Source organism: Phodopus roborovskii, unplaced genomic scaffold (assembly GCF_943737965.1).
Source record: "Phodopus roborovskii unplaced genomic scaffold, PHOROB, whole genome shotgun sequence".
NCBI classification, from domain to species: domain Eukaryota; kingdom Metazoa; phylum Chordata; class Mammalia; order Rodentia; family Cricetidae; genus Phodopus; species Phodopus roborovskii.
The window spans coordinates 22,587,063-22,648,010 of NW_026126447.1; the positions used below are offsets into that span (position 1 = coordinate 22,587,063).

Sequence of the window (60,948 nt, forward strand, 5' to 3'; positions counted from 1 at the left end):
CATGGTCTGAAGTAGTAAAGAGACAGCTCACCCCATATATGCCCCTCAACCTAATCAATTCCTGCATTTTGGGGAGGAGATCACATGTTCTCCATGATTAGCGCATGACATACCACAGGCCTAGCCCCTACTGCCTAAGAGAAGGCAACTCTTGTGCCAATATTCCTACTAATAGAATAATTCAATGAGATAACTTATAAGAAATGCTACATATCATGGTGTTCCATAGTCCATTCAATACTTTTCTCGGGACTATAACCAAAACTACCTGACATGAAGCAACCTTAGGTAAGATCTCCTTTGCATTGTTGTTTTAGGGGTACAACCCATGGTGGCTGGGAAGGCAAGCTGATGATAGCATTGTGTGCAGTCAAGAAGTGCAAGAATGATAAAAGCTGCTGCCTCTGGTTTCCTCCTTTTGTGCTTCCCATTCTGTCTAGTGCCCCAGCTGTGGACTGGGATGGGACTGTTGGCATTCAGAATGGGTCTTCCCTCCTCACTTGAGCCTCTCTGGAAAACCCTATAGACACACCCAAAGGCATGTGTCCCAGATGATTCAAAATCTAGTCATGTTGACAGGATATTATAAACCTCACTTACAGCAAGGGTTGGGGGTCAGGGAGCTGAATATTTCAATTAAATCAAATCCCTTATTTCTCTTTCAAATAATTGGTTTTCTTTCAATGCTTGCTTCCTGTCCTTCATGATCTTCAATGGCTTTATTACTCTTACCTGAAAATGCTTTGGGAATTTGTGGGGTTTGTCTTTCTGTTTTGCTTTGTTATAGGAAGAGACAAATTTTAATTCATTCACTTCATGAATGCCTGCAAGGGATTGCTGGTGTGCTCCAGGCAGTAACAAACCTGTATGCCAAGAAACTTTCCACACTATAGGCCTTCCTATACATCTAGCTCTCTCATCTTTCCCACATCTCCTCTGAGTAATTCATTTTGAAGTCTTCATTTCCTAGGTATACTAGCCTGGCATTTACAAACTTTGGCTTTCTTGAGTATGATTCCTCATGGCTGTGCTGGCACAGTTCCATGAAATTGGTTTGCTGACTTAATAGACCATGAACTGATCTATGTAATCTCTACCTACAGATATAAGCAGCTGAACTAACCATACTCACATAATGTGGTAACATCATCACTATTCTCCAGTAATAACCTGTTCTTCTCTAGTCTCATCATCTTGCTTTCTCTGAGAATGAGTAAAAAACTTGTTGGAATAAATTGGTTTGGTTGGTCCACTTTCCCAAGCTCCATATAGAAAGAGAGTTCCCAGTATTAGATCTCCTGCAGTTGCTGACTACTAAGATATCTGTTATAGTGATGCAGGTACTACTGAGTCTTCAATTTATGGTCAAGTCAAAACAATGATGGTGAGGGGGGCCACCTGCCACCTCATGACTCAGGTGAGCAAGTATATGGGAATGGAAAGGGGGGGTTGGAGAAGTGGATCAGCGCATGTGCTGTGGAGAAAGGCGGAACTGGCTAAGTGGTGGTGGTGAGTACCAGGTTAATGTGAGTGGCTGATGCTGTCATCTGAGCACATGGTGATATCCAGATCCATGCTGCTGCAGGGGACCATGTCTAGGACTGAGGCCCTCCTGCAGCTGGGGTCTGTGTTGATGTCAGTTGCCCACTGACATCTCCAGGCCATAGAGATATCCATGGTGTGGGCTGCTGCCTGAAGCCATAGAGATGTCCAGATCTATGCTGCCACTGAGAGCCATGTCTGGGGCCATGATCTTACACAGCTGAGTCTGTGAAGATGTTGGTGGCCCATGTTATCATCAAAGATTTTATGGATGTCTGTCACTAAAAAACATGTAGAAGCCCATGATCATGTCCCTGCTGACTGTGAAGAGCAGGGAAGCTACTTCTGCAGTGATGCTGATGACTGCAGATGCACAGTTGAGAGAGAGGGGCATGGAAGGCTTCTGTGAGAACCCCTCCCCCCAGCCGCCACTGAAAGGAAAATAATAGCCAAGACAGGAAACCATCAACAAGAACTCTTAAAGGTGTGATAAGAATGCTAAAGTGTAGGCCTCCACAGTTGATGGCTTCTGGTGGGGGTATGGGAGGGGAATGACTCAGTTCTGTTTGAGGGGCAGGCCACTGAGAGCTTGACCATGCTCTAGTGTGAATAGGAATAACAAAGATTGTTTTAAACTTTCACTTTTTTGTGGGGGGGACAAAGGTAGGGACAGATATGGAAGGACTAGGAAATGAGTGTGACCTGGATGCTTGATGTGGAATTCCCAAAGAATCAATACAAATATATAAAAATAATTAAGGGCTGGAGAGATGGCTCCGTTGTTAAGATCACTTGTTACAACTGACTTAGTAAAGCCCATTCTGTATGGAGAGATAACTTGCTTAGCCTAAACACAGGGATGTGGGGAGTGCAGAGGTGCCTTGGTCCTGCCTCAACAAGATGTTGGGATAGACTTAGTAGACTTCCTAGGGGAGGCCTTACCCTCTCTTTGCAGCAGATGGAAGGGGAAAGTGGGGAGGAGGAGGAGAGGAGGGAGGGGGAACTGGGATTGCAATGTAAAAAATAAATTAATAAAAAAAGTTTTTAAAGATCACTTGTTGCTCTTGCAGAGAGCTCAAGTTTGATTACCAGAATCCACGTGATGCCTCAAAATCATCCATAATCCTAGTTCCAGAGTTGCCAGTGCCCTCTTCTGGCCTCCAAGGAGATCAGGATCACATGTAGTGCACAAACATAAGAGAGAATAATATACTCATTCACATATAATAAAATGAATGTTTAGATGGCATGCCTCTGCCAATGCATTGGGTAGAGCAAGTAGAGGTATATGGGAAGATTTAGAGGGAAGAAAGGGAAGGGAGAAATGATACAATTATATTCTGATCTCAAAAAATAAGAGAAGTAATAAGGTCTTCTAATTCAGTCCAGTAACCAACACCTTACTGAATTAGGAGACCTTATTACTTTCCATTAAATCTTAAGACAGTTATTATGTCCATTTTTGAGGTAAATTTAATATGACTTTAGAATATGGTGGCTTTGGTAAAATAGATTCAACAAGGAGTGAGTGAGTACCATATGGTGAAAACATTCCACTTCACACCAAGCTGGACTGACCACTGATATGTCTGGCTGGATCTGCTCTCTTTCTCCAAGTAACTAACACTAACAATAGACCTTTTAAGGCTGAGAAATGACAAAGATCTTCCACAAGCAGTTTCTCTATATGTGTTTAGTGAGTGTTGCATATAACTATCCAGTTGACATTTGTTTCTCAGGGAGGGGCATAGCTCAGTAACAGTCTTCCTCTCTTCACCAACCTATATCACATAACAAGTCTACACCCAGATGTGAATAGCATGCATCATTTTGTTTAAGCTATGCTTCTCAGCTGTTCATCAACAGTCTATATGTTATTGTTATCTTGTTGTTAATGTGATTAATGTTTAATTCATCAGCCTTGGAAGGAAGCAGATTCATCTTCATGATGTGGGCAAGCTTCATGAAGCCAACTGAAGAATTTAAAAGACTGGAATCCACCAAAAAGAAAAAGGTTCTATATCCAGACTTTTAAAGACTTAAGACTTCAGTATCAGCTCTTTTGTTGGCCTCTGAAATGCTGACCTGGGACAGGTGAGATGACTCAGTGGGTTAAGGCACTTGCTGTGCAAGCATGGCAACCTAAATTCAATCCGCAGAAGCCATGTGAACATAGGAGAGAAACAATTCTACAAAGTTGTCCTCTGACCATCACATAAGTGCTATGGCATGCACACACACACACACACACACACACACACACACACACACACACACACACACACACACTAAAACAGTAATAATAATAATTTCAACATAAAATAATTAGATACAAATAAATAAAATTCTGGCCTGCTCTACAAATTTTAGACAACTCCCAAATGACCAAAACTAGATATGTGTACAAATATTTATATACACAAGTATCATGTATATGCATGTATACTATAGGTTCTATTGATTCTGATAGACAGTCTCTCTGTTCTCTCTCTCACTCAATGTATGTGCATCCAATTGATTTCTCTTTTTCTTGAAAACCCTAATATATCTAGCATAATTCTCCCATTAAAAGCCATCCAGTGTTGTTACAGAAAGCCATATCCCTGTGGAAACCAACCAGTGTTCCAACAGAAGGCCATAGACTAAATGCAAAATTACTTCATTCCCTTCTCATCATTTACTTCCTGCCTTCCACTCACTGGACTAAAGGGAATGGATGTGCAATGCTGTATCCTGGTCTGCATCTTTCCACAACCCAATCCAAACACAACCACTTCTGTTCTGTCTCCAGGAATTCCCAGAGGCCCTAACCACTCAAGATGGGAGCCCTTTGGTATGTCTATACAGCAGTCCAGTTTAAAATAATACCTCTCCTCTACAAAGTCATAAATTATCCTAAATGAGAAGTTACCTTTACGATTAAGAGCAAATTTTAGGTACAAATATCACTCTACATGACGCATTTTACTACCTTTTAATAAATGTTGTGTTGTACCAGCCCCTCCCTTATTAAATACATCAATTCCCTTTAATCCTTTTCCAGACATATCAATATCTGAATTTTAGTTCTTCATTATTAATTCCCATGGAGCCATCTGTTGATGTTTAAAGGATTTGCCAAACTAGAATGAGACTTCTTAAAGGGCTCACATCCATCAAAAGGAATAAAATACACTTGGCTGAAAAATGGATCAATCCTCCACAACAGTATCACAGACTACAATTTCCAAAGACTAGAATGTATTGTCTAAGAAAATTTAGCAGTAAAATGTAATGACCCTCAATTGCCCTTACATGTAAACAGCCATAACTTATCATGAAGCTTTTGTTAAAAGATTAAAACAATTTATTGTCTCTTCCTTCAATTTATCCACCAGACAAAACTATAAATCAGAAGACTGACTAAAGAGCATTCATTTCCTGCATGCCCTGTGCAATAAAAGCAGAGCTCCTTGAATGAACATAGAAAGATCATAGATGCCAGTGTGTGGGGGACTCAAAGTAACATAGATGGCTGAAACGGATGGGGACAGTCTGGAACCAGGTGGACATTGAGTGCCATCCATGGATACTGTGCTAGATTGCAGAATGAAATCCTAAAATTCAGGTTTTCCTACTTAAACCATGCCAAATTTCAGATGTTGACATTTCTTTTGTGAATGGGGAGAGGGTGCATGCCCATGCATGTGCATTTACATGTGTGTGAGCATATTTGTATGCCGGTGTGTATTCATCTTACCTTTGCACAGGCATACAGAAGCCTCAAGTTGATGCCTCATGTCTTTTTCTGTCGTTCTCCACCTCCTATACTGAAGCAGGGTCTCTCAGTTGAACTCAGAGTTCGAGATCATCTAGTCTAGCTGGCTAGTTTTGCCCCAGGGATCTGCTGTGTCTGGCTTAGAATGGCAGGTAGCTCCCACATCTGCTCAGCTTTTATATGGGCTCTGGAAATCCAAACTCCTTTCCTCAAACTCACCTGCCAAGGGCTTTATCCAACAAGTCATCTTCCCATCCCAACATTAATTTAAAACAAATAAACAAAAAAACACTGGATGAGCCAAAGAAAACTTGTCTATTTCAAAAATACTGCCCAGGCCCCTCCCACAGTGGGCCACTCTGACCTCTGGCCACTCACAGGACTTCATTTCTCACCACCCTCTAAAAACATAGCCCACGGTAAAATTGCACTTCAATAATGGTGGTTCTGCTTCACACTTCGCTGTCTTCAGTTTGTGTACAATTGCCTGGCTTCAGTCACAGGTCTAAAAGCCCCTCTTTGCCTCTTTCTTGTTTGTGAACATATAGACAGTCTCTCTCACCATCCTTTGTGCTCCTCAGCTGTAATCTCTAGAGCACCCAAGTTCACCTATATATAATATTTTGCTCTTAAAAGCCAATAAACTTCCCCCAAGTAGGCAAAGTTCTCTGTCTCTCTCCATATTCACAACTCTCTCCCTTAAACTTCTCTTTCTCTGTTCCTCCTTCTCCTTCAATACAGGGTTTTTCAATACAGGGATTCCTCTGTATAGACCTGGCTGTCCTCGAACTCACTCTATAGACCAGGCTGGCCTTGAACTCAGAGACCCACCTGCCTCTGCCTCCCAAGTGCTGGGATTAAAAATGTGTGCCACCACTGCTGGGTCATTTTCACAACTCTCTATGCAACTCCTGCTACGGCAGCACTGTCATGTACTTATCAGGATCCAAGTATCTCACACTAGCTCTGTACACTCACAGATGAAGAAACAAAAGCTCAATGTGATGAGCTTCAAGAGCAGACAGCATCACAGACCACGGTTCTAGGCCAGGCTTCTGTATGGTACTTCTTCCCACAAATCCAATCTAACTCCCTAGCGCCCAGCCATTCTTCTACATTGCCAATCCCTTTCTTGTATGTCTTTCAGTTGGTAATCAAATATAATATAAGCCTCAGCAATAGTCTTTCCAGGAGTGATCTTATGAAAACAGAGTTCAAAGAGTAACCCCAGCTAGCCTTCCTGAATCCACATTCACCTGATTCAGACTCGGTGACCCTCTGATAACCCCACTAGGCAGTTTCTTTGGGTGCAAACAAGCGTTTGACCAAATATGCCCTCTTGTTTTTTCTAGTGCTCTTTGTCATTGCTGTGAAATCCAAGTTGAGCTTCTCATGAGAAATCAAACAGCAAAGGCTGGGAGGGTTTTGGATCTTTTTTTTTTTTTTTAATACATAAAAACACAGCGGAATGCCTTTTATTCCCATATCAAGCCGGTATTACTTATCTACATGACTAAGGAATGGGGGGTCTAAAGGAAAACTCAGGACAGTCTGGTCTCTGTTTCTGCACTAGGATAGAAGTTTCACAGGCATGTTTGAAGTTTCGGGTCACTCTAAGAAACCAGTGTGTGTGCCTTTTCCTTTGCACTACAAGCGCTCATACTTCAGACATCACTCCTTGTTTTATCTGATTACAAATATCCAACTAAACTAGTTAAATGTTTAGAAAAGGCGAAGACCTGAGAGAACATGAGGTCCTCTGTTGACATTCAAATGATTTAGTCAGGAACAACAGGGAAGTCAGTCCACACTATTAATCACCAATCCAAGGTCTTTGTGTCTGTGCATTGTCTTTCTCTGGCTCACATCTGTGAACTACCTGGTCACAATCTGATAAAGGAATGTTCTAGACATTTATGATAAAACATAAATGACTTCCATCCATTACAGTCCACCTTTTCTAAGGATCAACCTTGACTTTTTAGTTGTCACTTGCTTCAAAATGAATTATGTTCTTGTGGTTAAAATACTACATCCCTTTGTTTTGCACTTCCAATATAAAAGGTTTAATCTTCTGTTTGATGTCACTTTTACTTCTCTAGTTTTTAAATAAAGCTTCATTCCCTAGACATGTTTTATTTCTCCCTCAATAATCTGATTTTTATTCCTGACTCGGGAGAAATGCTGCCACCTGCTGACCCATTGGTGTACAATGTCTTATGAACTTCGGTCAGGCTCAGTAAAAAACCATGGGACTGGAGCATTATTCTATAATTAACTAAAATACATTACAACAAAATACATTTACCCTTTAGAACCAGCCTTTAGGTTAAGCACTTCTCACACGATTCCTAACTAATTTCCATTCTCTTTTGCATGGGAAGCTAATATTACTGAAGTGCTAGACTATGTAGAAAGCCCATTTAGGCAAGGAGGAAAAAAGACACACACTTTACTGCCCCCTGCTGTTCAAGCTCCCTAACATTTCACACTTCATTTTTGACTGACATGAAGTGTCATGTCATGTTTGTAGTTAGTGTGATGTATCAATGAGCCAGTACAGGGGTTATGATCATCTCCTTAGGACTGGCATGTCTACCATCCCGACATTTGTCATTTCTGTTAAGGACATTTAAAATCCCCTCTTGAAGCTATTCTGAATTATTTAATTTGTTATCCTATTGTGTTATAGAACATCAGAAGCCATTTATCCTAACCAACTGCACACCTATACATATTTTCTTTAAGCCAAAACCAAATTAATCTGTATTTTTTCCTTTGCTCAATTATTCATTTGGTGAATGAATACAAATAATGCTGAGTCTATGAACCATTAGAGATGACTGAGTTTAAAAATTGTGATCAATGTAGGGGAGAAAGGATGAATTTCTTTTATATATATATAAATGTATTTATTGTTTATTTTTATTTTACATATCAATCCCAGTTCTCTCTCCCTCCCTCCCTCTTTCCCTCTCTCCCACCCTCTTACACCCATCCCCTTTCACCCCCCCTCCCACTCCACATGTAGGGTGATGCCCTCCAGGAAGAGTCATCTATATTTGTCAAGTCATTTGGAGTAGAGACTAGGACTTCTCTCCTGCCTCTAGGTTAAGGGAGTATCCCTCCATGGGGGATGTGCCCCCAAAGTCCTTTTGTGCACCAGGAATACATCCTGGTTCCGCTGTCCAAGGTCCCTTAGACTGCTCAGGCCTTCTAGCTAAGATCCATGTTCAAGGGGGTCTGAGTCAGTCCCATGTTGGATTCCCAGCTATCAGTCTGGGGGCCATCAGCTGTCTCTATGTATTTCTGCAGTCTGGTCTTGTCCTCCCTCTCTGCATCTGGATTCTAGTTCTGCTCAGTATTAAGTTGTGGGTGTTTGCTTCTGTTTCCATCAGGTACTAGATGAGGGCTTCACGATGGTGGATAAGTTAGTCGTCCATCTCATTATCAGGGAAGCCTTCCCATGGTTGCTCAAATTGTTAGTTGGGGTCAGTCTTGTAGGTCTCCGAACATTTCTCTAGGTTCAGTTTTCTCTTCAAACCTATAATGGCTCCCTCTGTTGTGAGATGCTAGCCCTATCAAAACAGCTCTCTCTCTCTCTCTCTCTCTCTCTCTCTCTCTCTCTCTCTCTCTCTCTCTCTCTCTCTCTCTCTCATTTCTATCCCTCCCCTGACTCAATCTTCCTAGTCGCACATGCTTTCCTCTCCTCCCATTCTCTTTTACCTAGTTCCCTCTCCACTCACTGCCCCCCCCACTCCCCATGTGCTCTGGAGATCTTGTCCCTTTCCCCTTCTGTGAGGGACTTTATATGAATCTCTTAGGATCCTCCTTGTATCCTAGTTTCTCTGGCAGTGTGAATTATAGGCTGGTGATCTGAGAAAGGATGAATTTCAAGACAAGAATACATGGAGATAAGCTCAAGTGTTCAAGTGTCCCTGGAGTGACCCACTCAGTGGCTGAAGCAACTTCTGGAGACAGAGAAAGAAATAAGATGGGGAAGAAATAAGATGGGGAGGAGATAGGAAGGACAGGACAGGAAATATAAGGGAAAAGGAGAGGGATGTAACACAAATAAATAAAAGACCCAGAGACTGATATTGTAGTTCAAGCTTCAAACTGAAGATCAGAAAAGCAAAGCACAGCTGGCCACTAGCTCTTAGTCTACCTCAGGCTGAATGGGCTGATCCATCCATGAGCTCTCACCAAGCCTCAGACTGCTGCCTCTCCTCAGCGTAGCTGGAGACTAATCCTGAGACTGAATACTGAAGACCCTGCTCCTATCTTTTATACTTCTCAGGTGCTGGAATTAAAAGCATGTGATCTGTTACTCTTTTAGATTGATTCAATCTCATGTAGCCCTGGGTGACCTTGAACTCAGAGAGATCCATCTGCCTTTGTCTCCTGAGTCCTCGGATTAAAGGTGTTTGCCTGGTTCCTATGGCTAACTAGTATGGCTGTGTTGCTATTTTGATCTCCACTGGCTTTAATAAATCATAAACAATATATCACCACAGAGGGAAGACTAGGATAGATGAAGTGAGAGAGGATGGGTGGGAGTGTAAGACATGATGTAGTCTGTCATGGAGAAGACTGCTTGATGCTTCCTTTTAAGTTAAGTGCATTAAATGCACTGCAGGAAACTCTTAAAATAAGGGCTAGACAGGGGTAATAAGACCAAGATCTGCCTAATATTTCAGCTGAACTATGATCATTACTGTAGGATGGTCTAGACTAAACTCTTGCATCTGCCCAAGACCTCCAGTAAGGCCTGTGAAACTCTCTGCAGCATCCCTTCTCTTTGTTTTTAATGTGTTGCCAGGAGACTCAGTTTTTACTCAGCTAGTGGTTTGGTGGGAAGCAGATACTTCATTAACTTTTCAGTTGAAGACAAATGATTTTTTTTCATAATCACTGGTCCCATGTTAGGAAAATTGTACCCACTACAAGCATATAAAAAGTCATTTAAACTTTAAAATTAAATATGTAACAAAACCTAGAAAACATCCATCATGATTTCCAAATACTTCAATGACATTTGGGCTATATATTTTACAAAAAAAAAAAAAGGAAAGGAAAAACAAAATTACTAGACTAAATTCAACCAAGAACAGGTAATTTATACTGACACATATTATATGATATATATAACATATATCATAAAATATACTTAGAACCATCAGATTTTGGTGAAAGAAATTGAAAATGACATATATAAACAAAATGTCTTTTGTATATTCTTGTTTTTTGTGTTAATTCTTGAAAGAATTAACACCACAGATAGGCCCATGCTACTAAAGGTACTCTACTAATTCAGTGCATCCATATCAAAATCCTAATGACATTCTCCATAGGAAAAGAAAAACTGAAACTGTGACGGAAAACAAAAGACCCAAAGTAGCCAAAACCAAAAACTTAAATGAAAAGGAATAAAGCTGGGACATCATAGTACAAAGTGCAATCTATATGAATGTTATCACAACACACAACACACACACAATTGAATTCCATAGCAACATCAACAAAAAGATTATTCTCTTCCATTTCTCCTGCTATTTTATAAGGACTATGTTGGTGTGTGTGTGTGTGTGTGTGTGTGTGTGTGTGTGTGTGTGTCTGTGTCTGTGTCTGTGTGTGTGTGATATGCATGTGTGTATGAGTGTTCACATGTGTGGGTATATGTTGGGAGTCTATGTGGGTGCTCATGCCAGTATGCACATATAGAAGTCAGAGGTTGGGTTTTCTTGATCTCTCTTCAACTGACATTTGGAGGCAGGGTATCTCACTTGAGTCCAGAGTGCACTGACTCAGCTAGTGGGACTTATCTTGGGGAGCCCATCTCTTTTTCTGAGTGTAGGCAATCACTACACCTGCTCAGGCTGTATGTGGGATCTAGAAATCTGAAATATGGTCCTCAGGCTTGCATGGCAGGAATTCGAAGACTGCATGTTCTACGTCATTGCTTCTCTGTTTCTGTATCAGCACCATTGCTGCCTTTGTCTATGGCTTTGTAGTCTACTTCAAACTCAGGCATGATAATACCTTCAGCATTTTTCTTTCTGCTTAGGATTACTTTGGCTATTCTTGTTTTTCAATTTCTCCAAAGAAAAGTCAGTGGAATTTTGATAGAACTTTATTGAATTTGTAATATTTTACAATAAAATCTATCTATCCATGACCATAGAAGGTCTATCCTCCTCAGTTTCATGGGGTTTTGTGTGTGTGTGTGTGTGCGTGCGTGCGTGCGTGCGTGTGTGTGTGTGTGTGTGTGTGTGTGTGTGTTTTAAAGTTTTCACCATAGAAATTTTTTTGCCTTCTTGTTTAGGTTTATTCCTAGGTGTTTTGTTTCTGAGCTATTATGAACAGAAAGCTTTTACTGAATTTTTTTTCCTCCGAAAGTTTATTACTGATGTATAAACAAGTTATTGACTTCTGTGTGTCAATTTGTACCTCACACCTTGGCCTGAAAGTATTTATCAAATTTGAGAGCTTTCTAGTACAGTCTTTAATGTCTATGAAGTATCGGATCATCTTGTATGCAAATAGGCACACATTGCTTTTTTCCTTTCCTTCTCTTTCTCATCTTATTGCTACAGGTAAGACTTTGAGCATTACATTGGGTAAGAGTGGGGAATGAACTCCCTTTCCTTGTTCCTGATTTAGAGGAAATGCTCTCACCTGCCCACCATTTAGTATAATATAACTTGTATGAAGACTCTTCTCTGTGGAGATACTTTGCTTCTACTTCTAGTTTCTTTGGGGCTTTGTTGGAAAAGCATTTTGAACTTTGTCAAAGGCCTTTAGTGATTCTATTGAAATAATCAGTTGACTTCTGTCCTATAAGTCTTTATAGCATGCATTACATGATCTGAATAAATCTGCTCTGGCAGCAGAGAGCTATTTTTCCACGTGCACTTCACTGGTGGAGCCTAAGCCTCCTGCCAGGTACATTTCAGCTTATCAGTTACTCTCCTGTTCTCCAAGGCTGGCTTGGAGACTCTCTCTTGACTAGAGGATACTACTGCAGATTAAATTCAGGTTCCTTATCTCACAGAAGTTCTTCAAACCCATGCATCCAGGGAAGCTTAGATTTATACAATAGATTCTTTCCCAAGGTGGTACCCAACTCCCTACCATCTGAATCCTGAAGACTAAAAATGGGATTTGGGTTCACTGCTGACCATCTACTAAAGGACTCAGTGTCATACCCAGCTCACAATTGCCTTTGAAGCTGGTGAGGGTTATGTTCTTGGCCTTAGGGTAGGCTCTGAAGTCTCTTTTTGCTAATGCTGCCTGGCTAACTTTTTGGAAAATGCTTCTTATCCCCCCTCCCAGAAGTTGGGGAACAATGTGGCTGGAATTGCGTTCCATTTGACTTCTTTCCATGAATCCATGGTCTTTTTCTTTGTACTTTCAATACCAGGCAAATTTCTAAAGTTCTTTCTCTCACTAGAACCTGTTGTTTGTTTTATTGTTGTCGCTGTTGTTGTTGTTTAATTCTGGTTTTCTTTTTTATGAGGGTGTATAAAATGAAGACATGACTGACCCCTCTGTTCTATGGCTAAGGGAAGGTTTTATTGGAAGAGAGAGAGAGAGAACACAGCCGAGAGGCTTCTGGAAGAGTCCAGAGAGAAAGAAGACTGAACATGACCACATGGCACATAGATTGTACCTGGCCAGGAGTATCTATGAGAGATGGGAGAATATCAGGGCATGGAGAATAGAGAAAACTTAGTGCAAGAGCAGGAGCAAAGTGGAGGTGGGGAATAGCAGGGCTATTAGGAGAATGAGAAGCTACTTTGAGGGAACTCCATGAGCTGGAGGGAACTTAGAAGAGCAAAGGAGGCAAGAAGGGCTAGAATGCTAGCATGGACTTGGAAATGTGAAACTGGTACTTTTGATACTGAGGGAGCCTGGAGGCCAGCATGAGCTTTGCTATGTAAATAGGAACAACAGGTAGGCCATATGTCCCCTCGGCCAGAGGTAAGGGAAAAGGCTCCTTTTGGCATATGAGAAATGGTTCTTGAAGAATGATGGTTTTTAGCTAAGGTTGAGCTCAATTCTGGATATTTGGTCTGCCTTGTAGAGTTTGAGGAACTGGGATCTCCTTAGGACCTGACAAAGAGAGGTACCTTCTAGCCCTCCATCTTACCCAGAATTCTAGTGTGTGTGTGTGGGGAGGGGGGTTGTTTGGTAGTGGTTTTTTTTTTTTTTTTTTTTTTTTTTTTTTTGGTTGGTTGGTTGCATTCTGCAGCCTGGGATGGCCTGGAACTTACTATGTAGCTTAGGCTGACTTTGCTCTTCCAACAGTCCTCCTACCTCAGCCTCCTAAAGGCTGTGATTTCATGTGGACATTTTCTACTACACTCTGCAATACTTAAGCATTTACAAATTCTACTACAGACCTCCTTGCCTTTCCACCTCCTTGCCTTTATTGAAGCTGCATCTAGCTTCTCTTCAAACAGCTCTCTTGAAGTGGATATTCTTCCTCTCCTGACTTACAATGGGACAATGGTAAGGACAACATTCACCTGGCTCCCTCTACTCATTCTAGGCCAACCTTTATAACTAATAATATTAAGGAAAGCTCAGCCAGAACCATGGTATACCTCTTGTCCCAAATTGGACCAATCACAGTAACCTAGAGATGCTATGGCTGTGGACAGCACACACACACACAATCTTCCCTATCTGATTATCTAATTCAGAGGCCCACTTCCTGTATTCTGCTGTAACATTTCAGTACAGAACTGATTATGCATCTGAAACTTTGATCTCACTGGCTTCCCTCTGGGACCTCTTCTCTTTCGACCTTTCACATCAAACCCTAACCATGTTGTTCTTAGATTTCTGAGTCCTCCAGCTCCTAAACCCTCCATCAACTTTACCTATCACCCAACTTCCTCCTGGCCTCATCATTCTCCTGCAAGTATAAAGTCGTGTGACTGTTAACATGAATTTGTACGTCCCCCAAAGCCTCAATTCCTTGAGGCCCTATCTGTTTCTGTTATAGGAAGCTAACCAAGAAGAGTATATACCTTTGCAACCTAGTGTCACTTTAGACTCATGGCCCCAAATCTGACATGTCACACAACCATGCCATGCATCTATCATTTTTCCCCTTATGTATCCCCTACTTCCTATTTTGTTTAGAAAAATGGGGTCACAAGAACTGGTCTCTATGAGGCTCTCCATAACTTACTAGTTATATATTCTCTATCTCCTACTTTGTTTAGAAAATGGGGTCACCAGAATTGGAATCCATGAGGGTCTCTTGAGTATTCTAGAGCTTCCATTCTTACCTCATTTCTTGTAGACTCAAGTCTCTTTCTTGGTATAAGACAATGACCTCTGAAAGTGCTTCTGATCCCATTTTTCTGTGGTTCTCTGGAATCTCATTAACCATACTTCCATGTTGGTGTCTTCCAATTTTTCCTCCATGGGTTTATTTCTTCCTACATACAAATATGTTTGAAACTCTCAGGGGAAAATTTCACCCCACTGACTCCCTGTCTTCTAGTCATATCCCAGTATCTTCACCCTTTTCATTAAAACTATTTAGGAGGGCGTCTGGCTGTATAAAGAGGTATTTAAAAAATATTTGAGCTAACTGGCAATGGGACCAGGATTTATCCCCAGTGTATGAACTAATTGTTTTGGAGCCCATTCCCTATGGAGATATACCTTGCTCAGCCTAGATACAGGGGGGAGAGGCTTGGTGCTGCCTCAACTTGATGCGCCAAAATTTGTTGACTCCCCATGGGAGGCCTGACCCTTACTAAGGAGTGGATGGGGATGTTGGGTAGGAGGAGATGGGGGAGGGAATCGGAGGAGGGGAGGGAGGTGGAATTGTAGTTGGTATATAAAATGAGAAAAAAAAAACCTTTCAAATAAATAAAAAAAAAAGTTGGGCTATAGTGGCGATATGGCTCAGTGGTTAAGGGTACTTACTGTTTTTCTAAAGGACCCAGGTTCAGTTCCCTGCACTCACTGGTGGCTAACAACTCCAGCCCCATGCAGGCAAAACACTTATACACATAAAAGTAAAAATAATAAAAATGTTTGTGTTTAGTACAATACCTTTCATAATAGCCTCAGATACCTTGGAATAAAACTAATTAGGGGAAAGAAAACGCTAAAATATAAAATTTTAAACACCAAAGAAAGATATTGAAGAAGACACCAGAAGAGGGAGAGATCTCCCATGTCCATAGACTGGCAGGATTTATATTATGAAAACCATCACTCTACCTAATGCAATCTCCAGATTCAATGCAAACTTCATTAAATCCTAACATAATTCTTCATTAAAAATTTTTTTAAAGCAACCATAAAATTTCTGTGGAGGCACAAAAGAGCACAGAGAGACAAACAAACCTGAACAATTAAAACCCTACTAAAAGTATCGCCACACCTGATTTCAAATGATACTACAGAGGCGTAGAAATAAAAACAGCATTATACTGACACACGACCAGACATGTTGATCAGTGGAATAGAATTGAGGACCCAGATGTAAGCCCACATAGCCACCTGACTTTTTATATATAAAGAAGCCAAAATCATACTTAAAAGAAAAGATAGCATCTTCAATAAATAGTATTAAGAAAACTGTGTATCTATATGTAGAAAAATGAAATGATCCTTCTTTCTCAGTTTTACATAGATCAATTCCATATGGATTAAAGACCTCAAGGTCAGACCTTAAATTTCTAGAAGGAAATTCTAGTAGGGGGTACAGGTCACAATACAGATTCAGGTAAAGACTGTCTGAATAGATTCCAGTAGACCCAGATTTAAGATCAACAATCAACAAGTAGAATTTCATGACATCAGAAAGCTTCTGTACTGCAAAGGAAACTGTTAAGGCACCCTGCATAATGGGAAAAGAAAACAATCTTTACCATCTGACAGATGGCCAGTGTCTAGAATACATTAGGAACTCAAAAGCCAAACACCATAAAAACAAACAGCCCAATTAAAACTCTATGGGACAGAACATAGAGTTTTTAAAAGAAAAAAATATAAATGACTAAAGATGTTCTCACCCCTAGCCATCAGGGAAATGCAAATAAAATGACTCTGAGTTTTGTTTTGTTTTGTTTTTTGCTTACCCCAGTCAGAATGGCTAATTTTTTTTTCTTTTCTTTTTTTGTTTTAATGCTAGAAAAAAGAGTGGGGGAAATAGGGAACCCTCATGCACAGGATGGAAATCAGTGTGGTGATTCCTCAGAACACCAGAAAAACATATACCCTATGACCCAAATATACCACTCCTGGACATACAGCCAAAAGACTATTTCCTGCTACAGAGACACATATCCATCTGAGTTTGCAGCTGCTCTATTCTATTCCAAAGCTACACCCCTCTCTCCACGAAACATCCCTCCCCAGTATTCCTCTTTTCCAGCTATAGCACATATACTCTACTTTCTCCACTCCCTTCAGGCCTTTCTTTCCCTTTCCCACCATTGATCTAGGATGTGGAAACAGCATAGATGCCCATCAACTGAAGAATGGATAATGAGGGTATGGTTTACATATACACGTCTTTATAGGAAATGGATTTATTTATAAAAATTGTATATTCAATGGATTTTCATTCCACTGTAAAGAACAAAGGGCTTTGGCATTTTGGTTATCATGTATTTGTTGTTTTTCTGGCTCCAAACATTTTTTTTTAATCCTAACAATAAAAGTTCCTGTCTGCAGAGAACAGAGCTGAACCAAGATGCAAGAGTCTACTGACTTCTTGAACTCTCCAATGCAAGAAGCTCTCTCAGTGCCTCCAAATACCCCCTGTGCTGTGCTGCCTGCCCACCCCCATCCCAGGTCACCACCCCATCCCACCCCTCACCCCCGCAGCCAGGTCTCCAAATGCCTCCAGAGTGCAGTGCATCCAGGCTTTCAAGATTACTCATATCTCTCAGGTTTGCCACGCCTCCTGTGGTCCCCCAGTCTTTCCAGGATCCCCACTGCCCCCAACATTCAGACAGCAGTGGCAGGAATACAACCTGTATTAACAAGGAGCAGCATCAGCTCAAATAAACAACTGAAAAAGTTCGAGTACCCAACCTGCGATTTCTCCTGCCACTAGCAGTTAGGATTAGCAAGAACTAGCACCAGGTCCCAGGCTGGGAGAAGTCCAAGAATCACCATGTTGAACAGGGTATCTCCAACATCCAGAACTCCCTGTGTCAGGTGAGGTGAAGAGACAGTGTCAGTCACCCACACTGTCCCTAACATATAGGGAGGCTTGTGTGTCACACAACCAGTGTCCCTGTGCAAGCCCTGCTAAATGCAGATCCCTGTATGCCCTTGCAAGTCATCTTCACCTTCTTCCACCCAGCCCCTCAGGATCTTCCCAGCTCAGGAGCCCACCTTTTTCAGCTTTGATCAGGCCTGGAGGAATCCAGGTGTGGAGTGCAGGAGGCTACTGGCTTGCCATGCCTCAGCTGCTGCATCTGTTGGCCCTTATCACCAGGGGAAAAGCTGCAGGCCCTGGTTAACTGCAGGTACAACGTATCTAACCCCAACTGCCACTCCAGACACTGACCCAGTGGAGCTACACCTGGTGCCCCAGCCCCATAAGCGACTCCAGGCTCAGCAGCAGCCCCAGATCAGCTCTGAGCTCAAGGCGTTTGAGCCCTGTCTTCTTAAGTATATTGTTGACGATGTTTGGCTTCATCTAGAATGGCTGCTTGCTAACAGGATTTTAGCTTTTTTCACTAAATATTCAGTAAGACCCTAATTCAACACACGTACTATAAAAGGGTTCAGTAAAAATGGTAAACTGAGCTGGGCGGTGGTGGTACACGCCTTTCATCCCATCAGGAGGCAGAGGCATGCAGATTTCTGTGAGTTCAAAGCCAGCCTGGTCTACAGAGTGAGTTCTAGGACAGGCTCCAAAGCTACACAGAGAAACCCTGTCTCAGAAAACAAACAAAAAGGTGAGCTGAAATCCTAGCAGATGGCCAGAAGTTCCAGACCATCTTCATCTATATAGTAACAAACTACTATAGAGTCTGCCTCAAAATGCCAAAAGTTAACTTTTAAAATAGTTAAATGCTGTAGAACAATAAATTACATGGAACAGGGAATCCACAAGGGCACACCCATGTCATCAGAATTGTTAATTTGGTCCAGATAACTATGAGGCTGTGAGCTGTTTCAGTTGCACAACTTATATCATTAACACCTCCAGAGGCGGAGGCTACATGCCAAGTGACCCATCCCACACCTACACACTGGCCAGAGGCTAAGGTTTATAATTCATGACAAAGCTGATGTAGTTAACTGAGGAGACATATTTCAATTATTTTATGAATACAGCTTCCCAAGTATTTGATAGTCCTGGAATGGTTTGAGGCTGTCAAAAATGGCATGAAACTTAATTGTGTTTAAAGAAGTATGCACTGTGGCTTCTCCCCTACTAGGGACTGTGGGACACTGAAAGACTATTGCTTCAGACCTGGGTTGACAGCCACTCATAACATCACTCCACAATACCTTGTTGACTAGGAGCTAGAAACTGTGGAGGCATTTATAAAATATTAAAACAAAATTATGCAAGGTGGGGCTGGGGAAATGGCCAAGTGGGCAGGAGCACTTGATTTGCAATCTTAAGGGCTCTGGTTTGAATCCCCAACACACACTCCTCATGACTCTGTGTATTTGTAATCCTAGCATTAACAGGTGGAGACAGGGAGATACTGGGCCTATGGCCAGCCAGTCCAACCTAGCCAAAACAGTAAGTTTCCAGTGAAAGACCCCGAATCAGGCAAAAAGGCAGAAAGTGATAGCGATAACACCTAACATCCTCCTCTGTTCTTTGCATGTGTATTCACAAACATACTGGCATACTCAGATGCAAGTTCCACACACACACAACACATGAAAAGATAAGTCACTGGATGTCCAAGTAATTTCAGAAAACAGAACTGCTGGCTGGGTGTGGTGGTTCACGCCTTTAATCCCAGCCCTCGGGAGGCAGAGGCAAGAGGATCTCTTTGAGTTCCAGGGCAGACTGGTTGCTTTACATAATGTCTTCCAAGACAGCAGAGCTACATAAGAGAGTCTGTCTCAAAAGAAAAAGAAAAGGCACTGTTATAGGGTTATTTGGGTCCTTGTTTATAATTATCTTCCAAAAATAAGTTCATAGGTTAATGGAGGGGAAATACAATAGGAAGCAAAACAAGCTAGAACAGATATTAATTACTTTCCTGTATTTGTCCTTGGGATTTCTTTTCTCACAGTATTCCCTATAATAACCCAAAAGGGAAACCACTTACTATTTAAATTTTTGTCTTTCTTTTATTACCAACTTGCTAAGAAAAAAAAATGCAATGCAAAAACTTGAAAATAGGGCAAAGCTGCTAGCACCAACCTTTTTCTGTCACCATACTGACGCATGAGCCAACAAGTCTCCCAAGGGTGACCTCATTCACACACTCTGAGTAGCAGGAAGGAACTGAACATTCCATCTGCTTTCTACAGATCTTCAAGGTGACCAATAGATTACATCAACTTGAGGGGCTAGAAGAAACCAGAAGGAGAAAAATATTTTGTCATGTATGAAACTTAACTGTTAGTGTCCATACATGCACCCACATAGGAACACAGTCCTTGCCTGCGCCTTTGAGTTTCACAGGCCACTCAGTTTTTGCCAACCCTTTCCCCAAGCAAAAACTTGCTTGATTGTCTCTTATTGGTAAGGATTCAGCAATTATGGTACTAGGTATTACTTTGCAGATTGTTGATGTCACAGACTGATGAGAGATAGCTCAGTGCGCAAGGAAGCCTAATAGCCTGAGTTTAATTCATAGAACCCACATACAAGTAGGAGAGAAATGACTTCCTCAGAATTTTCTCTGACCTCCACGTGGTGTGTGTGCACACACACACACAAATAATAAATAAAAACTGGTGTCCTACTTTTCCTCAGTGATAGATGTAAATGGTATCTGTTGAAAGGAAAAGATTTCACAAGATATAAATTTATTGCCTTGTAGAAAATAGGAACCCAATTTTGTATTTCACTCTTTATTCATTTTTATGCTCATTGTTTCAGCTTATTATATTTCCTTCATTCTGCTAATTCTTTTATTATTCAATTAAATATATTTCCAACAAGGTTGGACTGGACTTGTTAGAATATTATGATTTGTGTTTGTTTGTTTGTTTGTTTTTAAGAGGAGTCGTATTATGTAACCCTGGCTGGCCTAGAATTCACTACATAAACCAAGCTGGTCTTATATTCAGAGACCTGCCTGCCACTGACTCCCAAATGCTGGTATTAAAAGCATGCATCACCACGCCTAGCTCAGAATATTCTGCTTTTAAATGTCTAGAAATTCAATTTGACATGGTCTTCTAGAGTAAATTACTTGACCTAACAAGATAACTCAGGGGTAGAGGCCCTTGTACGCAGAACTGGTGGGCTGCATTGGATCCCATTTCCCACAGGAAGCAGAAAAACAATGACTTCTGTGAGTTGTCTTCTGACATCCACATGCACAGCTAGAACTTCCAACCATCCTAATCACAAATGCGTGTGTGTGTGTGTGTGTGTGTGTGTGCGTGCGCACACACACACACACACACACACACACACACACACATTTTTTAAATAAAATAAACTTTTATTTGGAAAAATCCTATGGTTGCCATTATAATGTCAAATTGTACTGTTGTCCCTTTCTGTAATGTACAATGAGGGTAGCTGCAAGTCTCTTGGTGGGTAGACTGAACAAATAATACTTGACCAGCTTGTAAGAGAGTGTCTCATTTCTTAGAAGAGTACAGAAATATGGTTTCAATTTTGTTGAGAAGCACAAACATCTTCCCTGAAATGTAACACAAGCTCTACCACTGAGAAAACCTGAGTAGGCTGGGAACAAGTCCATCTTCACATACTTGTTGTAAAGTGTGTGAGATGCTTGAGTGTGACCTAAGTGTGAAGTGTGAAATGCTTGAGTGTGGCCTGCTCATGACAGATTGAAAGCCTGAAGGGCAGTCTAGTCTACCTCAAGCTTCTCCTGGGTCTAGGGATCTTTCATGCTTATAGGATCCAACTTGTCTACGAAGAACCTAGATATGCTGGCACAGAGTTTAAGATCCATGCTTGTCTACAGATTATAATCATTGCATCCTGCATGCTGTGCAATGGGTGCACACTGAGAGGCAGGCTTCCAATGGCCCAATAGACCCTTAGCAGAGATGGAAAGTTGCTTTCATCCATCAGGTATTCTTAGGCTCCTGACTTTGTTCAGTTTCCGTAAGTAAATTTATTTACTTTGTGTGTGTGTGTGTGTGTGTGTGTGTGTGTGTGTGTGTGTGTGTGTGTACATGCCTTCAAGCATGCATGAGGAGGTCAGAGAACAATGTGTAGAGTTGGTTCTCTTCTCCACTATGTGGGTTCTGATATCAAATGCAGGCCATCAGGCTTGGCAACAAGCTCCTTTACCCACTGAGCCATCTCACCACCCTATCTTGACCTAATCTTTCATATTCCTTTTGCTGTTATGTTTTAGTTTTTTAGCTTCTGAGGCAGTGTCCCACTATATTGCTCAGGCTGGCCTCAAACTGACAGCCCTCCTGCCTCTGCCTTCTGAATGCTAGAATCACAAACTGACACCACCACACCCAGTTTTCCATTGCATCTTATAACCTAAAGTAGGGTGATTGTAACGGGGGGGGGGGGGGGAGCTTTATATTTTGAGAAAACTTATACTCAGAGCAAATAATGATAAAGAGTGAGTCTTCATAGCTTCAGGAAGTATCTATATTCACAGAAGATGGAGATGCTGTGAATGGAATTGCACAGCTGTTGCCTTACTACTGACACAAACACCAGCTCTCACCTCATAGTGAGTATGAGGATTTATTTTGGATCCAAGATGAGTGGCCATGGCAGGGAACACAGACTTATTTTAACCCAAATATCACATTCCAGGACAGTAAGTTTCACTAAGTTTTCATAGGGGCAGAACAAAGAAAATCTTAAAGGATGTCACTTTGGATGCATTTGTGAAAATACCACATAGGTGAATTGAAAAGCAAGAAAGTCTGCATATACTAGCTGATGATTCTTAGCTGTGGGGTTGGTGGAACTAGCTTAGTACATTCCAAAACTATTTACCCAATAGGCAAATTATGATGTTAAGGCACACATAAAGTTAGGCAATAAATACTACTTAGTGGATTCAAGACAGCCCAGAATAATTTGGCTCAGAACCTCCAACTGTCCCACTCTCCAGTCACCAAAGTTCTGACTAGTCAATCAGCCTTGTAGAATATTATAGAGGTGGTACTTTTTCTCTGGGAACTTCAACTAACACTGATAAAAGGAAGAAGACAGTATTTCCTTCCTTGACTCCCAACCACAGAATAATTTGTAGCATTTGTATATCTCAGGGACCACCCTTAAGATAGCTATCATACAAGGTTGAAGAGATGGTTCAGGAGTTAGGAGCGCCTACTGCTTTTGCAGAGGTGAATTTGATTTCCAGTGTACCTATATCAGGTTGTTCACTATTGCCTGTAACTCCAGTTGCAAGCTGGATTCCACAGACAGACAGACAGACAGACAGACAGACACACACACACACACACACACACATACACACACACGTAAATAATGAAATTAAGCTTAAAAAAATGATAGCTGCCTCCCAGCACTTTGTTTGGGACAGTTTAGTCCATCAAAGGCTGTGATGAATCTTAGTGGAAAAGGGATGGGCCTCTGAGAATGAGTGAGCATCCAGGGAAAGGGCACTGAGATCAGAGAGGGTACTGCTAGTATTGCATCATGGAGACACAGGTCCTGACTCTGAACCCTGCTGTATTGTATGATGTCTTGGCATTGGAAGTTTTATTTTGATTTTTGTTTTGTTTCATTGGACTGGGGAATTGAAGCTAGGACCTCCCTAGATGCTAAACACTCCAGTGCTGGGCTAAAAACCAAGTCCTCTTTTTAGTTTTTGAGATGGGCGCTCACTATAGCTCATGGTGGCCTTGAACTCACTCTGTAGCCAAGTCAGGCTTTGAATTTGCCATACTGCTGCTTCAATATCAGGAGTGACTGGGATTACAAATCTGCACCACTAGGCATTGTAGGAAGCATTTAAAATGCCCCTTGCATGGTGGTAGCAGGCTGAGTGTTGGGCAGAGTCCTATTTCCTTAAAAAGCCTCCCGCCACACTGAAGATGAATAAACCAGTTTGTAAATCAGAACGCAGGGGGCGGGAATCTCGGCTAGCACCCTTTCAGCCTGCCTTCGCCCACCCAAAAGCCTGGCTGGAATGCGGCAGGGCCTGGTTTCACAGCCCTGGCCACCGAGGCAGCCAATTCGGTGCAGAGCTGGAAGTATTGCGCCACATCACGAAGTTCTTATTATAAAAGAGTTAAAAGACAAAGTGCCAAGCACATCCTAAGTGGCTTCATTTCTACCTTGATCATGGACCCGCCATCACGCGGCAAGACAGGAGAGTCACTGAGAAACCGAAAAGTCCGCAGAAGGGTCGAGAGGCGGGAACCTGATTTGAGGAGGAGGAGGGTGACAGGAGAGCAGCCAATCCCGCGCTCTCCGGGAGGAAGAGGAGGAGCCAGGGTCCGCGGGCCCCCGCACTGCTCACTCCCGCGCTGCGCCGGCCCCGCAGTCTCCTCCCGGTCCAGCGCTCCTGCTCGTAGACGACTTCCCCGGTGCAGACATGGCCTCGGGTGCCGCCTGCGCGCCAGTGAAGGTGAGATCACCCTACAGGCTACAGATGGGCCGGCCCTGCCGGGTTTCTACTCGCCCTTCCGCAGCGGCCGCGCCTCCCGGCTGTGTCCCCCCCCCCACCTGCGCACGGCGGAGGGGTGCAGCGGCGCGGCACTAGCCCCCAGCATACTCCAATGTCCTCAGCCTTTGAATTCATCTGCATCCCGGGCCTCACGGTGGTAGCCGGTGCTCTGGTGGGGGGCGATGGGTGAGTTGCTCCCCGCTGCCAACCTTCCTCAGTACCACTCCCCTCTGGAGATGCTCCAGGCGGGAGCTGACACGTGGCCCAGCTGCTGCGCTGCTCCCTCCTGCCTTGCTGGACTCTCGCTTCCGCTCTCTTGACTCGGCCCACGTGGGAGAGCTGTTCACTTGCTCTTTTGCACGCTGTTTCTCTCCTCTCCGTCCTCTACCCCACCCCACCACCGCGCCACCACCGCGCTCGGAACTTAGATTTCCCTTTGCTTTGTTTTACCCCGGTAGCGCAGAGGTGTGAGTGCTCCAAGACTTTTCTAAACACTGAAAAGGAGTGCAGACCTCAGGTTAGGGCCGCTCCATGCCCGGAGGCCTCTGTCTTTAAACTGCTTTGCAACCTTGAAAGTTAGAGTTATTTTCTCAGGCCTTGGGTCCCTAGAGAGCTCGACACAAGGGATTCTTGTACGCAGGGAACCGCTGGCCAGAAGAGAGCATAAGTTCTTAGAGTCGTTGTGAGCCTCCTGTGGGTCTTTTAAATACATCCTGATTGAAGGATAAAGAGTGGAATCGAAGAGGAAAACTGGTGGAAAGGGCTAAATCTTTCTAGGCTATTTATTATTAGCCAAGAACTCAGTTAACTTAGTTAGGAATTTCTGGCACTGGTTTCTCTCTTTAGATTCCCCGCAGCGCCGTTTGATTCCCTTGAAAGAGGCAAATCTCTGCAGTTAGTGTGCAGCCAACCTGGGCTTTCTATACTGGAGCCTTGCAGGGCTTCGTGAACCACTCAAAAAAAAGAGGAGGGGATGAGGATACAGGCTTACTGCCCAACTTTTTTTTTTTTTTTTTTTGAGGGGGGAGCATTTTGAAAAGGATTGTTATATTTATAGAAAGCCTCCAGACAGCGGGGACTATGCAGAAAGGCTCTTCATAGGCAATGTATATGACACGTATTTATGAAGTGGGAATTTTTACTATAGTGTAGCCTGGGAAGGCTAGAATTATGTCTGTATTGGGCATAATTGAATTCTTAGGAGTGGAGATAATTATTTCCAGAGGTATTATAAGACTTTACACCTTTCCCTTAACATCATATTAGGTGGGGGCCAAATTTCATCATTTGACCATGACCAAAGAAGGCCTATCTTGGCGATTAGAATCCAAGAAACTTCGCCAGGTACAGAATGGCTAGTACTTCTCATTCACTTAGTCCAAATGGGATAGTACTATCCATGCAGAGACCAGCATATCACAATAGAAGGAATTTGCTTTAATCTGGTTAGCATTCAGCCTGACACACAAGTTTCCCTGAATGTGGTACACTTAAATGTAAGAGAAGAAAGAGCTATGTAAATATTGAATGATGTGTATTTTTTTTTAATCTTGGCAAGCTTCTAAAATAAAACTTAGAGATATAAATGGTGCTAGGAATATGCCTGCTGATTGCTCTTCTTGAGACTGGGACAGATGAGAGAGCATTGCTATTGAGAACTCATGATGCCCACCCCATAGTCCACAAATGGCTCAAGCAACATCTTATCTAGAAAATATGAAGTACCTGCATCCAGAGCAAATCTTAAAGCTGGAGAGTGACGTGCTCTAGAGTGCTACCAAGTGTGAGAGTATGAATTTGGACTCAGCACCCATGTAGGGGAAGGGGGAGGCTGGTTGCTAGGAAGGCAGGCATGGGCAGACTCTTGGAGCTTGAAGAGTGGCTGGCCTAGCCAAATGATGAGCTCCCAGTTCAGTGAGAATGCCTGCCTCACTGAAGGAGATTACAGTTAACTGAGGGAGGCACTTGGTGTCAATTTCTGACCTCTGCACACACATGTCTGTTCATAACATCTGGTGATGGTGTTCTTACAGATGTAAAGCTAAGGCCGAGAGGTCAACTCAAGTGTCTGCTGAAACTGCAGTTTCAGCCATTATTGGGAACTCAGCAGTCACTGGCCCACCACAGCAGGACTTTTATGACCCCTCTTGCTGCTGCCACCAAATGTGGTTTTTAACTAAATCTCCATTGTTCTGTTTACCAGAAAGACTCAGGAGTCAGAGGCTGGGATGCAAACCAGCTAGCTCAGAGAAGTTGAAGAGCAATTAGCCAACCTTCCCTTTTAGCCAGTGTCTCTGAAATAGATCTCCAGGCTCTACCTCAAAGTCCCATCCTACTACTTCTTCCTCTTCCAGGTTCCCTCTGACTCTGTGATTACTTTCTGTCAACTAGTTGCTGGCTCCACCTCCTGACCCAAGGTTGCTTTTACTTCACAATGTGATTGGATATCCCACAACATACAGGGGCTAAATAATGACAGACCTTAAACCTGGCCTTCTCATCAAGTAGATGTGAGACATTTCTCAGACCTGAAACATGGTCTCTGTTGTTTTACTGTGTGAGTGAAGAGGGCGTCCTACCTTAGGAAATAGAGAGAGTGGGCTATATGCATGCAGGGGCCACCTCTCCAAAAACCACTGGGCATTTTCAAGTATGGGTGTAGGAGGCACATTTGTGTCTGGCCAGTGGCATGCTGCCTGACTCACTGTGCCATTTCATCTGTTATTGAGAAGCATCAGTTTGATTAGGCACAGCAGTAGGAATATTCCCACATTGGTGTTGAGAGCCTGGCCTTCTATTCCAATGCTACCTGCCTACCTCTTTCTATCAGTGTCCTCTTAGGGCTAATCACAACTAACTCAGAGAGTTGTTAGATTTAAACACAGTAACATACTGCACACCTAGCTCAGTTCTTGTTCCATTAATGACAGCCCGAGTGCCTTCCTTTGTAAAATGGAAATATTACCAGGGGCTTGTGCTTCAAATCGATAACCTCGATTTAAGAGATACAAATAGAGCATACAGATGGAAAGCCTCTGGTTTTGTATGGGCAGTATAATATTCGGCATCTGAATGAAATCTAGCTGTCTGCTGGTAGAAACCCATCCAAAAATACTTCATGGAAGACCTGCCAAGCTCTGTAAATACATAATTGAGTGAGACAATGTCTCTAAGTTTGTCTTGTATTGGAGCTGGGAGACTAATATCTGTGGACTAGTAAGAGTCATGGAAGGGGGCTGGAAAGGCCTTCAGGTTTTTAAGTTCTGGCCCCAGTGTGGTTGTTTGAGAGGGGTTGGTTGGAGGTGATGATCCTAGAGTTTCCATAATAGCATCGTTGTTAAGGGGTTGGGCTTCGACAGCCACCTGGTTCTGTTATCTAAGAGACCATCTGTGAACCAAAGAGCAGGCTCTCCCAGGCACTGAATTCACCTTGGGGCCTGCTGATTATGAGAAATAAGTTTGTTAAGTCTTGATCTTATTATAGCAGCTTGAGCATGTTGAAGAGAGGTTAGTGGTTAAAATTGTGATAAAGAACCAGAGGTTATGGTGATCAGCTAGGACTTAGGAAGGCCAGGGAAAGAAGAACTGAACACGATGGCTGTGCTTATGATTCTGAGAATTAGCGGGATGTGGGTCTTCGGGATATAAACCATGGTAAAGATTTGGACTTGCACACGCCTTTAAACCCAGCACCCCGGAGGCAGAGGCAAGCACAGGCAGATCTCTGAGTTTGAAGCCAGCTTGGTCTGCGGCGTAGTAAGTTCCTGATCAGCTGTAGCTGCATATTAAGACCCAATTCCAAAAAGGAAGAAAGAAAGAAATGAATTTGGATTTGGTTCTAAATGCTTTGGAAGCCATTTAAGGATTCTGAATAGAGAGGTAGTGTGTGGTTTATATTTTGAAGTGATTGCCTGGCTGAACTGTACAGAATGGCCTGTTCTGGGTGCAGGACTACATCTGGCCAGAAGCCATGGCACTTGTGCTCCAGTCTGGGCTGGCAGCCATTGAAGTAGCGAGGCTCTGCAGGCAGAGTAGAGGTAAGATGTGGGGAGTATAGCAAGAGGGAAAGGGTGGTTTCTGTGTATCACTTCCAATCCCAAAGGTGCTGAGGAGGAATCCTTTCCAAACAAAAGCAAGGATAATAAATACAAGATTCCTTCTGCTGATACATTTGTGATTAGGGGCTAAAGCATGAGGTATGAGGGGCTCCTTTACTGTGGTAACAAGGTAGCTGTTTAATGCTTCTGCGTTTGGGGCCCAGTTGTCTCCATTATCTTAATGGTTCCTTTATGTGTTCATGCCCCAAGAAGCAGCAATGGGTGGAGTCAGGCCATAGATTAATATCTGGCATTGTCCAGGAAGACTTCAGGGGAACATTGTCTAGCTTCAGCCATGGACTGGTGGGTGCTTGGCTGTACAGACAGCAAAGCAAACCTTTGGCATCCAGAGAGGTGGGTATTTGGAAAGCTGCTTCAGGGATCTGTAATGCCCCTGACTAGTTTCTACTCTGGGAGATTAGGGAATAATGTTAATCATGTTAGAGTGATAGTGAGGGACTATGGTCCCACTGCAGGTCACTAGTTGACTTCAGATAGTGGTAGTAAGGCAGGTAAAGATGTCCTGGTTTGGAAGATGGCCTTTAAACCTCTCCTTTGGGCTGTCTCAAGCATGGTTGGCATAGTTCTTCTGTAGGATTATCCTAAGCTTTGCAGTACAGAGAATGCACCCTCATCCCCTCCTTACAAAGGGCTGATAGTACCTCCTCCCCTGACCCTGTGGAAGCCACATGTATTGTATAATATCAACTGTCCCTAGGAAAGCTATTTCATATTTCATTAAAAACCCCTCAGGCCACTGACTGAGAGATTGCCTGATGAAGAGGGGTAAAATACCCCTCATTGGTGGGGGGGGGGGAGCAAGGAAATGGGGGACCCGAGTTGCCTAGAGGAAGTTACGTTTGGTTCTGTGTATTTTGCTAGGAGTGGTAGAGTATGGAACAGGAATTGATATAATGCAGTAGTACATTTGATTTCCATACAAGTTCTACAGGCTAATTAAAAACCTGAACCACGAAGGAAAAGTTGAGGAAACAGACAATATACATACTTGTAATGTGGTGGTCCCCAGATCCTTAGCTATGGTTATAACTATTCTGAACTGTGCCTCAGTGGTTTTCAAAGTGTACAGTGCATCCGCCTCATCTGGTACCTTGTTGGAAATGCAGAGTCCTGGGTCAGTCCTGCTGAACCATGAATCTAACCAGCCCAGGATATTAGATGTCCCCTGGCTTTTGCAGCACTTACGTCAGGAAGCATTGGAAAGTGTGGACATGGTTCTTTCTCATTGTATTCGTTCTCTATGGCTGCAACAAGAATTAGTTCAAACTGAACGCCTTCAGGCACCAGTGTATTCTCATAGTTCTAGGGGCCACGAGTCCAAAACGAGTCTTAGAGCAAGAAGTCAGTAGGGCTGGCTCCTCTTGCAGGATCTCAGTAGGAAGGAAGGATTCATTGGCTTGACTCTAGCTTTACAAAACACTCTACTAGCCCTATAGGCCCACATCCTCCATCATCACATGACCTTCTCCCTCTTAATTTCCTGTTATCACAACCAACTGGAGTCCTTTTATGACCCATCCAAATAGTCCAGGATAGTCTCCCATCTCATTTCAATTTACTTTCATGGAATAGCATTTATAGGTTCTGGGGTTGGGGTATAAATGTGAGGAGGGGGCTGTTCTAGTTTGAATCCTAAATACCCCTTTAGAAACCACATGCTAATGGTCACAGCCTGTTGTCCTGTCGGGAGATTGTACACACAGGAGGCCAGCCTTGTTCTGGAAGTTAAGGCATGTAAGGCATGGTGTTCATGAGGGCATTGGAGCTGCACACCTTCCTTCCAATTTTGCTTCCTTGCTATGATTTGAGCAGTTTGACTCTGTCCTCTACACCTAGATGCTCTGCCTCACCCAGCCATGGGGCCAGACTAAACCTAGGAGCCAAAGTAAACTTTTCTTTAAGATTGGTTTTTCTCACATTTGTCTCCCAGGGCCAGAAAGCTGGCTGACGAGCTAGCAAAGGGGTCATTATACAGCCGGCCATACTCAATTAGCTCACATTTTAGACATTTTTGTTTCAAGTGGAACCATACAAGCTTTGAGTACAATGTATGCCTTGCCCATTAATCAGATCCTCTGCAGTTTGGGGCTTTGGCAGTTGGGGCTACTGATAATGGTCAGCTGAGTAGCGAGGAACTTGGGCTGTATCTTGCCTTGTTCCACAAGCAAAGGAAAATACGATGAGTTTTGAAGAAAATGCTCCTCAGAAACTAAGTCAATTTCAGGCGTGAAATGTATGTTGTCAGGGAATCTAGAGACTGTGACATTTAAGTCTTGGCTTTTCTTATCTTCCAAGCCACCACACTTCTCTGATTGTAACACCTGCATTAGGTTACTAGGATGGCCTCAACAGAGCTCAGTAGGCTGGGAAGCCTGAGCAACAGACTACCTCACAGTACTGAAGGCTAGTTATCACAGATAGCATGCCAAAAGGGTTGGTTCTTATTTCTATGATAACCCTTCTTGAATGGCCACTTTCCACATGTTTTGACCAAAAAATAAATATAATTAATTAATTTTATAAAAACCTCAAAGAGAATATGAACCATTTGAGCCAAAAAGAGTTGTACCCTAGGATTTAAGTTACGCAAAGAAAATGTTTTGTGAAGTTTATTTTGTTACAGAATAGAATGAAGGCAGAAATCGAGGCATTCGTAAATGCTTTGGCAGGAGCTTGAATGGGATAGCTTACAGCAACCAGGGCAGGAAGTCTCAGATTCTCTGACATTCTTAGCTTTTAGCTGGTAGAACTTAGTGGTCTGCTAAATTCAGAGATTCCAGAAGGTTTCTCCTGCCAGTAGCTAGGGTGTTAGATAAGACATGGGTGGGCCAGAGAACCAAAAGCATCACCTAAGATTGGACTCTGGATCTGCAGCATTCCAGCTATTTACTGTTGTGATAATCTGATTGCATTCTGACAATAAAGTTTGCTTTGAATCACAGAGCGGAACTAGCCAACCAAAACTAACCGGAGAGGTTTTGGAGGATTGAGGAAGTAGTAAGACAGGACTTAGAGAGGATCTCTGCCCTTTTGGGGGAAGGAACAGAAGAGGTAGGAAGTCACGGATGGCTTAGCCACAGCTTCTCTGATCATTTAGTTTCTCGCCCCAATATCTGACTCCTGCTTTTCAATGATTAAGAAAAATTAGATAAATGCTTCACTTTATAATCCACAAGTTTTGATCGTTCCATCATTTTAGAACTTTTAAAATGGGAGTGGCCTCTTTCTGGGACTTTTCACGGTCTTTCTTCTGTGGCTTGTAAGTGCACCAGTGTGTTTGCTTTGTTGTTGTTTGGTTTTTGTTTTTTAGGTTAGACCCTGTCTCCAAAAACAGTCACGAGTACTGAGCATCACAACATCCAATGTGGCCCATAAGCATCCCTGTGAAGGACACTTACTTAGGGTATATGTTGTCAGAGGTAGAGCTACCCATGACATGGTCCCTTTGGTTCATAGTACAGGTTTTGTACAAACTTCCCAGACTGGGGCATTTGGCCTCTTTGTCCCCATGAATCTGGGCCTCCTGGGTTCTGTGGGATCCTACATGACCACACACATAGCCAGGTTGGCTCCGTGGTGAAGGCTTCAGTCAGCAGTACCTGCCATGTGTTGGTAGTAACCAGAGCTGCAGGACTGAAACACCAGATGACAGACTGTGCCCGATTCCTCCTGGCTAGCTTTCCTCATCTTGAGCTTGATGTACTCAAAAGCCATCCATCTTCCTGTCCTGGGCTCCTCTGTCTTTGGCATTTGAGAGTGCATCTGGGGACATTTGTGAGGCAGGGAATCCAGGGCTCAGAAGGATGGCTCCAGAGACCAAGTGGGGTTGGTGAAGTCCCTGGCTTTTAGGTACCAGAGAGTGCATAGAGAGGAAATAGCAGGCACCTTCCCAACCTTGAGACAGATTGGGTAGGTAACATCTGTTTCAGGTGCAGGGAAGTAAGGTGCCATAGTGGTTACCTTCAGTCTCGCTGGAAGCCGGCTTCTTTTGTGGTAGAAAATTGGGGAGAATGATGTATCCCTGTTTCAGAACCTTGTTTCATGTAGTGAAGACTTCCAGGGTGTACCGAGTTGACCCTTCAACTCTAACTCAGCCCTTGAACCCATTTTTTTTTTTTAGGCATTCTAGAGTTGCCTGGACTTGGGACCTGGCAGAGTCTTCCTGATTCCTGAATGTGGGTAGGGCTGTCAATGAGCTCCTTAGATCAGTGGTTCTCAACCAGTGTTGCCTATGAAATTATTTACATTATGATTCATAACAGTAGCAAGACTACAGTTATGAAGTAGCAATGGAAACAGTTTCATGGTCAGGGGTCACTATAGCATGAGGAACTGTATTAAAGATTCGCAGAATTGGGAAAGTTGAGAACCACTGCCTTAGATGCTCACCTGGCTATCCAGAGGCTGTGTAGTGTGTTCTGTAGTGTGCTGTGTCACCTTGAGCAAACGGTTGACATGGCCAAAGGAACCAGTTTCTTTATATCCTAGTAGACTGAGCTCCTGAAAGGCCCCAGAGGATACTGAGAGTTGTCACATGGTGTTTCTCTTTTGTACAGTGGGGCTAACACTGTAAGTAGGGCCTGACTAAGAGAGTGGCTGTGGAAATCAGATACAAGGAGGCCCATGAACCCACTCAGCTCTAAGCTGTGCTTGGGAGCTTCATCAAGCCGTACTTTGCCTGTACAACCAGCAGGTGGCGACATTGTCCACATACTGACACTGCAGGCCTCCATCCTCCAGGTTCCATTTCCTGGTGGCAGTGGTATTCAGTTGCTTCTTTGGTTCTGTGTCAGGTGTAGGTTCCCAATAACAATGTGAGCCGGCTGCAAGACAGGATGGGCTTTCCTGTAGACTGCTGTAGCTTCCTGGTCCGTTTGCTGCCGTTGAAGTACTGTCGCTGCTTGCAGAGGGTTGAGTTGCCAACTTTGTAAGGCAGCCACAAGGATTTGGACTGAAGTTCAAGGTGGGAACTAAGGGAGTGTGAATTTCAGGAATTACCTTGTCCCAACTGCTTCTCTCATGCTCTACTGGCCTGTCTGCATTCTGAGGCTGATTGCAAAACTAAATGAGATCTGCTTTGCATTCAAGCCTGAAGGCTCAGGGTTGAGTCAGAATCTGAGATGCTTTTGGCCCAGGGAACATCCTGAAATAATGGAACAACAAAGTGGTCATAAATAAAAGGTCTGAAGTCTTTTGTTTTTATTCCTTTTTTGGGGGGGGGGATTTGTTTCATGTTGTGTGGCTCAGGCTGGCCTCAAACTCTCTATAGACCTGAAGACAACCTTGCGCTTTTGGTCCTGATGCCTCTTTGATTCCTTTGTGCATCAGGTAGGTAAATTCCCGAAGAGTCTAGTGATGGTCATTTCATATGCTATTCTTTCTAGCCCAGATATCTAAAGTTCACCAGCCGAACTGAAGAATTTAAGTAATTTTAGTGTTTGATTTGAAATGACTGTGTTGATTAGGTCATACCTGTAGAGGTGATATAAAATACAAAACCTTTGTAATTTCAGTATTGTGCCTGCCACAAGGTAGCACCAATGTCAGCTGTCTTAGCCACCAGGAAGTGTAAGTCAGCCATTCTTACAGCAAAATCCCACAAATTCTTTGCTTTGGAACTTTATTCTCTGAAGTCAGGGAATTTGATTCCGTGACAATGCGTTTGCACATTTTCATTTTAAAAACTGCTAAAGTTGTTTTCTATGAAGTTTCTCCCTGAAACCCCACATCATAGGCATCTATTGATGGGTTTAAATTCTATTTCCTGTATCTTTCCACAGGAGAAAGTTCCTAATGATAATGTTGCTTAATTTTTAAAAAACTATTTATTTATTATGTATGTAGTGTTGTGCCTACATGCCAGAAGGGAACACCAGATCTCATTATAGGTGGTTGTGAGCCACCATGTGGTTGCTGGGAATTGAACTCGGGACCTCTGGAAGAGCAGCCAGTGCTCTTGACCTCTGATCCATCTCTCCAGCACCATGTTGCTTAATTTTTAATGTCAAGACTTTACTGTTTGTCTTTGTTTTTGCTCTTGTTTATTTCCTGACTTCAAATTAGATCAACTCGGTTCTTATAAGATTTATTTTTTTATGTGTGTTGGTGTTTTGCCTGCACATGTGTCTGTATACCATATGTGTACATTGTCCTCAGAAGCCAAAAGAAGGTGTCAGATCTCCTGGAACTGTTGTAGTTTTACAGACAGTAGTGAGCCACCGGGTGTTTGCTGGGAATCCTCTTAACTGCTGAGCCATCTCGGCGACCCTAGATCAACTCTTCAAAAATTAGGTTTCTTTCTCTACTTTTCCAAGAACAAGGATTTCTGGATAATCTCAGGAAACGAAAATAAAATGTTTGAGCCTAAAAATTAAAACTACGTTTGAATCAATCGCTTATTTTTATAAGTGTTTAGATTATGCAGTATATGAACAACTGTCTACTCTGTGTGTATACATTGCTTATTTTTATGGCAATTTGAACTAGGTAGTATATGAAATACTGTACACTGTATATGTGTACACACAAAAAGCCGTTTGATTTGGTAAGTATATGCATCAGCGAGGGCTTGTCATGTCCCTCGTCTTTTACCTGCATTCCCTTCCATGTCTGTGACTGGTGGCATAAAAAGGAAATTTCTTGTTTTCTAACACGGTGTAGTGAAAAGAAACCATTGCCAAATAAACAGACCTAAGTTCTGTATCAAGCTTTCTTTACTCCACAGTAAATGTGGTAGAGAAACAACCTTGGTCAGAAAGATCTTTCTGCAACCACATTTGGGCTCAGTTTCTAACCTAAAAGTAACTCTATTAGTAATTCAGCTGGAGTAAATGTGATCTGGTCCACAACAGTGGACTGTGTTTGGCTTTTTCTAAAGTCTAGAAGACTATTGGGTTTTGGTTTTTGGTTTTTTGTTTGTTTGTTTGTTTTGTTTTGTTTTTTGTTTTCTTTTGATTCTTTATTTCTTTTTAATAGAGGGCTTTTAAGTGTTTACTGTTAATCACTTTCAGAATCGTTTTCTTTTGGGGCTTGGTAGGAATGGGAAAGGGCCTATGAATATGGATAAATATATTTGTTTAAAATGAAGCATGGCCAGATATGACAACCTTCTTTCTTCTCTTTTCTCCCTTAGATTGGAATAATTGGTGGAACAGGCTTGGATGATCCAGAAATTTTAGAAGGAAGAACTGAGAAATATGTGGATACTCCATTTGGCAAGGTTAATGTCCAGCTGACAACACTGTTGGCTTTGGCATTGCTTATTACTTAGAACAGCGGTTGGTTTTGTGTGGACAGCCTAAAGCTTGGTCCAGGCAGAGGGCCCCGAGTTGCTGCTGATAGGTTTCATCAGCTGAATTGTCCTTTAGGGTGCTTGAGGCTGCTGTTTGATGACATGGTTTTCAAACACACAAGTGGCGTCTCAGTTTGCATTCCTAGAAGTCAAGATGCTCCTTTTAAATTCAAATCTGTTTCTAATTTAGAGCCCAGTTCACACCACACTAACTTAGCAAACAGGCTGGTGGCTATAGAGAGTCATTATGAATTGGCATCTTCTGACCCAGATGAGTCCAAGATTCAGGAACACAATGTTAGGATTAGGAATAAGGGGATTCTAGGGGAGGCCGCTTATTTTCCGGCCCAGGCCGGGTGAGCCATCTATATTTCTAATTCCACATTGCCTCATCCCAACACTGGCATTCCTCCCTCTGAGGAGAGCTGGCATCCCAGCCCAGCCCTTCTTTTCAGCTAAGTTCTTAGCATGGCCTGGGGTTTTCCAAATCCTTTCCCATCTCACCCTTGGCCTCAGGCTTTCTTAGTAATGTTGGTTCTTGGGTTTTTTCCCTTTATCACTTCCATTCATCCTGTGGCCATCTTAAGCCTGGTTGCCACAAACAGGTGGTTCAGCCACTGAGTTCTTGGTGCCGTACAGTGATCTCCCAACCTTTCAGCTTTTGACTCACAACATTTTTTGAACCTTTCAAATGTCCTTGACACATGTAAATTTGATTAGTCTACCATCAGAGTTTCCTGGGACACTTGCTACAAAGCCCCTGCATAGCCTGTGGAGTCTGTGCTAGCAGAAAGCTAGGTCAATACTTAAACTGGTAGTAATGTTGATCAGTAAAACCTAAACTCCTTTGCCTAAGGTATATCTTCAAACTCTAGATTTCTACCAGTTTGTTGTGGTTTAATGATTCAGATTTTTAAGAACTGTTTATACACGTTTGAAAATTACTAAGCTGTGACTGTTTACTTTTTATTTGCATGCAGCCATCTGACGCCTTAATTTTGGGGAAGATAAAAAATGTTGATTGTGTGCTTCTTGCAAGGTAAAGTATTTTTAAGTTTTTTGTTGTTGTTTAGTATTAACTACTTCAGGAGAATTTTAAGTCCAGAAATAGGTAATACTGTAGGTATGAGATAGGTGTCCTGTAGAGTCAGAGCATATCAGTTCCTTTCTTTACTGCATATGGCTCTGAAACCAGCTCAGGTTATAGGTATTTAGGGACTAAAGATCTCTTTCCTCACTTTGGTTTGGAAAATAGATCAGTTGGGTGACACTGAAGCTCCAGTTTCTGCCTAACTACAAAACAAAATACTTCATTTGTTAATTTTCTTTCTTCCAATCATCAGATAAATAAGATGCTCTGTTTGTGACGAATCCATGTCTAGTAGCATCTGGAGTGGTGGGGGAGGAGGTCTCAGTCCCTGGACTAGCCTGGATCACTTCTTGTGCATGCTCATCCCTTGTTCCCTAAACAGGCCTAGGGGGTATAAGCTGCTGCACAGTAAGCAGCATAGTTAGAAATTCCCCTGACCACAAGTGGCCTTTACTACAGTGAAGGCAATAGCAAGCAGGTTCTCATACCAACAAGGTAGCACCTAGTCGCAGGAGTGACTTCTAGAGGCTTTACATAGTCTAATGTTGGGGAATAAATCTCAGGCTGACCCACTCAAGGTGTTTAGATTATATAGGATATGAAAAGGAGACCTAATATCAGGTTCTTGGGAGCCAGCAAAGGTAAAATGTAGTTTTAAGCAGTCCTTGCTGTGGATTTTTCAACAACTCTTCTTCCTATATGCGCTATAGTCATTGCTGGAGGAATGCCTGATTTCCCCCTCCATCCCCCCTAACCCCCCCCCACACACACACACACCACCAATACCAAGCTCAGGGGGAAAAAGAACCAGTTGTTTAAAGTGCACAGGTGTTTAATTTCTTCTGGGAAACCTGCTGAAAGCTTTGGAGGCCAGCCCTGGGAAAATATAGGTATATTTGGATAGTGGGGCCTCCTAATTTATTAGAGGTTGTCTGTGAACTCAGGGTGGAAACCTTAGTATCGGCCCATAGTTTGTTGGTTAAAAAGAGAAGACATCAAAAGTTAAATACAAACAGGATGGTAGTGAGGTTTTATTTGACAGCTCTGTAGAATAGGTAGATATTTGATTATGTTCTACTGATGAGGGGAAAAAATCCTGGCTCTGAGTGGGTTGGGTGACTTTGTGGGGGAGGCCACAGGGGAAGTGAATGAGTTAGTCTTAAAAGGCTTTTTGTCAGATGTTACTACTGTACTCCATTTGGTGTCCCCATTTCTCATTTCTGTTGCCAGCTGAGAAATGTTCATGCCATTTTCAGTATAAAATTCGTGGCCTTCTGAACCTGTGGTTTAAGTTGCCATGCTTCTAGAAAGCTGTACTTTCCATTTCTGGCTGTTTACTACTTCCTGGGGAAAGTAGTAGCTCTCTCTGACATTACCAAATAATAGTGGGACCAAATTTTTTGGCATTAAAAATTGACATCATATTAAACAATACATTGAGAAATCATTCAAAATAAATTTTTCTTTCAAAAACAAAGGAAGAACCCTGTCTCCAAGTACAGCCACTGCCTGTGATCCAAGATTAAATTAAATCTACAGTTCAAGAATTTTGATTCAGGACTGGGCCATGATGGTGCTCACCTTTAATTCCAGCACTTGGGGGGGGGGGGGCAGGGGTGGGCAGAGTTGTTGAGTTCGAGGCCAGTCTGGTCTACAGAAGAAGTTCCAGGATAACCAGGGCTACACAGAAAAACCCTGTCTCAAAACAAAAAGGAACTTTGATTCCCGTAACAGTAGTCATGAAAGAGCTGGTCTGTCATCCAAAGCCAGCAGGAGCTCATAGATTGATCAGTTTCGTAGTTTACCTGGTTGGGCTAAAGGGGTGGGCGGGGTCTCTGTTTCCTTGTAACTGTTAAAAGATCCTGCCCTGGTGGCTGATATCCTACGGTGATCTCCTTCCTTAGACATGGGAGACAGCATACCATCATGCCTTCAAAAGTCAACTACCAGGCAAACATCTGGGCTCTGAAGGAAGAAGGTTGTACACATGTCCTAGTGACCACAGCTTGCGGGTCCTTGAGAGAGGAGATCCAGCCTGGTGACATGATCATCATCGATCAGTTCATTGACAGGTAAAGGTTGTAGCTCACCTTTTCAGCTCTGAAGGAAGCATGGGGAGGGAAACAGACCAGGACACAGAATCACTATAATTATACATTAATGAACATAATAATTGATATGTGTGGGCATTGCATGATTGTTTATATATAGTTTTCACCTCACAAAATCAGTTCCCACTGCAAGCAATGATTTTCATTATATAACAGATACACCACATCACCATGCCATATAGGACATCTTTCTCCTTAACTGAAACTTCATATCCTTTGACCAATTGTCTCCCAAGATTTTGGTAAACACCAGTTTATCTATCCTCCCTTCTGAGTCTGTGTTTTAGATTGTTCATGTGAGTTCATGCATCATCTTTCAATGTCTTGTTTATTTTGCCTCACAAAATCCCTCCAGGTTCACTAATTTTGCTGCAAATGACCTTTGTCTTATGATTGACTAATTTTATCACACTTTCTAATGTGTGTATAGGCATCAGGGTTGAGTCTCTGACTTGGCTATCATCAGTGATAAAGCTGAGTGTGCAAGGGTCTCTGTAATATGCTGACTTAGATACTTCAGGTGTATGCCCATGGACCAGTAGGTCTTGCGGTTGTCACTTTGAGGAACTCCAGGTTGATTTTCATATTGGCTGAACTAATTTACACTCCCACCTGCAAACAGCTATTAAGGGCTTGTTGTCTTCCTTCATCTCTACCAACCTTATTGCCTGTTTCTTGATAAGAGCCATTCTAAGGTAAGGTAAGGTAAGGTGGAATCTCACTATGCTTTTGATTGACATTTCCCTAAAGGCTAAAGGTATTGAACGTGTTTCTACTTCAGAGAAGATGTCAAGCTATTCACTTCTTCGTTTATTGATTGGATTGTTTATTATTTTAATTTTTTTAGTTCTTTTATGTATTTTAATGTTTAATTCCTTGCCGGGTGAATGTCTGGCAAAGATTTTCTCCCTACTTATGAGCACTTTTAGTAGTTTGATTGTTGTATGTGTGATTTTTAGCTTGAAGCAGTCCTATTTGCTATTACTTCCTGAGCTACTGGAATCCTGCTTATGGAAGAAATTGCCTTGCTTGCCCTGGTCTGTATCTCATCGTGCTTTTTCCTCTGCTTTCTTCCAGCACTTTCAGGGTTGCAGCTCTAATCTTGAGGTCCTATCTGTTTTGAATTGACTTTGTGTTTGTGCAGCACAAGGAAGGGGGCTCTAGTTTCTGTCTTCCATGTGTCTACATGTGAATATCTCATTTTCTCTGCATTATTTATTAGAAATTGTCTTTTCTGTCATTTTTATCAGGAATGGGATGACTGTTTCCTCTGGTCTTTGTTATTCCTTCTGCTATTTTGGGTTTGCCTTATTCTCATCTTCTCTAAGACACTGGTATGTAATTGGGTTATTTGGTTGCTACCTTTCTGAATTGTTCATACATGCATTCGGGACTACAAGCTCCTTCTTAGAACTTTCTCTGCTGTATCCCACAGGTTCTAGTAAGCTGTGTTTGTATTTGAGTGTAGGAAATTTTTAATTCCTTCCGTGGTCCCTGTGATGACCCACTGGTTGTTGAAAAGGCCGTTGTTCCATCTCTGTGTGTAAATGGTTCCGCATTTTCTAATATTTTTTCATTATGAGCTGATAATATATAAAGAATTTGCTCACTTTCTTAGTATTTGGGGAACAATTAATTGCTCTGTGGCTTGCAGTGTGGTTCTGGGTGGGGGGTCAATTCCAAGAAGAGTATGCATTCCTCAGCTGCTGGGCCGAGGGTCCTGCAGTTCCCTATAAAGTCTGTTGGGTCTGTAGCATAATTAACTCTGAAGTTTCTTTGTTGACTGTTTCTTTTGAAGTGGTTAGAGGCCTGGATGCTATGTCTGTTGATGAAGCTGTTCACACCACCTGCTGTTTGTGTATCTGGATCTGTCTGTCCTTTATGTCCAGTGAGTGTTTGTGCTATGAAGTTGGGTACACCAACATTTGGTGCATATGTATTCATAGTCATTATATTGTCTTCATAGGTGGTTTCCTTGTCAGTGTGTAGTCAGCCTCTGGTAAACATTATTTTATCCTCTGCTTCTGCATCTACATTGTGGATGGTTGCACATGTGAGTGAGTTCCTTCCGTTGTCTTTCTGTGTCTAGCTTATTCCACTTCACAAAATTCCTCCATGCGCATGCATTTTGTCACAAGTGACCTGTCTTTTTCATCTGTTTAGTGTTTGCTGCTTGTTAGAGTTCTCCATGAGTTGTCAGTCCTCTACGTGGTGCTTGATATCTAGTCTGACTCAGAGTTTAGAAAAACCATTTGAACGATATATCTGTAGTAAAAGAAAAAGATACGAAATAGGACTTACTAAGAAAGTAGCGTTTAGTGTGGTTAAAGTATATGGAAGAAGGAGGATGAAGAACAGGGTAGGAAGAAAAGGAAAACATGTGTCAGAAACAAAAAAGAATAGCCAGGTATGGTGTTTGCCTTTAATCCCAGCAGTTGGGAGGCCAGCTAGGGCTACGGAGTAAGGCCCTGTCTCAAACAAAAAAAAAAAAAAAAAGGTAGCAAGTGGGATGGGGATGGGGGGGGGGGGACACAATAGAACAGATCCAGAGAAAAAGTCATGTTCTGCTCCTTGCTGTGGAGCTTTCTATCCAGGTTTGGCGATGAAGGAGAAGTGGGCACTGCTTAGACCCAGATTGTGTGGGGAATATGGAGCAGTGCTGAGCCTACTCCACTTTGCCTACCAGCATGAACTAAGAAGTGACTGAGCCTAGAAAATGTGGATTCACGGCTCTGTTCGTGTCAGTAACCTTGTTGTGTGGACCCTGGGAGGTAGACTTCAGTCCTTCTTCTGGCTTGCCACAAGTGTGGTCTACTCGGGTGGTGCTTGGCCTTCACATTCAAAGGTACATTTTCAGTGTACCTGTGTGCATGAGTAACCAGCGCTTGTTAACAGTGAGCTTCTGTGTGTGAGGATAGTGACCAAAACCAGGGCGTCCTGCACTGAGCAGGCGAGTTTTTGCAGGCATGGCGTTGGATGGTTTGCCTATACTGGCCACACTGGTCTCTGCCCTAATGCACACATGAGTCTTCACATAGTTCCTCTCATGCCTCAAAAATCCAGCACTGTGTTTGTTGAATAGAATTGCTTTCCCCTCCATGTGCAATGCATCGGTAGCTTACAGCAGGGAATATCATTTATCGTGAAGTCTCAACTTACGTTGCTTATGTATTAGTGATTAAAGTCATAGATGTGAAGTTTGTATGTCTACAAATTTATGGAAGTCACAGCCAGTTTCCTGAACCTGTACACACTTTATTGGCTGGCTACCTGCTGAGCCAATAAAAAGGAACATAAGAACTTGAGGTATAAAGTGAAGGAGCTTTGGTGTGCCCGACCAATAAAGACAGCAGCCCTGTCTTAAGGTGTCTCCCCATTGCAACACCTCAAACTATGCCAGGAAGTGCTGAGGACTCCCCCCAGTGCCTCCTTGCTGTGCAGAGCACAGGTAACCTGCCTTTCTCTGGAAGTGCTAGACTCCCCGGGGCTTCCCTTGTAGAAGACCCTCCCCTCTTCCCACCATGCAACCATATTCTCCAATCTTGGGCTCCCAGTTTCTATTACAGTTTTAAAGTCCAGTATTTCTGGGTTGCATGGGGTCCTTGACTCTGCTGCTGTATTGTTGTGCCTTTCCACAACACCATTACTTTTCCTTGCGGTTACATTCCTGTTCCAACGCCATAAAAACGCTGGGCGGTGCTGACGCTGGGCGGTGCTGACGCTGGGAGGTGCTGAGAGTCTTCAATAACCGCCTTCCAGTCTCTGCATCTGTTTGTCAGGAAGATAGAATATTGGAGAGTCTAGCAGACATCACAACAAAATCTCAAGTGGTTAAAATTATAGGTATATCAAGTTTGATAAGGCTTTCTTTCCCTTTTTTGATGTGGCTGCTGGAAATTTCAGAATTACATATGAGACTCACATCTGACTTGTGAACACGCCTACATGCTCAGTTTGTCAGAACTACCTGGTGGCTTCTAAACTGCAGGGTATGGGCAGGAGCTTGCTCAGGTCAAGAGAAGAATCTGAAAACTTGGTCCGACTTCACTTCCTCCCTCCTTCCCTCCCTCCCTTCTGTCCTTCCTTCCTTCATGTATACAGAACATTTAACTGTCCTTGGTTCCCTTCAAGCCATCAAAGACATGTGATTATATTGGCCATTGCCACAGGTTGGAGTTGGCTGCTGTGATTTCTATTGTTAAGTTCTTCTTGCCAGGCACCTTCTTGCCTGGCACTGGTAGTCTTATTTTTTAACATCTGGCTCTGTTCTGAGCATGCCCAGCTTCTCACATGGAATCAGTTCTGTGTGATGAATTTCCAGGGAGTTGATCAAGAACATCAAAGGCTCTTTGTACTATACTGGTAACCTGACTCGTGGAGTGTAGCCCATAGCCAGTCCCAGCAAACCAGTCATCTTCTTTGGCATACCCACTGTGCTATTTTCTTTTTCTTGGTGGTCATTAAATAGTTCACTTGAAAGGGAAAAGAATTGGAACTTTTACTTGGTCTAAGAGAATCTTGTTAAGTGTTTATGTTTTAAAAGGACTTTGTAGGACATCCAACATTTATAATTTGAAGTTTGTCTCCTGTAGTGCATACCCTCATGTGTGGGTATGACTTTGATCCTGCCACCTGCGGGGAACCAAAGAAGCATGTTGTGTAAGTTGGGGTTGGGGTGGGTAGCTGTCACACAAGAGTCAACATGGCTTCCCAACTCTGCCTTTGCCATGTGGATAAAGATGGCTCAGCTGCTCTCAAGGTTCCACAGGGGCTTTTAGATGGTGGTTCTTCCTTGACTTTCCTGTGTGCTTTCATCCCAGCATCTCCTGATCTTTAGTGTCACTTTGTCACTTATGGTTCAAGCAGCAGTCCTGTGAACCCCACCTACTTGCTGATAGGGTCTGTAGTTACTTCTTCACTACATGGTAACCATTCTTTTTTACTGTTATTTTATGTGCATTGGTGTTTTGTCTACATGAATGTCTGTGTGAGGGTATCAGATCTTAGAATTACAGACGGTTGTTAGCTGCCATGTGGGTACTGGGAATTGAACCCAGATCCTTTGGAAGAGCAGTTTTAATCCCTGAGCCATCTCTCCAGCCCCTGGTAACAAGTTCTTTTTACAAATGTCTTTGGAAATGTAGTGTCCTAAACCCAACAGTATCTGTGATGAGCCCTCTCATGATATCCAACGCTTGTGATAAATACCTCTTCCCTGTCTGTAGTTTGGCAAGGGTCCTGTGTAAACAAAGCAGATGTCTCAGAAGAGACTTAAACAAATTTAGAGGCATAGATAGTTGTGCAGTTGCTTAGCCTTTGTTGTGTTGCTGCTTATCAGCTCTGTAGCTGATAATTACGTTTTAAGGGTTGACTTGGAAGTGTTGCATAGGGATGGCTTCTCCTGAGGGGCTCTGCTGGCCTCTCCCCAGTGCTTCGGTCATCAAAGCCAGAGGCATTCTGTTGTCTCTTCCTGTGTTACTTGTGACTCTTGTCCCCTCCATTGCCTAAGCTGATCAGTTAGATACTATTACAGATCTCTTATGAGAATTCAAGAGGCCCAAGGATGGGAACTTCCAGACATTTCTATATGTATCCTTTCTTCCCCGTGCCATCAACTTCTGGGACTCAAAATACCAGAAGAATACCAGTGAGAAAGAAAATGGGGTGTGTTTTGTTTTGGGGTTTTTTGTTGTTGTTATTGTTGTTTTGTTTTTCTTAATGCTTGCCCTAATCGGGAATGTTTTACAGTTTAGGGTTTTGTTTTGTTTTACAGTGAAAAAAATAATGCAGCCCAAAACCCCAAAGATGAAAGAAAATAAAGCGTGATTTGTAGTGCCAGATGGTTTCTTTGATGCGTGGTTGGCATGTTGGCCAATAGGACCTCTGGACCCTGATTAGGCACAGCTTAAAGAATGCAAAGAGCTACCCAGTGAGCAGTGAAGACACCCAGAGTTTTGCTGGCCCTTCCCTCAGATGCCTTTGTCCTTCAGTATCCTTGTCTGTTTACAAGTTCTAAGGGTGTGGGTTCTGCTTTTTTCTTTTTTTCTTTTTTCCCCAGCTTATCCTCTTTCAGAAAGAATAGGAGAGGCCTGGTTTTACCATTGCATTCTGACTCATCAGGAAAGTCCCAAAGTAGACACATGGGCTGATAGATTGTGCCTGTTCATTTCCCCTTCCCAGAGATACAGCCCTGCCTTGGGCTTCCCCCATGAAGTCATTGGTTAAGGCTGTGGTCCTGTGGGGGTATGCTCTGGTGTCCATTCCTCGTCGGGCCTCTTTTCATCTTAGGTGTAGGTAGGGCCTATAATTAGAAACAGACTCCTGAGTTGAGCACTTTGGCTTGCATGTGTGACCTCAACCCTCAGGAAGCCACAGCTGGAAGATTGTGAGCTTGAGGACGGTCTGGATGCCTGGATTACATAGTGAGACAGACCCTGTCTGAAACAAAAAAGGAAGGAATGGAGGTGAATGATGCAGTCTCTCGGGGAGTCTTCACATTGCTCAGCACCACTCCTTCCAGAGGAGGCAAGTACAGACGGGACCATCCTGTTCCTACAGCTGCTTGTGTGTCTTCCTCAGTCTCTGTTCTGCGCTGAGCACGTCACCTTCAGTATAAGGAAGCTGGTACTATTGGTCATACGTTAACTACCTGCCTTCACGCTCCTCCCTTTCATCTGTACTTTGTGTCTTGAGTTCTCCTTTATCTAAATGTGCTTAAAGTGAAGTCAGCAGCCACTCCCCCAAAGTAGTTTGTCTTTGTATTCTGCTCTGGAATCTAGTTTAGGTCTAGATCCTCATAGTATTACCATGTCCTATTGTAGAGACAGCTGTCTAGTTGGGTGCTGTGCTCAGTTAATTGCATGGGTTCAGTGATCCTTCACCAAGTTAAGCTTGAAGGAACCTAGGTAAAAGAGATGCTGTTACATGCTAGCAAGTGAGCCCTGGGGGATTTGAACTTAGATGACTCTCAAGCCTGTCACCTCAGCTGCCCCTCATCCACACGCTTCCGGTTCTGCCCACCCCCTGAGAGACCTCAGGTTTTGTAATTGTCTGCTGGCCCCTTTGCTCATTTGTCACACTGCTAGTGTTATCCTCTGATCCTGTCTGGGACCCTCTGTCACGCTTGTGTCGTTGAGTCTCTACATCACAGCATCTTGTTGTCTCTGCATACTTGAGCCGTCCTTCTCCTGCACCCTTTCCGGACAGTATGCCCCTATTCTAGCTGACAACCTTTAGCTGCTTTTCATACATCTTTTGGTGTAAGTTTGACATAAACCAAGAAGCAGCTACAAGAGTCCCTGGGGATCTCCTCGGAACTTTGAGCAGCAGTAGCTTAACCAGGGGAAATGATGTTCTGGTTAGCCGTCCTCATAAACCGCTGCTCTTCTTGTCGTTTAATGTAACTTGTCCCAACTTGTGGGTCTGTGCTTCAAGATCTCTTACACTTTTGAAGGAACAATTTTTTTCTGTGAGTTTATATTTAGAGAGCCCAGATCCTCTGCTTGTTTCCCTCTTTCCAGCAGAATATCAGTGATTATGATGTGGTCACATCTGGTGTTCTGAACAGATAAGTTACCTGTGAGTAATTCTATAGGGAAGAAAGTGTCACATCCTGCTCAGAGGACCTGAGAGTTACTTAAATATAATCATTGCTATTAGAAATGAACCTTTTAAAAGGGTAATCTGACCCAGTGGTGGAGTTTAAAATGCCAAAGCCCTCCCAGACAGCTTTTCCCCACTTTTACAGTTTGCAGTCCTAAACATAGTATGGAGTGGTACTTTTTTTTTTTCTGCATAGTCTACCTATGTGTGGCAATTGTTTCTGGGTAAAAAGCCTGGGACAGTGATTATACAACCTGATAAAATTCTTACATTGACCTGGACCAAGTCTGGGATATTTAGGAATTAGCAAAAGCATTCCTCTTTCCTTATTGCCCCCCCCCCCCTTCAGGATGAGCAGACATCACTGTCTTGAACAAAATCCTCGTTGCTGTGGTCTGGTCTTCTATGACCCTCAGACTTTGTGTTAAAATCCTAACCCTTAAGGACAGCCATTTCTCTTGCCGCCCCTAGCAGAGTTAAGATTTTGTTTTTGTTTGTATTTGGGGTTTGTTTGTTTATGTGTACAGATATTGTGTGTGTGTGTGTGTGTGTGTGTGTGCGCGCGCACCACATGCATGTCTGGTGCCCTCGGAGTTGGATCTTCTGGAACTAGAGTTGTAGATGGTTGCGACCCTCCATGTGGCTGCTAGAAGTAAAACTGGGTCCTCTGTAAGAGCAACGAGTGTTCTTAACTGTTGAGCAAGATCTCATAAGATATAACAGAATAAAGAGGAATGATGAAGCCCCTTTATTGAAGAATCTCATCACTGAAGTGTAAGCATCCATTGGGTGATTCTTTTCTCCATTTGTTGATTTGTTGTTGTTCTTGTTTTTGCCGTTGTTATTATTATAATCAATTAGTGCTCCTGAGATTAGAATGGAACAGTGGGAGAATTCTAATAAGCTGGGAGAATCCCTTCCCCAAAATTAATCAAATTGGTAAGTTAATTGGTAATCAAAGTGGTAAGTTAATTGACTTGTGTGGATTCATGCTGGGGCTTGCTAGGCATAGAGGCTACTTTGGGAAACCACCTCAGAAGTGTTTGTTTCCTAGGGGATGGTGTTTTTCCTCAGTGCCCCTTCCCCTCCCTGTGACAGGGTTTCTCTGTGTATCAGCATTGGCTGTCCTAGAACTCACGATGTAGACCAAGCTGTCCTCAGATCTGCCTCTACCTCCTGAGTGTTGGGACTAAAGGTGTACCACCATCACCCCACTCTGGTGCATTTTTAACTCCACGTTTCTTTAAGGGAGGGTATTATCTAACACATGTGCCAAGCTAATTCAAGGGTCTCTACTTAAGCCTAGTCTAATGGTCAGTTTTTCTCTGGGTTTTTGTTCTGTGTCTGGTAGAGTACCTTGAATTCCTATCTCTTGGCAGTGCAAGCTTGTTTGTCTCCTTTACTCTTTCAAAGAGATGTTTTATATCCTTTTTTTGTGTGTGTGTATGTGTGGTTGTTATGGTTTGTTTGTTTGTTTTGGAGTGGTTCATCTGTGCTGGTTAGTTTAGTTTTAACTATCAACACAACAACCATCTGAGAAGAAAGTCTTACTCTCTTATCAAAATTAAGTTGGCCTGTGGGTAGTTGTTATCTTGATTGTTAATTTATGTGGGTAAAGCTAGTCCACTGTGAGCTGCACCATCCCCTAGTCAGGTGTCCTGCGTGATGTATGAGGGAAAGCTGCCCAAGAGTGAGCTAGTAGGCGTGCATTCTCTCTGCATTATTACGTGGCTATAATATGACATGCTTCCTCAAGCTTCTGTCGCTGTGATCTCCCCACAGTGATGTGTATATAAGCTGGGAGTGTGGGCAAAAACCCTTTCTCTCCTAAGTTGCTTTTTGTCACCAACAGAAACAGAGCTAGAATAGTATCTACCCCTGCTTGCCAGCCTCAAGCATTTTCAGAGGTTTCCTTGATTTGAAGGCCATCCAAATACCAAACTCCCACGTTGGCAAAAGAGAGTACAGAAGATGTTCCATGTGCAGCAGTGGCCAGTGCCAACCCCTGTGTTACATTATCTCATCCCACCCTCACATAGCCAGCCCATTTGGGATAAGTGACTTTGTTCATTCCCCCCTCCCACCACCACCACCTTTTAAATGTAGGAAGATCTAAGGTATAGAGATCAAAGTGCTTCCCAGAAGCAAACAGCCAGCGAGTAGTAAAGCCAGCTTAGTGGTCATTCCTTGAAATCCATGTTTAATCAGGAGGCAAAACTTATCTCTTTGGTAGAGGAAGTAGACCTTCGGTGGTAGTTCTTTACTGCTGTAGAAGCCATACATAACTGGGTTGATCGGATTATCAAACTATGGAAACAAATGTATCAGTTTCCTATTGCTTCTGTAACAAATTATGAACTTAGGTGCTTACCATGGATTTATCATCTTGTTATTATTTGGTTAGTAGTTTAACATGGGTCTCACTGGCCCTTTAAAAAGAAATAAAAGCTGTTGGCAAGGCCATATTACTCCACTTAAGGTGGAGTCCATTTCCTGACCCTTGGTCCCCTATACTCTTTGGCTTATGGCCCATATCCATCCAGTGCCAGCAATGATGGATGAAGTTCTTATCTCTGTCATCTATACATCTGCTGCCCTCTTGCACATGTTAGGACTCCTAACGATAACATTGTTCCCACATAATTAATCCAGAATAATCTTCCTGTTTTGAAGTCAGTCAACTTCATACTAGCCATCTGCTACCTTTGTTGCCCTTTGCCATGTAAGATAAAATAATCGTAGCCTCCAGAGGTTAAGGGGACCTCTGGTGGGATATATATTACCCAAATGAAACATTGAGAATTGATTGCATCTGAGTGTATTGAGGGGTAGCCACTGAAGTTTTTGATGCTGTTTCCTTCTTTAAGCACGGGTGCAAGTATTTTAGCCTATTAGCTTCTAAACAACAGAAATTTCTCTGTTGGAAGGCTGAAAAGATCAGGAGAGGTGTAAATAGATCTGGCATCTGCGAAGAACTTACTTTCTTGGCGTCTTCTTGCCATGTCCTTGTGTAGTTTAAAAGGGGGGGGGGAACTACTTAATTCCCTGGCTCCTCTTTTGTAAGGACCCTTGTCATGTGGTATGGGTGCTCCTCGTGACCTGGTCTTAGCCTCCTGATTGTAAGACGTTAAGGGGTAGGATTTCAACATAGAAATCTAAAAAAAGGTTGTACGAGCCTTCTATGTAGCTGTGAGGATTTTGCTTTAGGTGTTAAAGAGTTTGTACAAGACATTCAGTTTTTTTTTTTTTTTTAAATACAATACAGCACCTGCCCATATCACTCAGCCAATGACAGTTCAACTATAGTTGTGAATCTAGGCAAGCTGGTTTGGTTGGGAATGGAAAGTGACCTTTCAGCTTTGTTAGCAGCCTCTTTTCTGAGGTTTGTGTAGAAGACTTCTCCAGGCTTTGACTGAGATCTAGAATATCCAGTTTGTCTGACAGGTTCTCAGAGGAAATCAAGTGTTTCACAGATGACATGCATTTTTGCTTTAGGATTTCCTTTGGGTGTACATTTCTCAGCTGTGGTTGTAAACCCCTTACTCTGTCAGAATTCAGTTAGTGTAAACAACTGTATTTATAGTGATTTAGGTTTTGATCATTAACCACTTCACTGAAAATGGTGACACTTAGGTTAGTGGTGAAGATGCCCCAGGCAGGGTGAGTAAAGCATTGATTTTTTTTAATACTACTTTTCCTCTCTTCTGTGGGGTCCCCTGCAGGGTCATATTCTCTGACCTCAGCCTGCCCTGACTCTTGGATGTCTCTACTATGAGTTACCAGGGCATCTTCATTGACTTATTTCTCCTAATGCCTCTATAAGTGAAGAGATGAGCTCTCTGGGTTTGTTGTTGTTGTGAGTATGTTTGTTGTGTTTTGGTTTGGTTTTATCTTGTTTTTTGAGACAGAATCTCACTATGTAGCCCTGGCTTTCCTAGAACTCACAGACATCTACCTGCCTTTGCCTCCTGCGTGCAGGAATCAAGGCATGTGGCACCAGACCTGGTGAATGCTATATTTCATTAAAAATTGGGAGAATCAAAAGTATACAGAACTAGCTATAACTATGTAACTTATAATTAGATACCTTCACATTTAGTAGGAAAAATGTAAAATGTTCCATTTGGAATTGGTAATTAAGACTAGTCAGCCAGTATTGAGTGTCATGGCATGATGTGGCACATGTTCTTCCGTGTGTTTGCCACAATGCAGAAATGGATGTGGGGAGACAGAGAGGCAGTGGACATGTGGAAGAGATAGGTGTTCCTGCATGGACATCTGTTGCCATAGCTACTGGAGGGCATCTCTGTTTTATAATCCCAGCTGCAAGTGAGGACGTTGTTGTGACTTGACTCATTAGAGACCAAAACCAGGCAGATCTGGAGGTGATAACATGGCATCGTTTTGTTGGTCAGTCTTTGAGGGGAAACCCTGTTGTAGGCTAGTGCTGTCCCTGGACCCATTCTTCAGTCTCAGCTGGGTTTGCTGGAGGCCTAACTCCGACTTCTCCTTCAGGCACATGAGAAAGACTCGGGAACTGTAGACATGAGGTATGCACTCCTCCACACCAGTAGTGATTCTTCAACTCCAAGAGAGGTGACTTTGACACCAGCTAGGGTCACCGACGGTAGCGTAGCCCAAGAAATGATTAATTTGGGGCAGTAGATATACAGCTGTGTCAATGGAACCAGCTAAGAAGTGTTTCCATTCTACCCCTCCCCCCATCTTACCTTCTGTAGGAAATGGAGGTGGGGTTGAAGGGGTGATTTCCCTGAGTTACTCAGCCGTTAAGTTTAGAAAAATCGATATGCATAAAAAGTGGTTTGTATTTGTTTTTCTGAAAACTTCCCAGAAGTTGAGTGAGCTGGCAGTAAATTCGTTTTCACCTGTCTTATGAATTCAAAAAAAGGTTTTAACAGAACGATTGAAAACACTTAAGAGCTAGTTCAAGTGGGTAGAGAAGCAAGCTGAGCAAGGAGACTGATTCCCTGTGGAGCAAGACAGTCCAGATGCTTTCTTCAGTGATCAATGACTGGCCTGGAAAAAAGTGTGACTAGGGTTGAAGCAGGAATTATTTGTACTTTAGAGATATGACAATCACATGTGGGTAAGGATGTTGTATGGACTGAAGCAAAGCCATTGTTTAAGAAGTTAGGGTTTTTTTTTTTTTTTTTTTTTTTTTTTTGTTTTTTTTTTAAATCTTAGGGAGATCGGGGTATAGTTTGAGTCAGTACTTACAATTTACATTTATGCAGAAGCTAACAAATAAAATGAGTCATGCAGTTTTGGAAATCTAGGCGGCAGCATACATTGCACTCTGCAGTCTTCTGAGATGTGATGAAGTGTTTCAGGTTGACTTGGGGCTTTCCCCGCCCTCGTTGAGATCCCAGTGAGGTGTACTTGACCATCTCAAATGGGTATACTTTTATTTCTGGTTAGGAGTGTGTTGCAACCAGCCCAGAGCTCGAAGGCCCAATTCAAACCTGAAAATGCTCTATGACAGTTATCTTCACATATCTACAGCTGTTGGATATGGGGGAGCCCACAGAGGACAGATGGTGCTGTAACAGAAGTCAAAACCTTGCTACTTTGTCTTTCTAGGACATCCCTAAGGCCTCAGACCTTCTATGATGGCAGTCACTGCAGCGCCAGAGGGGTGTGCCATATCCCAATGGCTGAACCGTTTTGCCCCAAGACAAGAGAGGTTTGTAGTCTGTCTGACATCAGAATAGATTATAAGGTCTGGATCAGTTGACTGAGTAGGTATTGCTCTTCCTGTGTCAGTTTTAGTGTTGAAATGCAATGGTTTCACCGGGAGTCGTTTCCCATTGCTGATAAGACCTCCATTCTCAGTTATTTTAAACAGAAGAAGCATTTTACCTGCTGAGCCATCTCTTCAGCCTCAGAACTGTTTATGATGAAACTTGAATCTTGACTGTTTCTTTCATTTTGATTTGTTCTTTGTTTCGTTTTTTTCAAGACAGGGCTTCTCTGTATAGCTTTGGAGCCTGTTCCAGCACTTGCTCAGTAGACCAGGCTGGCCTTGAACTCACAGAGATCCACCTGCCTCTGCCTTCACAGTGCTGGAATTAAAAGTGTGCACCGCCCCCACCTGGCACTTTAATGTTTATTAAAAGGAAAGAAAAAAACCATGTATGCCTGGCCCTGAAGAAACAAGTAACGAATGCCCAGATAAATTGGTCTTGGGACAGAAAAAAATCAGGACAGCCAATACCATTTCACCATATGTCCTTAGAGAGACATCAAGCTAAAGAATAGTGACTTTTCTACAAGGCTTTTCAAAAGGCCACATAGTCTGTAACTGAACAGCCCTGCACCTTGGGAAGTGTCACTTGGCCAGCAGTTTGGTCTGTATGTGACAAATGATACCTCAGCTGAGCAAGTATGGTGGGTCAAGACACAAGTTCTTAAAAAGTGAGTGAAATTCAAGTACACAAATCTCTGTAAAAGCTATGAGCTGTGTGTACAGTGGACCTGGACTGCAGGAATGTGTCAGTACAGAGCTAGACACTATCTTTCAGTGATCTAGGTTTCCTCTAAGCATGCTGTAGTAAAAATGTGCTTTAGGTAGTTTGCTAAACATCACAGAAAAAATGAAATCTTGAACTTCATGTAGGTTTGTGTGTTTTGAGACTGGTTCCTCCTTTTGCAGGTCCTCATAGAAACAGCCAAGAAGCTTGGTCTTCGATGCCATTCCAAGGGGACAATAGTCACAATTGAGGGGCCTCGTTTCAGCTCTCGGGCAGAAAGCTTTGTATTCCGTACTTGGGGTGCAGATGTTATCAATATGACTACAGTTCCAGAGGTGGTGCTTGCCAAGGAGGCTGGGATTTGCTATGCAAGCATTGCCATGGCAACCGATTATGATTGTTGGAAGGAACATGAAGAAGCAGTAAGTGGGAATCTCCTGATTGTGTGTGGTGTGATGTGGGTTTCTAAATGCCATGATCTTTTAAGGGAATGTCCCATTGATTTTTCTTTGGATTCATCTTGGGAAGGGCCAGCATTTTTAAGTTTTCATTAGGCTTTATATGATATTTCCTGTAGCTCCTGTTGGAAGATAAGATCTTCCATGGATAGTGGAGAGGTGCTTATCTGAGAATCAATAATGATTTGATATTGTAAGCTTGTAGATGTGCTGAGAATCGTTGAGCCAACATTCTGTTTGAGGAAGACAGAGGTTATCCTAGTCGATGTTCTGTTGCTGTGAAGAGACAACCACCAAAGCAACTCTTACAAAAGAAAGCATTTATTTACTGGAGGGGGGGGGGGACTGCTTACATTTTTAGGGTTTTGTCCATTATCATCGTGGTAGAGAGAATTGCAGTATACAGGCACATAGGATGCTGGCAGATACATGCTGATCCCCATGCAACAGGAAGAGAGAGCCCCTGGCTTGCGCTTCTGAAATCCCAAAGCCACCCCTAGTAACACATTTCCTCTAACAAGGCCACACTTCGTAATCCCTCTCAAATTCCAATCCCTGATGACCAACCATTTAAATATATGAGTTTATGGGTGCCATTCTTATGCAGACTACTATGGAGGCTAAGCAGAAGGTTCAGAAGAAATACTGCTGAGTGTTATGAGTTACCTGGACCAAATATTTAAAATCTGTTATTTGGAAGTGTGATGATAAAGATGGGCAGGATTAAGAGACACACAGAGGAAGGAGAGGGCAGGATGAGATATGGCAGGACCATAGACTGATAAGGATTGGAGACAGTTCGGTTCAGGGGTACTAGACAAGGAGGGTGCATGGTGAAGCCTAGCTAGGACTTGAAGATCCTAGAACACTGAAGTTGGGCCTCCAAAGATAGCATGTTCATCATGGAAACCTTGAACTTCTGTGAAGCAATCACCTGGGTTCCACAGTTACCAACCATGGCCACATAGATTTTACCTACCCTTTCTTCCTTCCCCACTCTGTCCTGAAAGTAAACAGTTCCTAAAAGTCCTCTTAATTCAAAAGAAAAAACATAACTGTGCCACAATTTGTACAGAGAAATATTTTTTACTGAATCTCTAGACTATTGGCAATTTCTCTTAGATTTCATAATTTTTAGCAGTTTGATCAAGTCAAGATCTCTTATAAAGCCATGTTATATGTTAATGATAGGCCTGTAAAATCTCTCTCCTTTATTTGTATATCCTTTCCTCCATCCTGAGAATCTAGCCTAGGGCTTTGCATGTACTAAAGTGCTCTAGCACTGAGCCAAGCCCTTAATCTGCTTTCTTTATTTTGAGCCAGGGTTTCACTGAGTCTCCTATCCTGGCTTGAATTTGGCATTCCCCCTGCCTCCGCCTCCCAAGTAGTTGGGATTATAGGCTGGAGTCACCAAGCCTTGTCAGACTCTTTTATTTATAAGCTCCTCCCTTTTCTTAAAATTGTTTTGTTTCACCTGAGAAATGAGAGATCATTTGCCTGTCACTTGTCTCATTTTAAAATGGAGAAGGTAAAGAAAAATATGAGAGACTTTTGCAGAAGTGTAGAAGTTAGTGAGTACATCCTCTTTTAGAGGGCTGCTATCGCAGAGCTACTGTTTCCTCGTCTAGTTATACACAAAACAGCTTCACATGTCCTCCTCATCTTCTGCCCACGTGTACTTGTTAGGCGACATAAATGAATCCCAATTCTTTGGTGTTGTCGATGTGTATTTATAGGAGAGTTTTGAGGCTGACTGTATCTGGCTTGGCAGCTTTGTGAACTAACTACTCCCAGCTTCAGGATGTGAAGAAGCTGCTTTCAATTAATGGGAAGTGTTAGCTCCTGTCACTTCCTGACAGCAAATTGCTTCTTGCTGGAAATGTTCTGCTCAGTTTCAAGCTAGATGCCTCTGAGGTGATTATTATGCCAGATGGGGGCTAGAAAGCAGAGGACTACGTTCTGCATGTAGTAAGGCATAAAGAGAAGTTGTGCTGAGTGCCACAAGAAAGACACGAATAGACATGGCATCCACTCAAACAGCCATTGTGTCATTGTGCTTTAAACAGATGTGCAGCCTGACATGACAAGGTTCATCTCTGTTTCCTTGTGACTCTGGAGGGTGAGTGGGGGGGGGGTATGACTCTGACCTTGGAGGTTCACTGGGAAAATTATTTTTGTTTGTTTTGTTTTGTTTTCTTTAGTCACTGGTAACCAGAATATCTGACAGAACAACTTTTGGGAAGAAAGGTTTCAAGGTTTCAACTAGTTCATGTAGCTGGGAAGGCTGCCATAGCAGCTCCTAGGTCACACTCAGGAAACAAAGAGCTAGACTGAACAAGGAGGAGGCAGTACCTTTCCAAGGCTGCCATCCCAGTTACCTGCAACAACCCATCGAAGTCAACCTCCTAAAGCAGTGGTTCTCAGCCTGTGGGTCATGACCCCTTTGTGGGCTGGACTGCCCCTTCACCAGGGTTGCCTAAGACCATGAGAAAACACAGGTGATTACATAACAGTAGCAAAATTACAGCTATAAAGTAACAAGGAAAGTAGTTTTATGGTTGGGGGCCACCACAACCTGTGGAACTGTATCAAAGTGCCACAGCATTGGGAAAAAGAGATGACAACTCTACACATTGAGGAGGAGTGGGAATCCGGGACCTAGTGTAACCTTCAGAAGCCCAATCCACTAGCCTACTTTTTGTCATCTATAACCTGCCTCTTAAAGAATCCACGGTCTCCCGAAACATGAGCCTGTGCGTGGGAGGCATGCCAGTCAGACCCTAAGTGGTTTGGGAGAGCTGACTCATAGGAATGTTATCACCAACAACTCCTCGGAGTGTGCGAGCAAAGAGCAAAACCTTGGAGGTTTGAGCACCGCCTTTAAGAGGGAGGGTTAGGTGGTTGTGAGTCACAGGGTCAATAGGAAGGGCATTTGAATGGAACCCAACAACAGAAACGAAATTAAAGAGAGGTCAGAATCACATGAAAAGTATGTGGAAATGAATATAAAAGCAAATGGTTAAGTCTCTGGCAGCCATAACCCCTGCATTTATTGACTCAGCTTCATCTGCACCTTTTCATGTATGCCGGACACTGTGTAGCGGACCTTCCACTACATCTCACCACATCTTGGCATTTGTAAAGCCATCTGGATGAGGAGACACAAAGGTGTAGTCGCGTGTCTCTGGATCTTGGTTTTCTCACAAGTGGAGTAAAGTCGGACAAGGTTTCTAGGCCTGGTGATCAGCTTCCCCTTATGAACCAGTCATAATGTCAGCCCAGCCACTCTTTTCCATCATTGTGCCAGTTGACATGGCTCATACACATACCTGTGCACCTGCGTGCATGCACAGTTTCTGAGATCCAGAATTAGGGCCTAATTTATTCTGGGTTAGCATTCTACCACTGAGCTCTATCCATAGTCCTCAAAGTGATATTTTTTTTTTCTTGTAAGGAAACTAAGAGGTCAAGCATAGTTGGTATGTGTCTGAATAGCAACACCTGGCGGGCAAAAGCAGGAGAATTGTGAGTTTGAAACCAGCTTGAGCTACACAGTGAGGATCTGTCTAAAAAAATTAAAAGACCCACAGGATGGGGAACGGGGAAAAGGCAAAAGCCAAGGCCTTGTTCTATTGCATCTCCCACAGTCTGTATGGTACAAATTTCATCCTAACAGCATATGTCTCTGTCTGGGTTTAGTATTGAAGGAAAATTGAGCATCATGATGGTGTTTTGTGACAGGAAACACAGAACCAGTTGGAATCTTTTTCTGAAGTGGTTTGTCCTGGTTTGTGTCTTCCTTGGGGCTCTTGGGTTTTGTTAGGTTGGTGTTAATGGCCAGCCCATTAACCATGAGTCATAGAAATGATAGCATTTTGACTCTTTCTTATTTATTTATTTTTCCTTAAAAAAAAAAAAAAAAAAAAAAAAAAAAGTTCATTTAGAGTGCTTAGCTCCTGTGTGCTTATCCAAGATAGCAAGTTTTAGGCTGAAACTTACTTTCTACAGACCAGAAAGGGGGGTGGCTGTTGCTCCTGCTGCCAAGCCGCTGCCACTTGACATCTGTGATATTCTCTCAGGCTCTACAGAAACAGTATTGAGCTGCTCTAAGGTCTTTCCCCTGAGATGAAGAGTGGCGTTTGGGCTCAGGGGATGTAATTTGGAGTGAGCAGACTTTACAGCACAGGTCTGTTTTAGTCTGTTCAGGCAGGTGTAAGAAAATCCCATTAAAAATAGCTCCTAGACAGAAAGGGGGGGGTGCCTTGTTTTTATAGTTCTACGGGTTAATAACTCCGAGGTCAAGACTGAGCGGCTCTTCCTGGTGAGGACCCATTTTGTAGTCATATTCTCACTGAACCTCACATGATATATCTTAGTTGCTTTTAAATTGTTGTGATTAGAACCATAACCAAGACATAGAAGATTGGGTTCACTCGGGGTGAATCCCTGACCATCATGACAGGGAGTATGGGGGCAGGCAGGCAGGCATGGCACTGGAACGTACATCTTGGTCCACAAGAGTGAGGCAGAGAGAGCTACCCTGCCCCCAATGACACACCTCCTAATCTTTCCCAAACAGTTCCAGCAACTGGGGACCAAATATTCCAATATATGGGCCTATGGGGGGCCATTCTCATCCAAACCACAACAGTGGGAGTGGGGCTCGATGTGGTACAAGGCCCCATTCCTAAGAGCACTGACAGCCTGACCTAAAACACTTCCAAGTTCCCCTTCCTGAAACCCTCACAAAAAGGATTAGGTTCCTAAAGATAAAATTTGGAAGGAACAAAAGCATTCACACCGTGGCAAATCGGGGCTCAAGTTGTTCTGTGAGAAGCAGTTCATGCTAGTAAAGTCCTGTGTTCTTCCTGTAGGTGTCAGTGGATGGGGTTTTAAAGACCATGAAAGAAAATGCCAACAAAGCCAAAAGCTTACTCCTTACTACCATACCCCAAATAGGGTCGATGGAATGGTCAGAAACGCTCCGAAATCTGAAGGTAAGTGGCCTTCAACTTGAGAGCAGACATGACTGCTCTAACCATATTTTCTCTTGCTTTCACTTTAAATTTGGTCCAGCTCCCCATGTAGGTTATACGAGTCAGCATTTTTTGTTTCTGTTTCATTTTCAGCAAGCACTCCTGCTCTGATTACTATTCTTCTATTTGCAACTGAAAGTGCCTGACCCAGGAGGGAGTGGGGTTGGGGGGAGTTGTTATCTGGTGTCCCAGGTTCTTTACATTGTCATGGAGTTATCTTCATGTCTTGGATCAGAAGGCTGGTGCCTCCTGTGATTTTAACTATTTTCTCTTGGGTAGATTTGTACATAAATTTTACTCCCGTGAAGTGTTCTGTCACAGCTAAGATGCAAAAAGGACCTTGTGATTATTCTAACAGGTGGGGGAGGGGGAATTAAAAAATCTACCAGTTACAAGCTGGTGGTTTGAACTAAACAGTTTCTAGCAAACCAACATCTGAGCAGCCTGACTGAGTTCCTCTGGCAAGTTCTGAGTCAGTGTTGGACTCACACAATATGATCCAGTTTAGAACTTTGCCTTCTTCCTGCTGACCTGATACTCACTACGGTTTCACACTCAAAGTCAGTTCCTTAAAAAGAAACTAGTAGACTTTGGGAGTCCACTTCCCAAAGAGGGATACTCTCAGCCTAGGCCCTCCCCCAAATGATGTGATAGACTTTGATGATCCCCCATGGAAGGCCTCACCCTCCCTGGGGAGCAGAAAAGGGATGGGGGGGGTCGGTGGGGAGGATGGAAGGGAGAGGGAACTGGGATTAATATGTAAAATAAGATTGTTTCTGATTTAAGTAAAATATATATATATATATATATATATATATATATATATATATATCCATAAAAAGAAAGAAATCTGTGACATACTCAGTATAAATCAGTGATCTTTTTGAAGCTGATGTTGTGTGGATTTGTAAATACGCACTTTAACATGGGTTAGTAAGTATAGCATTCATCAGGTGTAAAATGAGAATTGAAGAAATGAATATCTTTTAGAGAAAATTGAGTGCTGTGGTCTCTATTCTGAAGTAGTAAGGAACCCGGTACTAGTAATTCTTACCCTGAATCGTGTTTAGCATTCGTTAAATCACTAGTTCATTTCAGAAACACCAGTTTACCTATTTTGTGCCAAACTCCGGATTAGAACAAAACCCAGCTGTAGGGTGTGGCAATAAGTATTTGCCTTTAATGCCAGCACTTGAGAGGCAGGGGCAGGCAAATCTCTGTGAGTTCAGGGCCAGCCTGGTCTACATAGTGGGTTTCAGACCAGCCAGAGAGACAGTGAAATCCTATCTTCAAAACAAACAAACAAAATTTAGGACAATACCCAAAGAGGACTCCCAGTGATGATGAGTTTCCATCCCATCGTGTTGTCAATTGACACACATTAAAACTTCAGTGACATAAGGATTAGGGGTTGCACGAATGATAATTGAAGCTGGGAGAGGGTAAATGCAGTGTGTCCTGATGGCTGTGAAGGGGGGAGGGGACATTTGTGAGTCTAAGAGCAGTCCCCTGAGATGAGGCACTGACCTCACTTGTCAGGAAGAAAAGGAAAAAAACGAGAATTAAAAATTGCACCTAAAGTCCCATATCTGGTTAGTGTTGTTGCTGTTTTGTTTTAACTACATTTTTTGAAAATTTGTTTATGTGTGTATGTAGACATACATACGCATGCTGTGGTGAACATGTGGAAGTTCGAGGATAGCTTGTAGGAGTTAATTCTCTTTCCACCATGTGTGTCCCAGGGATTGAACTCAAGCAATCAGGCTTAGTGGCAAGTACCTTTACCTTGAGCCATTTTGCCCACCCTAAATAGTGTTTTTTAAATGTTGGTGAACATGGGAATTATCTGGAGATTTAATAAGTATGTGTCCCCATGAGTCCTTACTATACTCCACAAAATCTCGGGGTTGTTGTTTTGTTTTCCATTTGTCAGGAAGTGTAGGAGTAGTTAGCGTGCTCTCTGCTGCCTTAGTCATCATCTCTACTTACTGTCTTCCTTTCAGAATATGGCCCAGTGTTCTGTTTTACCACCAAGACATTAACACAGCATGGCTGCCACAAGGAGACTTATGACTTCTAGTCTTTGGGGGACTTTTGCTTAAACAAAAAATGGGAAAGTTATGCGGCCTTCGTGCCTTTGCCTGGAAAGAGCATGTGGTAAGAGAGAGATGGTGCACTCCACCAGGATACCAACTCCTCCAGAACCTGGAAGGAAAGCAGTACCTGCAGGAATGTAAGCCCAAAACCTTGTCAATCATTTCTCCTATTTAACTGACAACAAAGGCTGGTGAGAACATCTCTTCCCCTACACTGCTAACGAATGGGACTGTGTGCTTTGTATATTGGCGCTGTCTTTCCGGAAGGCAATTTGATACAATGCATCTGAGGCTGAAAATTACTGGATGCACTTTGGTACGCTAGGAATTTCTCATTAGGAAGTTCATTCGAAAAATCACGTGTAATCTCAAAAAAAAAAGTTAGATAGATGTAATCAATCAAGTGGGAATCAAGGTCACTTCATGCTATAAAATGAAGGGGAAAGGGTATAAGCATTTATGATGCTGGTTTTTTGTTTTAAATGGTGTGCAAATGTACAAAAAAAAGACTAGAAGGGAATATACATAATCCTATTAACTATTTGTGAAGAGATGCTGGATAATTCTTACTTTT

General features: G+C 42.8%; 1 protein-coding gene across 1 annotated transcript; it reads left to right on the plus strand.

Annotated features, from left to right (window-relative positions):
* The first annotated feature begins 23,917 nt into the window (after window positions 1-23,917).
* Mtap (methylthioadenosine phosphorylase) lies at window positions 23,918-60,692 on the plus strand. The gene is made up of 8 exons (XM_051188157.1): window positions 23,918-24,042; window positions 35,332-35,418; window positions 36,471-36,529; window positions 38,485-38,652; window positions 51,895-51,997; window positions 52,967-53,206; window positions 58,117-58,239; window positions 60,282-60,692. Exons 1-8 carry the CDS (start codon window positions 24,010-24,012, stop codon window positions 60,318-60,320), a joined length of 852 nt encoding a protein of 283 aa, XP_051044114.1. The 5' UTR covers window positions 23,918-24,009; the 3' UTR covers window positions 60,321-60,692.
* Window positions 60,693-60,948: the final 256 nt, after the last annotated feature.

Coding starts and splice junctions, on each gene's coding strand:
- Mtap (XM_051188157.1), top strand. CDS start 24,010: ATGGCCTCGGGTGCCGCCTGCGCGCCAGTGAAG. Junction 51,998..52,966: donor TTTGCCCCAAGACAAGAGAG/GTTTGTAGTCTG, acceptor CTCCTTTTGCAG/GTCCTCATAGAAACAGCCAA. Junction 53,207..58,116: donor GGAAGGAACATGAAGAAGCA/GTAAGTGGGAAT, acceptor TTCTTCCTGTAG/GTGTCAGTGGATGGGGTTTT.